Source organism: Suillus fuscotomentosus, assembly GCF_016647785.1.
Source record: "Suillus fuscotomentosus strain FC203 chromosome Unknown F5891scaffold_29, whole genome shotgun sequence".
Classification (NCBI taxonomy): Eukaryota; Fungi; Basidiomycota; class Agaricomycetes; order Boletales; family Suillaceae; genus Suillus; species Suillus fuscotomentosus.
In genome coordinates this window covers 1-57125 of record NW_024539541.1, presented here as the reverse complement: position 1 = coordinate 57125, position 57125 = coordinate 1, and the positions used below count along the sequence as shown (strand labels likewise).

The following is a 57125-nucleotide window of genomic DNA, read 5'->3' as shown; positions in this document are numbered from 1 at the left end:
GTTGATGCATTTCCCCGCTGTAGAGACTCATGCCTCTCATGGCCTGATATGGCAGTTTTCACTAGGGAGTACATAGCATGAACTTGTAGTGTCACTCTGTGCACTACCCGCAGCTATCTCTATATGAGGCGCAGCTTTCCCGTGCAATGCGCGCCATGTGCACACACTTCCCACGCTTCATGATGTATATGCATGCGCGCTTTCCCACGCTTGATCGCCCTATAGCGCCAGCCATCCAGAAGCATCCATCCACTGTCCACCAAGCTCTCTAGTGCATGTGTTTCCATTTCCCTTATTTGCATATCATTCCACCTTACTTTTATCATGGACCCTTACTTATATATATCTTTACATACTAGACCTTACTTGGTAGCGCTTCGGCTCCGCATGACAGCGCTTAGGTACCATATTTAAGCGCCAGCAGTACATACCAACTCCTCACCTTACCACTTTTTCCACCTGACTTCACCTCTCACTTTACCTACTACTTACTACCTAGAAAGTCGCAGTAGAAATCTATTCCTTGACACTTTGCACTCTCATCTCTTGTCTTACATTATATCATCACTTAAGCTTAGTCTCTCATTTCTGCATACCTGCATGCACTTTCCCATGCTTCGCGCATCACGCGCACATGTTCCCGCGCCTTTGTGCCTTGCGCTGTAACACTCGGGCTGGCGCTGGACACATATCTGGTGATAATCATGTTTTATACTCCTCGACACACTTCCAACCTTCTGAAAGTTCCGCGCGTCTGTCCAAGTCGTCCGTCCGATTCCGAGGCCTTTCCTAGCTTTCCCAATCCTCCGTACCATGTCCTGTTCTAGTCCATTTGACTTCGCTGGTGCGTTTCTCATTATTGATTACCTGTTATTGATTATGTCTAGGGGCACATATGTAGAAAACACTTGCTAATACGTATAGATATGCTCCTCGTACGTTATTACACGTATATCTTCGTAGCAGTTTGCCTTGAGTCTTATTACATTTCGGATGTCTTATCTTGCTACAGTTTTTGCCTACATGGATTCTGGACTTTCATGTTGTAGGATATATTCTGGCTCGCTAGGTACTCGCAGGACACTTCACTTCCCTTGCTTCGAGTCATAGTTAGTAGTTGTCACTTCCGGGTTTTAGTACTTTGCAATCAATCTTTGTTCATTCGGAACGATTGTTTGGCGTCACTGCTGCCATTTTTCTATTAAAATCCTTAAGTCTTTCGACAGGCTTCTCTAGTTACACTACGCAAAGTCCTATACTTCGACAACCGCTGTAAGACTTTACCGGAAACCTTGCTGTTTCATCAGAAGCTCGCCAGAAGCTTCGCGCAACCTCAGACCTTCGTTTCTAGATGTCGGACCTATACCGGGCGCTTCGGACAATTCATCGGATACTTTGGACTGTTCTTCGGATCTCTGAATGTACCAGAGGTATACCTCTCTTCTCTCACCTTCGATCTTAACAAGATATCCCTTGCTTTTATATTGAGAGATAATTCTACAGGCAGTCCCTTGGGACGAACATCTCACTCGCACTTTGGAGTCTTAAGGTAAACACCCTTAGTATAAGCCCACTAGAAATCAACTCTTTACAGCGCGCACCTGCGCTTTCTCGCACTTCACTTTAGCGCACACTTCTAGATCCTTGCTGCACTCACTTCCCCTTTAGGGTCGAACACACTTGTCTTCTCAAGTATAGCAGACTAGGCAACGTGCGACCTTACAACATTTACAGATACAGTCAGAAGCCTTGTTCATGCCTCACAGTATTGTTGTTTCTACACCGCCCTCTACCAATGTATTTTTTTCACTTGCACTGCACTATACTGTCACCTATATCAATTGCATAGCTAGCATACTGTACATTACATGCAGGTGAATGGATATGTATTTGTTAAGGATGTTCCATATTGAGAGCACTAGAATCAGCGTGGAACTGGTCTATGAATGTGCATGTGTCTTCCCAACTGGAATGACATACAACTGACAGAGCACAACACAAAGCTGCTTGATGCTGAGCATATGCAATCTTGCCTTCTCTTTCTGCAAGACACTTGGACCAGCTCTGATTCGCACACTCATCCCAAGACATGGCTTGCCAATTAAAGAACTTCAAGATCCTCTGCATCTCCTCCTGCAACAACTCAACCTCCTCCTTCCACCGCATTGCATGCACCCTGGCTTTGCACCATTTGATTTTCATGTCTGGAAGATGTGTGAGATGGGGTGGGATAACAAATCCATAAGTTCACATACCTTCCATAGATTCGTCATTGCCCAACTCATCTCCATGTGCACCCCTCATATTCCAAATCCAAGACAGCTTGCACCTTCCCTCAGTCTGGCCCCACAGGAGATCTGACATTCCCTGGATATCTTCATGATTGAGTGGCCACAGGGAGGACTGCCAGCCTGTCTCCTTGACGAGGGGAGTGAGAATGACCAGCACCTTGCGCGCATCCTGATATTGGCTGAATGTCACCTTGATTCTTGTATTGATCCCTTTGAGTGTGTTATGTACTCTGGTGTTGGCATCTTGACCACGTAGGTTCCAGTCCTTGTACTTGAGGACAGCAGTTTGTGTGCAGAGATTAGAGTGCAGGGAATGGAGGGTATCATCAGCTTGTGCATATCTAAGTTTCCACTCAATGGTCTGAAATTTGAGGTTACAAGTAGTGGTTCCACCAACTTGAGAAGGAAGCAAAAGCTGGAAAGATTCAGGAGTGATGACACTGTTGGCCTTGTCCTGTCGTAGGGCTGCAAGCATTGGCATGTATAGTTCCTGGACTTTGACCCAAGCCTTGATCTGGCACTGAAGACTGTTACTGTGTTGAACAAGCCTACCTTCTTGAGTATCTGTGGCATGAATGCCTAGACCCACCTTGTCAGCTGTAAGATGTCGTCTGATGCATTTTATTAGTGAATACTCGTTCAGCTGAATATCAATCACTTACTGTTGTTCTTCAAATTCTAGGCCACTGCTAATCAGTGTGCTAGGTGAACAATCTTCATGCAGTGCATGGGAGCTACCAAGTTCTATTTCCAATGCCTTGTCTTTTGTGAGTTCGAGATGCACAGAAGCAAGGGTGATGTCTGCATGATGCTGACATCAGATATTATACACAAATAACTTGATGTACTCACTTTCTATGCTTTGTTCATATGGGTTTGGCTGGGAGGTATCACATTCCCATGCCTTGACCTCCTCTTTCCACCTGCTCAATGCTTCTGAGTATTCTTCTTTCAGCCTGTCATATCCCGTATTCCGGACCTACATCCAATAATATTCCCACGCCTCATCCGGACCTTCGGATGTCCTATCCATGTCTCCAGTACCCATCCGGATCCCTGCACCTCTGCACATCCACATCCGCATGTCCACATCCAGATCCCTTATCCTTCGCAGCTAGCCTGCATCATTTATCCTTGTCCCGTTGCCCTAATGCCACATTCTATATATCCACGCATCTCATCCGGACCATATCCGATCCGGTCCGATCCGATGTATAGATCTGTTTCCTATCCAATATACGATAAGCTTTGTAATTCATTTCCTGTGCATATAACATTAACACAGCCTATCCGGTATTCCTTGTTACCGTTACCTTGGTTATATCTATTACTGGTATGCTTACTGATCTGTTAACCTATGTTCATTTCCGACTCGTGTTTGTCAACCTCTGCATATGCTTCGTACATAGCCTTGGACTCTGCTTATTGATCCTTCCGTTATTTCTCTTAGTATATAAACTCGTGTATATGTCTTGTAGTACCTCAGTCTGAATATCATATTAGTCCTCGCACTAGTCTTCACTCTAAGTCCTCATATCAGTTCTAGTCTTCCAACTTAGTTGTTATCCATCTCAGGCCTAGGGAGTTTCTCCCTAGGCCGGAGCTCTGCTTATCTGATACTCCGCTCATCCGCTCATCCGATCCTCCGTAGTTTCCGGAAGTTCATCTGGATCTTTCCCGCGGTCCTCCGGACCTATTCTGCTTCGGACTTTGTCCTTGCAGCCTTTCCTCTGTTTACTTCTACTCAGGACAAGTCCCGAGTAGCCATTATACATATCCGTATCAGGACGAAACCTCATCGTAATTTCCGGAACTTTCCCACACTCATCCAGAAGTTACTTGCACCCGTCCGGAAAGTCCTTCCGAAGTTTCCCGCACCTTCGGATGTCCTTCGGACGTCTTCGGACTTTCCTCGGACACCAATCTGAAATTAAGGGCACATGCTTGGGTAAGGGGCGCAGCGCACGAGCTGAAGCCAAGCCCCTCAGAATCAGTCCTACCCTTTGTGCATGGTCTTAACACAGCCCTTCTTCAAGATCATCCAGAGCTGCTTCATGTTCTGATAGTTTGGGCAAGGCATCTTTCATCTTACGCAACATTGTGTGACCTGAACATGCATTAGTGATGCATCGGTACACAGCACCTCTTTCTGTAAAAATAACTTATGTAGACCAGCGATCTTCCTCCAGTTCCAATCCCCAAAAAAATCATCCAATGTGTCTTGTCTCACGCCTGGACCCATCTCTTTGGTGCTTGATGCCACAGGGTTGATATTTGCCCACCCTCACTCCGGAGCTTCTCCATCTGTTCGTCTGACCCTGGGTGCAAAATTGAACAAAAATCTAGTTTGGCATTGTTGAATGTGAGCAGGTAGATGGAATTTAGGGACAAAGAAGGTAATTTTCTTGGTGTCATGGTTCAGTCGCATGGAAGGGGGAAATGACATCATGTGATGCCATAGATTCTTATTCCATTAGCACACAATATCATATGAGACATTGAGAATATCAACAGTGGTATGCTGAAGAGTCAAAAAAATAGATAATCCATATTTATGTATCTAGATGTGGTGGAATATCAGTATTTACAGTTGTCTGAGTCTGACATATACCAAACTCACTTTTCTCCTTTCTGGAGGTCCCCAACTGCTGTCGGTAGCTTCATGTTGTGGTGAGCACAGTCAATGGTACCCAGCCCCGTAGCTGCCAGACCATGATGTAGCACTCAAGCTCGCACTAGGCTCGTATTCAGCCATTTCACACATCACATCAAATGTCCGTCACACGATATCCACTTCCCAATGCAACCTGACACATACCCACCACACCCGACACTTTGACTAGTGGACCTGACACATCAGCTGCATTGGACCCAAACAGGTGAGACTACTGTCAGACCTAGTCAGAGCTACTGTAGTACTCTTAGCCTAATATTGAACCTGCTGCCAAGGAACTCACAATGAGTATTCAAACAGACTCAGGAACAGGTGGCCTTGGACTTCAATACCAAGTCCCCTTTTCAATAGCTAAAGCCTAACTCACAAATGACTACTTTGGCCCAGTATAACACGCAGATGTCTGAGGTCAGTGATTCACTGTCAACACCTAAAGTCTCCCCACAAGACTATCCTAAGTCTTCAGTGGACAAAAGAGGCAACACCAAACTTCTGGGTAAGAATGAGACTGAAACTTTGATACTTGAGAGAAAGTTGATAGGAAGGAACAACAACACAATCAGACCGCTACAACAGAAACACTAACACTGTCATGTTCACAGAGACTGTTAGCAACACACAGAGATGGTAATCACAGAGATAGGATTTGTAAGCTTTCCCACAGGATAACCTTATGCAAATATATTTTTCATAGTCACCTGATATGTGTGAAAATCTTTCTGAGTCATCCTCATGGCTGACTAAGCAAAACTCATTGCAAAATTAAATGGACAAAAATATTCAGTCCGCTCACATATAATCTCATAAAATGAAAAAAGCGAAAAATATTCCCTTAGCCTCAGTCTGACTTCAGGTCACAGAAAAAAATGATTTCATAGGGCATAGGGCTCATAGGAGAGTATTAGTCATCCATGCACTGAACCAGTTTGGTGCAGGTCACCGCAGCGCCTCGTGTTTATTTACAAAACATCAGATCCGAAATTCTTTGGCTGCTACTTTTGCCTATAGGGTTCTGAATTTCTATGTACTTATATATATATCAGTTTCCACATAGCATATTCATCATCCAAGTAGTAGGGAGCCGTTTCCCAATGCTTTGTGGTCAAAACCCGATATCCTGTAGTTCTTAGTTGACATTGCAAATATTACTGCTCTTTTTATCCGAAACACCCGCTGTAGAAACAACAATACAATGAGGAACAAAAGAAGCTCCTGACTGTATCTGTAAAAGTTGTAAGGTCGCGCGCTGCCTAGTCTGCGTTACTTGAGAAGCAAGTGCGTTCGACCCTATAGGGGAAGTGAGTGCAGCAAGGATCTAGAAGTGTGCGCTTAAGCGAAGCGCGAGAAAGCGCAGGAGCGCGCAAGGTACAAAGGCGCGGGAACGCGCAAGGTACAAAGGCGTGGGAACGCGCGCGCGTATTAGCGCGAAGCGCGGGAAAGTGCGTGCGCATATGCGGAAATGAGAAACTAAGCTTAAGTAGTGATATAAAGCAAGATAAGAGATATAAGAGTGCAAAATGTAAAGGAATAGCTTTCTACTATATTCTGCTAAGTAGTAAGTGGGTAGTAACTAGTAAGTGAAAAGTAGGAAAAGTAGGTCCAGTGTAGTATGTACTGCTGGCGCTTATATAGCGCGCCTAAGCGCGCTCATGCGGAGCCGAAGCGCTACCGAGTAGGTATGTAAAAATATATATGAGTGAGAAACTATGATAAAAATAAAGGTGGAACTATGCTAATAAAGGAAATGGAAATATACATACTAGGGAGCTTGGTGGACAGTGGATGGATGCATCTGGATGGCTGGCGCTATAGGGCGCGCAAGCGTGGGAACGCGCGCGCGCGTATACATCGTGAAGCGTGGGAATGGTGCGCGCATGGCGCGCGTTGCGTGGGAAAGCTGCGCCTCATATAGAGATAGCTGCGGGTAGCGCACAGAGTAATGCTATGAGTTTGTGCTGTATACTCCTTGGTGAAAACTACCATATCACGCCATGAGAGGCATGATTCTCTACACCGCCGTTATCAATAATCTGCATACCGCTCGCTATACCCGATGTTTCCTTCCAAACCTGATGCAAACCCGCACCTGAAACCCACTAACCTGCAAAACCCAAAAACATTGGCTGACACTTTGGCATTAGACTAGTAATTATACCCATGGATTCTGTTTCTCGTGCTCAGACTTTTGACACTTTATTGATTGACTAACTATAGACTTATTCCAATAGCAAACCCCTCGGGTCAAACACACTTGTCTAGCAAGTATAGCAGACTAGGCTGTGCAAGACCACTACAACATTTTTATATTGCTGACACTTCATATAGTATCAAGCATTGTTGTATCTTTACAATGATTTGATTTGGTATCTGCCATGTTCACCGCATTGTGGCTTGAACAAGTAGACTTCTGTTTGATATGGTATCAGTATAGAAAATAACAACTACCAAAAAACTCACCTCCTGGCTAATATCAGAATTATCATTCAGGAAGGCCTTGTATGCACTTTCCTCAACGAAGTATCCCCAGCCATTACTAAGGCTAGGGTCCAAGCTATCTTTTGACACAACTTTACATTTCAGCTGGAAATTTGTGTCAATGGCCACAAATAGGCCATACAACCAGCGTTTAGTGAGGGGGGCCTCTCTCCAGTTGGATGGTAAGTTCTTCCCAGGCTGCAGGCAGGCTGGACATAGAACAGCATATGCACCCTTTGTTGGGATCGTGCGCTCTTCCAGATCGCTTGAGCATTTTGAGATGACGCCATTCATGTATCATCCTCATGAATGAGTCATATCGATCCTAAAGAGAAATAAGTCAATGTCTCACATGGTGCTGGAATAGGACCCACTTTGATAGGACTGATCCCTGTGTTATCAGACCTCCACATTAGTGCATAATAAAACTCATAGGCAGACACCTTCGACTCGAAGGACAAGAGGTGAAATTTTTCTAGAAGGCGAAATGTAGCAGCCATTTTAGGGTCTGCAGTAGTTGAAGGAAATAGTGACATGCTGAAGGAGTTGTTGTACATGGGTTGTTGCCAGAGTGCAGTCACAAAAATCCAATGCTACCTCATGGATGCCATGAGAATCTATAATGACAAAGTCATCATTGAATGCACGACAGGGATTGGGACATGTATGACCTATTTGCGTGACCAAGCTGGATCCGAAAAACTAAGGCTCTTCAGGCTTGCAGATTCAAAGTAATCACTGTTCCATTTCTGTAGTATGTCTAGTTAGTTCATATCCTGCATTATTGAGTAATTTAGCACCTACCTGTAACCAATGTAGTGGGTGATTCTTGTGCATCATCACTGTGCAAGAGGAACAACAGAGTTCAATCCCAAAACAGTCTTCACATCAATATTCTGGATGTGGATTACCACAACCAGAACAGGGCTCTGCCCTAAGGTCACCTCATCCTTCAAGTCATAACATCTCCTCAAGGAACAGGGCACAATCCTTGAGCCACATTAGCAATGGATGATTCTGAATAATGTTAGTAGCAACAAAAAGTGTGATTCTGTCTTATTGACTTACTCCCATAGCACTTCATCTACTTGGACATTCAACATCATCATTGGCGCCCCATGATAGATTGGGTGAATATTCATTAAATTCTACGTGCGCATTGAGTTCAGCACATGCAGGCAGATCAGGTCGCATGGTTGGTTGAGCATTTTTGGGAGGTTGAACATATCTACATGTATAGCTTATAGAGCCATCTCCATGGACTTGATACTGCATGTGTTGTTGTTGCTTGGGTCCTGAAGGCCTGGGATGTGAGTAAGAATTGAGGCTCAGCCTTTTCTGACACTTCTTAGCCCTTGATAGACTAGAGTCCATAATGAAGCAACTGATCAAACTTGAAATTCCTGAATCATACAGCATACAGTGAATCTTTAGTTGTACATATCTCAGCCTTCTGTTAAATTTCAAATAAACAAGCTCAAACAACCTTCAAACACACATAAGTCATTGTGCAGCTCTATCGTTGTTGTCATCAAGGTACTGTAGTATTGTGCTTGGTTGAAGTTCCTGTGTGAGTATTTATCTTCAATACTGTATGGCTGTATCTCACTCATTTGACTTCCCAACAATGGCTACCAACAATACCAGCTCATCCAATGATGACGCTCAAAGCAGCCTTGGTGTGTTTTTGCCTGTCACTGACTCAAATACTTTGGTAATCCATACATATTTCAGATGCTGTATTGCAAGTTGTGCAACTGCTGTCACATGATGATGCACAATCACTCGTTGAAGTGATCACTGACCAGATACAGGCCACTGCACTTCCTGCTGTGCGGCCAGCTCCTGCTCCCATCGTCCCAGGTCAACCTCAAGTTCAAGGTCATCTTTTTCTTTACTTTTTCATATTTCCTAACAATCAAATATCAGCTCAGTGCCTCCTGCAGTTAAGTTTCATTCCCTAACAGTCAAAGCTCCCATCATCTCAGGTCAACCTCAAGTTCAAGGTCATCTTTTTCTTTACTTTTTCATATTTCCTAACAATCAAATATCAGCTCAGTGCCTCCTGCAGTTAAGTTTCATTCCCTAACAGTCAAAGCTCCCATCATCTCAGGTCAACCTCAAGTTCAAGGTCATCTTTTTCCTTACTTTTTCATTCCCTAACACTCAAATATCAGCTCAGCATGCCCTGCAGTTCAGTTACAGGCCGCTGCACTTCCTGCTGTGCAGCCAGCTCCTGCTGCCATTGTCCCAGGTCAACCTCAAGTTCAAGGTCATTTTTTTTTTACTTTTGCATTCCCTAACGCTCAAATATCAGTTCAGCGCCTCCCACAGTCCAGATACAGGCCACTGCACTTTCTGCTGTTGTGTAGACTTATCCTACCCCGATGACGCGCTCTGGCTTCTACTGTTTTCCACATCTCCCACTGACTGAAGTCATCATTAATGGTAAAACAAGGGGACAGCAGCATTATTGTGGATTTATATTCAATGTTCCACGTGCTGCGGCCCTTGGTCCATTCTACCTCATTACCCACAGTCGCCAGGTAGGTGTCTTTGAGACATGGTGCGTATTTTCATTGGTTCCATGTTCTTACCCTGATTCTCTTGCAGGCAACACACATCCCCTTATGTACTTAGTGTTAGCTATTCCTCTTTCAGCCACTACAAGTCAAAGGATGATGGTTTATTTGCATGCTTGATGTGATAGACCTCGGAGAAGCACAGTGGCTTCCTTAAGTATGACCTTTGCTTGTACCTACTCTATGTATCATGTACCACCGGTTGCCCCTAATGAAAACCTTGCTGATAATCAAATATGACCATGGTGAACTCAGAAAGAAACTCAACCAGCGAGGAGCATGGAGGAAGCGCAGCATGATGATACTGATTGGTTGAAGTCGAGTCACCGCTAACTACTGGAAGTGATCCACTAATTAATGAGTAGTTCCAGAAGAGATTCTATACCTGTGAATCAGGGACTAGGATGTAGACCCAGGCCAGAGTACTAACACTGGTTGGCAGGAACTGAAGACAGCACACAGCAAAGACAAGTTCTGTACAATACAAGGGTCCTGAGGGCATGAATATCAGGCAATGCTCAAGTTTTATAATAATTTGATGTAAGTGACTGTTGATGACAGTGACTCGATGGTGCAGTATCAGGAAGCATCAATAGCATGATAGTGATTGTGTTCTGTAACATATCTGGTAATTGTACAGTGCAACATTGCCTGAAAGACTTTGCCAGGATAGATAGAGCTGAAGTTTGTGCTGGTAAGAACTTGCATGTGTTGCTGGATCATCAACATACTCATATAGTAAAGGTCATAACTCATGACTGGCAGTGGCATTCTCACATCGTCTTGCATCATCATGTAGAGTTGTTGAGCTGGAAGATAATTGAATGTGAAGTTTAAGACAGATATTCAGGACAGATAAAGCTGAAGCTTCAAGTTGCACTAGTAAGGACTTGCATGTGTTGCTAGTGATTCGGAAACTCATGAAATCGACTCAAAGGATGAATCATATATTGTACACGAAGATCGCTACATAGAGTTGTTGAGCTGGAAGATAATTGAATGCGAAGAGCTGTCACTTTGTTGTAGGGAGTTTTATAGGAGTTTTACAACATTTTACAACATACTGCTCTGCTACAGGGTATGAATGAGTGTTTCATCGAGCATAAATAGTGCAGTGTATTATGTAGACACTCACATTGTTGCTTGTGAATAGAAACTTCGAGGGAGAGTAGGTGTATTGAGAAAACAACCGTACTTGTGAAGACACATCTAACTTCAATTGAACATTGTACACTGGCAGGACTGCACCATGAGACCATCATGAACAGTTGTATTTATAAAACAAGCAGTACTACTAGTAAGCATCAGTGGGTGTATCAACATCATGCCAACTGGGTCTTGTCACCTGCATCTTTCAAGTTTCAAGCCTGACTTAGAAGTTCAATTGTGTTGCTATGAGTCCAACCTCTCTCCACAAAAGTTTTCAAGCTTGCAATTCATTCATTCTCACTAGTATCAAGGTATGCAAACTCTTGCATGTTTCACAGAACTAAATTATATGTTTTGGTGACAATCTTGCAGTCCACAACAGTGGAGTACAAAAATAGTACTATTTCACTTCTTTCTCAGACCTCAACTCATCAACATTTTAATACTTATTCATTTTAATGTTAGCATGCCAGTACCATATTTTTCAACCGAACAGCACCGCTGGTTGGATGACCAGGTGGTCAACTATGAACACTGCTACAAGATCAAAGATCTCATCATTTTCTGGACTGACATATTTGAGATCTTCTTCGTTTGTTGGTCAGAGCACGAGGTCTTATTCCCTAACATACCTAGGCCCACTCCCCAGTGTCTCACTGAAGAGCAGAAGCAAGCAGTCAATGATGCAGTAGTGATAAGGAAATATGTGGGTACCTCGCTAACCTTTGCACTGCACAAGCTGACCACTCAATCATCATAGTGCCTTCAGGCTTAGTTCCATTACAAAAGATCCCTGCATACCAGCGCTCTAACAGGATACATCCCATTCACGATTGTGTCCGTGCATGATCACACAGTGGTCTTGCAGGAGGAGTGTGCAGATTGGACAGATATTACAGCTGACGAGCTCGACATTGGCAATGCAGGAGGTAATAGTGGTAATGAGGCTGAGGCAGATGAGGAGTAGATAAATTTAGACACAAGCAATCAATTAATCAATCACTTAAAATTATCACTCACAAGACCGCCTCAGAGTAGTAGCTCTATTTACATCATTCAAGTTTAAATTTTAGCTATTGACGAAGTGCCTACCCTTTTGGATTACTCACTGTACCTGTTCAAGATTGTGAATCACAAAATATTGGGCCTGTGCATGAGATAGCAAATGCAACAATCTCGCATACATATAGTTTATACATGGCCACTGTGAGGGGATTTTCATTCTGCGGCCCTAGTGTGAAGTTTAAATTTTGCACTAACCTAATTAGACATATGACAGTGTATGACCATCTTGTTATTTTATTACACTTATGGAGACTAACACACCCAATAGATGCCTGCAACATGATGGACTATAAGGAACAGAGAGAATGGCTTCAAGAATACCTGCCCCAATATATGACTGAGCACCTGAAAGACAAGAATTACTCTCACTTTTGGCCTGTGCTGAATGCAGAATGGTTTAAGTGGTTATGTTTCCTGACATTCCCACTGATACTCTTTCAGCAGAGGAAAATATTGCAGTGGACAAAGCTAAAATCAAGTGCAAAGTGGTAAGCCCCTCTATATAACAGGTATATAGCAACTTCAGACTTGGTTTTGCTGGCATGCAAATGCATCCAAGAAAAATTGCAGCCCGAAGAAGGAATCAACAGTTTTCAATGACATGCTACAGCCAAAAAGACGTGCCAAGTCCAAGGCCGAGATATACTCTGATATCTACTATAACAAGCGCATCAAGCCATTGGTGAAGGCTGAGGAAGAGGTTGGGAATGTAAGTTCAGGTAGATGTGTTGCGCTGGGTTGCAAATTCTCCAAAGAGTTGCTAGAAGATGAGGATGAGGATGTCAAAGCTCAGGTCCACAAAATGTACGAGCAGCAGTGGAGAACTCACGAGAATGCTGCCAAAACAAATGTTTTAGATGATGATGAGGGTGACTGCATGCTTGATGCAGAGGCAATCACACAGTATGTGTTCAAGTTGATTCAATCAGAGATTTAACAGCTAATGTTCAACATGTAGGGGTATAGATGACTTATCAATTATCTGCCAGTGATTTGCACACCTCGTCAAGAAGAAGACAGGGTTTGTCATTGTAGAAACAACAATACTGAGAGGAACAAATGATGCTCCTGACTGTATCTAAAAAATGTTATAGGTCGTGTGTTGCCTAGCCTGCATTACTTGAGGAGACAAGTGCGTTCGACCCTAAAGGGGAAGCGAGTGCAGCGAAGATCTAGAGGTATGCACTGAAGCAAGGCACGAGAAAGCACGCAGGTGCGGGCAAGGCACGAAGGCGTGGGAATGCACGTGCGTATTGCGCGAAGCACGGGAAAGCGCGTGCGCATGTGCAGAAATGATAGAGAGACTAGACTTAAGTGATAATATGATGCAAGAGATGTCAGAGTGCGAGATGTAAAGGAATAGAGTTCTACTATGTTCTGCTAAGTAGTAAGTAAGTAGTAACAGGTAATTGGGAGGTAAAGTAAGTGGTAGGAAAAGTAAGTTGGAAAGTAAGTAGTACTATGTACTGCTGGCACTTATATAGCGCGCCTAAGCACTGTAATGCGGAGCCAAAGCACTACCGAGTAGGTATGTAAAGATATATATGAGTGAGAATCCATGATAAAAATAAAGACAGAACAATATGCAAATGAGAGAAATAGAAATATACACACTAGAGGGCTTGGTGGACAGTGGATGGGTGCTTCTGGATGGCTGGCGCTATAGGGCGCTCAAGCATGGGAACGCGCGCACGCGTATACATTGTGAAGTGCGGGAATGGTGCGCGTTGCGCGGGAAAGCTGCGCCTCATAGTGGAATACCTGCAGATAGCACACAGAGTGATGCTGCAAGTTTGTGCTATGTACTCCTAGTGTAAAGCGCCATATCACACCATGAGAGGCATGATTCTCTATATCGTGTCTGTCATATTTGCTGGCCCAGACCCAAGAAGTGACTAGGATATGACATCATTATTGTAAGTCACAAAATAGATACTATTTTAGGATTCATGCTGACTCACATATGAAAGGTGTCATCCCTCCGAAACTCTGCAAGGAAGGAACTTTGCACAGTTATACCAGATGGCAGAAATGGAGTTCCTAGAGGCTTTTCAGCATTATGCAGAACTGATATTCCATGAGTTTATTTTTTCAATCAGTTGCTGGTTGACTCACTTAGTTTGTGTTGTTCCAGCCTCTGATAAGCACAAGCCCGAGTTTGCTGTAGGGAATGACAATGGGGTGGTGTTGCAAACAGACTCTGATGATGGGGAGCACAGAGAGTGCGATGAGACATTTGAGATGGATAATGAAGAGGAACCCAAAGGGCATGATGAGACTGAAGAGGCAGAGCAGCAAGATGACTCTGAAGATGGGAGCGCTGGGATGATGGATGTTGGTGAGTAGATCGACCTTTACAGTGGCTCAAAAAAGTGTCCCAATGTTTATAGCTTTTCATGTAATTGCTATATCATGTGTCAAGACGTGGGAATATGACTAAACTACAGGGAAGTGTCAGAAAGGTCTGCGTCTCAGCTTCATTTCGGTTCCCTATACCGTGGGAAAATAATGACATTATGTGAAGATAGTGTCATTTTAATTTGATGACTCATTGGGACACTTTTTTGACTTTGAGTTTAACCAATGTAATCTCTATAATTCTAGTACTTTGTGTGACCTCCTTTTGCCTTAATCATGTCTGCCACTCTTCTAGACATATTCTCTATCAATTTTGGGTATTCCTCTTTGGTATTTTCATCATACTCTGCTGTAACACTGTCTCATAGTTGGAATAGCCCCTATGGTAGATCTTGATATGCTACAAGCAATTTCTTGAGTGATTCTCAGGGGTATTCAATAGGGTTGATATCTTGGGTCTATGCTGAACATGATAGAATAGTAATATCATGGTCTTCAAGCTATTGGTGGCTGTTTTAGAGGTATACTTAGGGCCATTGTCTTATGACAAAACAGTATCTTCTTCATTAACTCATAACTCCTGCATGCTTCTTAGCAGACACTCCTGTCAAATGAGTATTTACTACTCTGTATTCATCCTCCCCTTTGCTTCATAGAAGATTCCCACTCCATTTTATCTCATATAGTCCTATACCATCAAGTTTTCGTCTTGAAACTTAAGGTGTTTATTTAACTTTTCTTTATCTTAATGATTGTCCTATTTATTTTAATACAAATTCCTTGCCATATGATCTCATCCTATTGATTTTAACCTTATCTAACTAGATAAACCTCTTTCAGCTATTAGCAGTCCAATATTTGTACTTGAAAGTAGCATCTTGTCTTTTCTTTTTATAGGTTGGAGACAGAAGAATCTGTTTTTCTTGATTATAGCTTTAATATGGGCTGTCTTGAGAGTCTGTCTGACTATTTGAGTAGAGATAGTCATAGGAATGATGGAAATAATCAATTTAGTCGCTTTATTAACATCAGCAGCCTTTCCAATTAGAATATAGTGATTAAGAGATCTCGAGTCTTATAGAGCAACCTTCTAGATTGGCTATCAAATAACTTAAAGACCATAATATTACTATTCTATCATGTTCAGCATAGACCCAAGACATCAACCCTATTGAATACCCCTGAGAATCGCTCAAGAAATTACTTGTAGCATATCAAGATCTACCATAGGGGCTATTCCAATTATGAGACAATGTTACAGCAGAGTATGATGGAATCACCAAAGAGAAATACCCAAAATTGATAGAGAATATGTCTAGAAGAGTGGCAGAAGTGATTGGGGCAGAAGGAGGTCACACACAGTACTAGAATTATAGAGATTACATTAGTTAAACTCAAAGTCAAAAAAGTGTCCCAATGAGTCATCAAATTAAAATGACACTATCTTCACATAATGTCATTATTTTCCCACGGTATAGGGAGCCGAAATGAAGCTGAGAAGCAGACCTTTCTGACATCTTCCTATAGCTTAGTCATATTCCCATGTCTTGACACATGATATAGCAATTACATGAAAAGCTATAAACATTGGGACACTTTTTTGAGCCACTGTATATGTGGGGTCCATTAGCTGATGCATTCGTCTCATGCATCAGAAGGCTCCTTGCTGATAACATCACCTGATGCATCACTAGGTCATTCATCAGGCACGGGAGTAATTCATGCAACTAACCTGTCGGTAAGTGCCTGAACTTTATCTATTCTTGACTGTTCTATTATTGAATATGCTATATGTCACAGTCTAATAATACTAGTGTTCACATGTTGCTACTCGAGGGATCATTCCAGTCATCAGCATATCCTTTGCCATCACACATGGCTAATCACAATGGCTTCCTCGTCCCAACTGTCAATGCACATCTACCAGTCTACAGACCCTCTGTATCCAGCAATGTGGCTCCCAATTCTTTTATGCCAGTCTACGCCCCCAACATCTCCAGCAATTCAGTTCCCTAGTCTTTCAACTATGCGCTCCCCATGCCTACTGATGTGTTCATGCCAGTCTACTCACCCTCAATAATAACATCCAGCTTCTTGTTCAGTGAGACATTGCACAACATGAATTGGAACAATCCAATGTTCCACACATCTCCGAACACCACCAAGTGGCTACAAGAACAAATGTCCCCAGTTTCAGGCAGAATGTACCAGCTTCTTGCCTGAAGCCAGTGATGACTCACTTCCTGTACTGCCTCATCCCACTCAACCACTCTCAGTACTGCCTTATCCTACTACCGAGGGCACATCCGATAATTCTATCGCTCTTGCCACCAAGCCCAGTGTGGAACCTGTTGCTACAAAGTCAACTACCTGCAAGGCTGTCCTCAAGCCAAAGGCTGCCACCAAGCCCAAAGGCCATGTTAAGTCTATTGGTAATCGCACTGTCTCCCAGTCGTCTGGCAAACCTATGTCAGCTAAGTTGTATCCATCAGGTATCCCAGCTTCAGGCAGCGCCAGTTTGACGAGTGACTCTATGAAGACTGGGGGACATACATCCAAGCATGTCCCAATCAAATCCAGGCACAATGAGCTGGCAGATGCAATTGGAACTGATATTGGCTTGTCTGCAGAGGTGTAGTCTTCATTGAAATGACCTGCACAGAGCAAACCTGCTAGTGCAGGTGCTCCCAAGTATGTCACCCTACTCATCTCTGGGTTCTGCATAAGCTGACGGCATCACAGGAAAAAGCAGGCAAAGGCCTAGTCCTTGTGTGGCCAGATCGCCATATCCTCTCGCACCACAACTCACATAATGTTACTGCCATATAGTCTTAGTTGATAGTTGTCCTTACAATCTTGATAATATCTTGTACCATGGTTGTGACCTTAAATAACAACTTGTCTTTTGTCCTGTTCGTTGTAGTGCATTGCAAGTATACTTAGTAAAATTTTAGGCAGTACATGATGCATCACTGAATGGGTGCTACAGACTTCGTAAAATTAAGAAGTATGGTCAGATGTTGTGATGCATCATTGGGTCCATGCATGATGCTACATACTTAGTGGGTGTTCCTGTACATGTAGGACTTCAACAATAGATACGGGTATAGTACTACAGCATCATATTACTAGTACTACTAAGAAGTTTGACAACAAATATAGGCCGGTAGAACAACCACACACATGAGAGAATGGGTTTTGCTGTGTGTTTGCACTGAGGCTGCGTATTAAGAGGAATGCAGGTAGATATTGGTATGTGGGAGGCCAGCACTGGTTGCTATAAGTGGACAGGGATGGCGCATCAAAGAAGGTATGCGCATGCAAAGAGGATGGCACAGGCAACAGTGAAACAATGCATCATGGTGCATCATATTAGTGTGTGGGAGGCAGGATGCCGCATCAAAGAAGGTGCACGCATGCAAAGGGGACGGCACAGGCAATGGCAGGAGGAAGGAAACAATGCATCATGGTGCATCATATTAGTGTGCGGGAGGCCAAGCACTGGTTACTATAAATGGACAGTGACGCCGCATCAAAGAAGGTACACACGTGCAAAGGGGACAGCAAAGGCAGCAGCAGGAGGAAGGAAACAATGCACTGGCATCTTGGTGCATCACAATTCTAAAGGGCTGACAGTGATGATGCATTATGTATAACCTATTAATATATATTGCATCATGATGCAATGTATTTGCCTGCTTGTAGACTGTAGCATTATTGCATCACTTGAATCCACCACATCAGCATCTTCAGCAGCTACAGGGATATGCAGCCATGTCATTGGAGTAGCTACTCAATGTGTAAACTAGTATTTCAATGTTTTTTTCGTGCTTACCAATGAAAATTTTGGGTTCGGTTCGAGTTCGGACCGGAAAAAAACCGAACCGGACCACAGAGAACGGTTCACAGTACAATTGTGCAATTTTTTTTACCATTAATACTAATTAAGGCGCGAATACGGGGCGAAGAGCGAAAGGGCGAAAAAGCCAATCTTGAAACGTCCTCCTTGGGAGCCGAGGCCAGGTACCTACCCTATACCCAGCACCTTATACTGCTCCAAAGGTCAACCTTTATTAAATAATTATTCATTTGGGTGCGTGCAGCAAAACACCCGTCGAATTAGACCCGCCATCAGGCCCAGCTGTCGCGTCTAATTAGCCTGGTTACGTGGGAGCCACAGATGTGATAAAGGCTTGCCAAGTCAACAAACCACCTATTGCATCCCACCTTCTCCTCCGGCCTTGATGCAACCCAGGCGGCTTCATGAATGACAACGCGGGGCGGTTCTTCGTCATCGTCATCATCACTCTCAGACGCATACTCGTATGATTCACAGTCGCTGTGATGTACCGCAGCGTTTTGCATGTGCTGACATAAAAGGAGCGTGAGTTGGGTGAAAAATGGCAACAAGCGCTCCCCGCACCTGATCCAGTCCAGTAAAAGTATAGAATAGTCTGTCGCAATCCTCGCAGAAGGGGTGGTCAACTCTGTCGCGACAGTGGGCAAACAATGCCTGAGTGGAACGAAATGAACGATCGCATTGATCACACTGTATCATGATAGTGGAAGTCAAGACGAAGGTCGCCACAAGGTTGTCGAAGTATTCATTCGAATTTCCAAGTATGAACTTAACGTGACCATGAGGCTGCAACGTTGTTGCCAAGAAGCTTGAAAGGGGCACGAATGTTTGCCAATTGTTTAAGGCGGCCCTGACTCTGTGACAAGCATTACTATACGAATCCTTGTGCCAGATATGTATGTCCCTAAGTTATCATGATGATTCTGTTGTCGTGAAACATCTGACAATGGGACACGCGCATCAAGCAAGGTCGTGACATGCTAGACAAAATTTGGCTCGGCAGCCTCAGCTAGCCAGTCATCTAGTTGCTACTGGCTTGCAAGCGGCCGGGCCCGTATGGAATAGAGTCACCTGCGCAGGTATAATCATGGTAAGAAAATGAGTAAGAAGGCGAGAAACAATAGTCGAGTAGGAGACCTGTGACCATTAGCATTCAAGAACAATGTTTACCTGAAACACTGGCAGCAGAGTTCAATGACTACAAACCAAACTTGTAAGTGGTCGCCGGGAAGACGAGAAGAAGGAAATTTGTTCTGGTTTGGAGTTGTGGCTGTGTTTTCAAGCTCAAGGCTACTGCGTGTTTCGCAGCTCAAGTCACGGTCTAGCCTCGTTCATTTCTGTAATTCTTTGCCCTTGTCCATCATCTAGTCTGCCCATCATGTCCACAGGTCTCGGTTCAGAAATCGTGTCTGTCATTAACAAACTGCAAGACGTATTCTCCGCCGTCGGTACCTCAGCATCCCAAATAGACCTACCACAGATTTGCGTGCTTGGAAGTCAAAGTAGTGGTAAGAGTAGTGTGCTTGAGGTTCGTACAGCGACATTCGATGTGTATGAAGTGCACTCCTTACACTAATGCATTAGAACATCGTTGGAAGAGATTTTCTTCCTCGTGGTACTGGTATCGTGACACGGCGACCACTAGTCCTTCAACTCATTAATCGTCCCGCAACTGCGCCTCAAGCGAATGGGACACCAAATCGTAGGCCTCCTTCCTTGGCTCTATTTACCTAGCTGACTTGTGTTACAGCACAACTAAATGGCAGTGATAAGCAGGCGAACGAATCGGAGTGGGGTGAATTCTTGCACCTTCCTGGCGAAAAGTTCTATGACTTTAACAAAATTCGTGCCGAAATCGTTCGAGATACAGAAGCTAAGACTGGTCGCAATGCAGGCATCTCACCACAACCCATCAACCTACGCATATTCTCTCCCAACGTCCTTACTCTTACTCTCGTCGACTTGCCCGGTCTAACCAAAGTCCCTGTCGGGGACCAACCGAAAGACATTGAAAAGCAAATCAAGGACATGCTGGTCAAGTATATCTCGCGGCCAGCATGTATCGTCTTGGCTGTCACCGCTGCCAATACAGACTTGGCGAACTCCGATGGTTTGAAGCTAGCTCGGGAGGTTGACCCAGAAGGAACGAGAACGATCGGTGTTTTGACCAAGGTCGACCTTATGTAGGTCCATGCTTTTACAGCGGTGTATTTTTTGAAACTAACGCGCCAAAAGGGACCAAGGAACGGACGTTGTGGACATCCTTGCAGGGCGCGTCATTCCGTTACGTTTGGGATACGTGCCAGTGGTAAACCGAGGGCAACGCGACATCGACACATCCAAGACAATTGGCGCTGCATTAGACGCGGAGCGCAGCTTCTTTGAGTTGCACCCTTCATATAAAGGGAAAGCCCAGTATTGCGGGACTCCTTTCCTTGCCCGTAAGCTCAACATGGTGTGTGCCTCAATTGCTCTCCACCCACTGCAGATTTATCACTAACATCTTCCTCCCATCTTAGATTCTCATGCAACACATCCGTGCCACTTTGCCCGACATCAAAGCCCGTATAAGCCAGCAGCTTCAGAAATATAGTGCCGAGCTGGCAACTCTGGGCGGTCCCTTGGGTGATGCATCCTCCGGCAACATAGTCCTTTCGGTCATTACGGAGTTCACAAATGAATTCCGAACGGTCATCGACGGTAACACCAACGACCTCTCACTGAATGAATTAAGTGGTGGTGCACGAATCAGCTTCGTCTTCCACGAGTTGTTCAATACTGGTGTGAAGAGTATCGACCCCTTTGATCAGGTCAAAGATGGGGATATCCGAACTATCTTGTACAATTCTTCGGTGGGTTTGTTACCCGCGTAACCGAAAACTGTTAAACTAAAACTTTTCCACAATGCAGGGTCAAACACCATCACTCTTTGTTGGCACGCAAGCCTTTGAAATCATTGTCAAGCAACAGATCAAACGACTGGAAGAGCCGAGTGTTAAATGCTGTCAGCTTGTATATGACGAACTTATTCGCATTCTCGGACAACTGCTACAGAAAATCGTACGTATTCATGCGACTGACGAACGTAATAAAGCGTTAACAGCACCATACAGCAAGCCTTCAGACGTTTCCCTGCGCTCCGGGAGCGCTTCAACTCCGTTGTAATCAATTTTTTCAAGACTGCGATGAATCCCACTACGAAGCTTGTAACCGACATGGTTTCGTGCGTCCATAACGGCAGATTTCATCTTTTTTCTACATTCTTATGCACTTGGTGACTAGGATGCAAGCATGTTATGTCAACACGACTCACCCCGACTTCCTTAACGGACACAGGGCAAGTACATAATATGACTTTGATGATCTTTCATGAGCTCATGCATCCTCCACAGGCTATGTCAATAGTGCAAGATAGACTGAACGCCAACAAGCCTCCGACACCAGTTCCAGACGCCAAGTCAGGAAAGCTTCCCCCGGGTCAAATCAACAATAACCGTGACTTGGATGTTGATATCAAGAAGGAGGAGCCGAGTTTCTTTGGCTCATTCTTCTCGTCTGCCAAGAAGGGGCAACCTAAAAAGGCTGGCCCCATCATGGAGGCGGTACGTCTTTCTCATATACCTGAATATATCGCATCTCAATTTCGCATTTCTTAGCCTCCAGCAGTGATTAGACCCCTGTCCGCTCTCAGCGAGAGGGAAACAATGGAGACTGAAGTTATCAGTGTGTCCCCTTTACGCGTTTCTTCCGTCGCACAATTAATTTGACCTCCCTATTCAGAGCTACTGATCCATTCATATTTCAACATTGTCAAACGCGAAATGATCGACATGGTTCCAAAGGCTATCGTGCTAACGCTTGTCAATCACTCGAAAGAGAACTTGCAACGCGAGCTTCTCCAAGAGTTGTATAAACCTGAAGTGCTCGATGACTTGATGAAGGAGAGTGACTTCGTCGTCAATCGCCGGAAAGAGGTTGTTAGTATGGTTACGGCATTGAACAAGGCTGAAGAGTACGTGGAATCTTCTTACATCAGACTTGATACTGTACTGATCAATTGCCATGTAGGATCGTTGCTGGTGTTTAGACACGTGAAATATGGAGGTTTCTTGCAGGTTCTTTGCATGACCTCAGCTGTGCTTATGGACTGACTACTACTATTATGTAATACCCTCTACACGATATGTTCTACCAGGTGTTAGACTTTATACTTCCTATTGTCACAGTTTTTGGCATCTATTGCCAGTGAGCACCAGTTGAACGTTATGTAAAAGTGATGGGTTTAGCGCGCTTGTCCTGCTGATCCTCCCTGGAGTTGTTCGATACGACGATCTTTCCAAAACTAACAGTCTGATCTACTTTCGATGGAATAAGCTACGAGGTACAAACGTTAGAAGCTTCCGTCCTCCATTACACTTCCGGGGATCTTCGTCTCATCTACCAGATTTATAATATGCTGTGCTTCAGCACTTCAGCCGAGGTTGAGTCGGAACATGTCATTCAGCCTGCAAATGATTTCTAAGCGAGGCCTCAGCACCAGGTTGATGAACATACACGTAGAATGATTCGCCCTCCTTTGCCAGCACAAATACCTGGGAGAATTGCAACTCTTGGTCTCCGTCCACCTACATCGTCTTCAGTGGCCAGATCACGCGATTGATCAACAAAAAGACGAACCCTTAGTAGCCCTGTCACGCTAATCAAGAGAGTACTCATGTCGAGGGATGACGGCTGTGCGTCAAATGTGCTGATCTTGTGGGCAACCTTTTCAAAAGGCAGTTCCTGAACCATACGAAAAAAACAGTGAGCGATATGTGTTACAATACAATCAGACTTACGTTCAGATGCTGTACGATGTTAGCTCCACCCTGGAACTGTTTGCCCTCCCATGTCAACATGGAGTGCGGCCGCTAGAAGTTGTTAAAAAGTGTTTGAATACCAAAAAGTTGCAAATACACGAAGTGCTTACATACAAAGGAGCCAGGTTCAGCCGGCCTAGTGCAAATTGTGAGTAGTAGAACTCGGTAAAATTCTTTGCTATAGCAGTAATATCCATGGTGTTCGAGAGCTAGGACACAAACGATTGCAGAGATGGTGGTAGTAGGGCAAAGTAAGCAACTTGCCAAGTATAAGTTGCAATCGATAACCCAAATTGGGTTATCAACGTTTCGGCTACAACACTCACGAGATGACGGCTGTTTTCCAGGCTGCGCTTCCGCCAAGCAGTCCGCCAATGACAGAAATATCTCGTCCCACCATGCGCAGGAAGAGCTCGGCGCAGAACTTGTTGTCGTCGTTTAAGACCACGAACGGCGCTGGCAACGCAGCAACGGTGGGCAGCATATCATCGGCTACCAGCGTCGCTTATACAGTTTCAACACCGACTGCGATTTCTACATCCGGCAGGGAATGGGATGGCCAGTCTGTTCACTCTGACACGCTTTCATCTAGTGCTACATTGGTTGGCACCGGCACACCGGTCATCGCGCAGGGAACCTCTGTCGAATATCTTCGAGATTTGGTGCAGAAACGGATTATCACGTTAACTTACATGCGAAATGTTCATGAAGGGTGTGTTCGGTCTGCCCTTGTATTTCTTCCTAGAGCTCATGGATACCCACAGGAGAAGTCATTGGTTCCATACAATCATGATGTCCAGGACTGAACTCGATAAAGCATTCAATAACTTAGTTATGCGCAAACGGTGCGGCGAGCCCCGGGATCCATTACTTATAGCGACTTTGCTGAGGTATCATCAAACAGGACATATCGATTTGCTATCCTTGCAATGTCGCTCTCAAATTTGTTAGATATACCTCAAGTTCAAGACTTTCTTCGCGGGCTAATGAATACCATGAACGAATATGACCAGGCAAGGGAGGAGCCCGACCGTCAGCCAAAAATCGTAAGCTTTTATCTGATAACGATGGGTCGTTCGCCACTTACTGTGGGTCCAGCGGTTGTTCCGGTCCAAAGTAGCGAAACGGCAAGCCGGTGGCGGTTTCGCTGAATATACAGTACCATATGCGGACGGATCGGAAACATCATACCTTGTTTCACCTCATATAGTGCGTTCCCTACGGGTTTGATAGTGTTTCGATCATGAGCTGAAACGTTCACAGCCATTTCCTTTAGACTATCACCAGACCCTTCTCTCCCTCCTGGATGTCATTTCGGAAGTATACAATAAAATATCGCGAATACTGGGCCCCTCACCATTTCCAAACTCTGGGCAACACATGATGGGACCTCTCGGGCTTCTCGCACCACATCCTGGTGTTTCGTATCTATTCTCTGGCGCCGACTCCAATGTGAAACAAATGGATGACGGTGACTCTAGTCTGTGGGGTATTGCAAACGTACACGGTGGTTACGGTGGTGCCCTTGGAAGCCCACCGCCTAGCTGGACGCCTGGGATGGGAGATATGCTCCTAAAAGTGGACACGAAATTCAAGGTAATAAATTCAGGATGACATGGAAATACGGATGTTGAACAAAAACACCACAGAAAATCACGTCAGCATTATTGAAGGAGTTAGACGAAGTCGCTCGAAACGGAATCAAGGATGAGTTAACGTCTCTTGACCCACTCCTTCGGAATGTTGCTTCACCCGACGATGGAAAAGAGATGTACGATTTTGAAGGCATTTTCTGACTCACTGGAATCATTCGCGGATTTAAATTGTACTTCTATATACCCACCCAACTTGCATGTAGAATAGTGTATCAGACATTCGTATTTCGTAGTTATTGTCGGTGCAGTAAGTACGTGACGTCAAAACGCGAAAAGTCACACAGGTCACATGTGGGATTACGCGACCGCAACGCGCTTGTAGTTGCCAAAACCTTTTTGCCTCTTTCTCTTTGGAACATTTGGACGAGTTCTTTAAATTTTAGCATCCTTCTATTCTTGAGATATTTTTCCTGCGACAAAGTTCAAACTCTCTCGTCCAACCGATCTTCATGCTCACGAATAACGTTCAAGCTCTCCTTTCCACAAATATCCCGGATCCGAGCGATTTCCCTATGACAGACTTACGACAACTGGATGCGAGTCTGCGATGCACAATTTGCGGCGAATTGTACGATGCACCCATAACGCTTGCCTGTGGGCACTGCTTCTGCTCACTTGTGGGTGTTTTACCCCTTTCTCATATACTGTCATCTGAGTGTTACTGGTAGTGTATTCGAGAACACATTGCCAAAGAATCGGAGTGCCCAAGCTGCAGGAAGTCGACGAGTGAAGGACAATTTAGGACAAATCCAGTTCTTGAGGCAGCAGTGAGTGCATGGAAAACTGCACGGTGAGTGCCACATCCTCCCTTGCGCAGACGCAGTTTGAACAAGTACAGATCAACTATCCTTAGGCTCTCTCGTGAAGAACAAGACCGCACCAGAAAGAGGCAAGCAGAGCGAACACCTCGTCGGTCCCAAACCCCGTTGATCAACGGTAAGAAGCGCAAGCGAAGTGCCAGTTCAGTGTCTTCCGATTCGGATGTCGTCATGGTTCCGGGTCCTTCTAATTCAAGCCAGTTTCCCTCATCCCCGGTGCCAAGTAAGTCCAAGCGTTCGAGAAGGCAAGACATGGAGCCTTCATCGGATCCCCAAGAGGAAGAGATGGTGCAAGGTTTGGGCACCCTATTATATTATGGCACAGCAATGCTTAATTCGTACACAGGGGGTCAGATGATAAACTGTCCTATCTGCAACGTGTCTATTGTCATGGGGGATATCAATACTCATTTAGACTCGGGATGCCAGAAAAAATCATTTAATACATCCGGTGCTGCGATATCAGGCGCCAAAGATGAATGGACAAAGTTATTTTTGAAAAAGGGAAAGAACAGGGACAACGGGTAAGCGTCAGTGTATTTCTGATCATAACGAACTGACAGGAACGTGGAGGCAGGATTGATGCGAACAGTGCAACGGAGCGCATACCTAAGGCCTCGTACGATCTATTGAAGGACAAACAAGTCAAAGATTTGTTGCACGCTCATAGTTTACCCATCCTCGGTGACAGGAAAACGTGGGTTGCTCGACATCAGCGGTATGTTACTTCTCGGCTCCAAATTAATTCCGCAGTTCTCAACGGATCCTAGCTGGGTCATGATTTTCAATGCCAATTTGGATAAGTCCGTATCTAACAGGAAGAACACGAAAGAATTACGCATCGAATTAAAGAATTGGGAAGATAGCAGAAAGCGAAGACATCTTGTGGATAATACGACAACTCACGTAGTAGGTCTTCCGTTCTTTCCATTGCTGAGAATGCTTATCGCAAGTCGTAGTTGAATAATCAAGGAGAGTTTGTACGGCTAATTGCCGAAGCGCGGAATAGCAAGGCTAGAAAAGAATCTAGTCCGACAGGCATGTGGCAACATTCTCAAGATGGTGACGTAGTCGCAGATTCTGAAGAAGAGGATCAACCACTTTCGTAAGCCAATTATCCCTATCTACTACAGATATGTATTGTACGTTGTATTCTGTCATGCTGTTCGGCAGCGAGAGCATGATGTGAAGACACCCTTGCGTTCCCGCCGGCTAGTCCAGAAGCTGTGTGGGTCGATTTCCTTTTTTTTGACCCCTCGGATTTGAGTACACAACCTAGCCCCGTTCAAGTGGTTCACTCAGTTTCGTGGGTGGTGTGTGTAGTCCAAAACAAGGTCCCTCCGTGGACCACCCTCATGGAGCACTTTCCCAACACGTGTCTAAAGTTTCTCGTTTGTGTTGTTGCAGAGCCCCGCTAAGCGCCAGTGCCACAGTAGCCTTTGTCCCAGTGGCGATTGGTCCACAGTACTTCACAATGTAAGTGCTTTGTCTAACAGTGAGATTAGTCTGAGTGGCAAAGTACTGTATATAAACCTGATGGACCCGTACGGTACTACAATACTATTCGGAACATGAGCAAGTTGACCCCACAGCTGTCGGTAAGCGATTTCACATCAGGTAGGAAATCTGGAACTAACGGAATATTATACAGCTTCTTAGTAATTTAAGCGCTCTGTCGGCATCAACCACAAGAGAGGTAAGTTAGAATGACATGCCAGGTGTCGCAATTGCATGACCTGACTTGTGATTCAGGAAGAGAACACTGCGTTTGTCACCGAGCAGTTTCTCCCCCGCAAGCAAGACGCCGTGTTTGGTGATCCATTTGTGTTCCAAACGTCAGCAACCAATCAACATATCCGGGCGAGGCTGATCTTGCTCTCACCATTCCCATCTGATACTGCTCCGTTGGCCAAATCGGTAGCATATCTTTCTAGTCGTTTTGGATCCATCAAGGCCGAAGTTGTAAGTGCCTCCCACCAGGTGGTCACTTGTGTGACCGACCAATGATGAAACGAGTGTATTTAGTAATTTTGGCTTCTTTAGTTTCGTACACATGGCGCGGAGAACCACTTTTTTCGCCTCCATATCTTCGCATGCTCAGCCGGTGTGAAAATCACATTACCCCCCACTTTCCGGGGCATTGTCTCTATCAACGACTACGAGGGCCTACGTCGTCGGAGGCAGATTCGTTGTGGTCGTGCCTTCAACGAGCGAATGCGCCGGGGATTTATCAGGCTTGGCTCCTGTGCGCTTGAAAATGATGATGAAATTTTCATTCATGCCGAGGGAAAGATCGAGTTAATGGTGAGAACGGAGTGTGATGTCAATGATAGGGTTTGGACTCGGATGGATCGTGGCATGCGAAAGATTTTGGAACGGCGGGTGGGCTCTGGACTGAGCTTTGGGCGCTGCAGGTAGATGTCGAAGATGCTATTGGTAGTACTTGCACTAGCGAATGTTTAGCGCTGTGTCCGATATGCCCAACATGAAACATCATGGTAGATCTAGCGAGTGATGGGCCACGTGTTCCCGAAGGGCGAGGCACGCGGACTACATTGTCGAACCGAAGTAGGCAGAATTATTCTCGCCTTCGGGTGGCCAAGCTAAGAATCAAGATTTCAAGCGCGCTTTTTGTTTACGAATACAACACTACCCAAATAAGGCATAAGGGAAACGATTCCTGGGTTCACGACTCCGTCTCGGTGACGTATAGGTGACCGCCTTCCCAAACCCTTAAATATGCAGAGCCTTGGGACACTTTCCCCAACTACTTCGTATCCTTGTCCCCCCCTTGCATTTGGTTTTTTCGTTCCTTACTGATCTAGTTCGCGCGTCATGTCAATTTATTCGAATTGTTCAATGGGATCCGACTCGGAGGTCAGTCTCATCCCTCTAAATAGTGTGAAATCGAGCTGAGGTCTGCCTTAGAGTTCATTATCACTCGAAAAGACTCGTTTATTGGTACATCACAATTCCCGCTTGATTCACGTGCAAGTAGCTGATTTATTACACAGAGGGTACAGCCATCTGGCACCCACAAGATTCACTACAACGCTCTAAGCGACTATGATTTTATGCTCAAGACATCAAAGCCCATCGATATCTCTCTGGCGCTACCACACTATCGTGCGCGTAATCAGCCAGTAGATCATCGTTTGGCCATGTTTATCAGTACCGAGACGTCACCGATCAAGCTCAAAGTTGTAAGTGTCACCTCTTCGCTTGCTGCATCATGTCTCAACATCTTATCACAATCACAGTGCCGTGCCATACCTCGTTGCAAGTTTTTCCTTGATATCCGAACCACCGCTTCCAACGTGACCGTTTGGTTGCCCTCGGATTTTCGAGGTCACATTCGTTGCTCGGGCACGCCATCTTTCTCAGCTGGTTTTGTCAACCGCATGATTGCAAATGTCCGCGTGAATGAAGCAATGTCAATGGATGACAATTGGGATTGTGACGAAGTATGGGTCGATACCTGCGGCCTGGTGACGTTCAGGATGTGGGATGTTCACACAAACGCTCCAGAAAGCCAGCCCAAAGAAACGTTGAAACGCATTTTTTGTTCGACTTCTAAGAAATTACCGGAGAGGAATTTTAATTGGGATTTTCTTCTTGAGGATTGAGAGTTGGGTTGTGTTGATTATTTCGTCGCTCTTTTCGCTTTCTGACTTCATTCGAACCCTACACACTTCTTACACGCTGACTGTTAATGGATTGGTCTTTAGGTTACCACTCTTTTATATCCCCAATGTAGCATGCTTCCATTCACTCAGGACAAATGTAGCCAAAATTTTATACCTTACTGCAAATACCACTGTATCCATATGATCCTCTCTTCGCACTGACAGACCGTTAGTACGCATACAACATTATAATCAATTCAATTTTTGATGTATAAAGTATTTGGGTATCATAATCATACCGAGATGGCTTGGGAAAGGCAACTATCCATAATGGTTTGCCGCCGGTACTAGAAGACGTTCTGGTGGCGGTAAGATAATCACATGGCCTTACGCACAATAACATTGATGCGGCACTTGCCTTGTACTAGTTTTGATCAAAATTAGCCACCCCGTTGAACGTAGTCGAATGTACTTTTGTAGACGCATGGAGTACATGGCTGTGACTAAGGACGATGCTCAGCCCATCAATCCACATGTTGTCCTTTCAAGGAAAGGCTGATCCAGCGCGTTACGTGTTCGCTTGCGAAGGCATATCAGCCTGAAGGCAGCCTGCCACTGGCTGAAATTTGAAGCGTTAATGTGACTCATGAGAATGCTCGGCTACCTCTGTTGATCATGTCCGTGTCGAAGTCGAGTTGTCGGAACCCCCTGGCGGCGCTCTCGGGATTCTTGTGATCAAATATATCTGGACGGCAGGAGTCCTCGAGCATTACCTAATTCTGCTCGCCATCACTCGTTGCAGTGACGGAGATTCTGGTGGGAAGATGTTTGGTGGCCTGGCCAAGGCTTTCGACAGTTTATGCCTGCTCAGACAAAGGCGTCCTGTGACGGGATGAACTCGGTCAGGTTAACCCTGACCGACCTACATCGTAAAGGGTTTCCCGGGTATGTTTTTTTTCGCAAGGCACATTACATCTCTGGAGAAACGTCCTCGCCGTGCAGCAACCCGTGGTTGTCGCTTTGGCCGTGCGAAGGTTGACCCGCAAAGACGGATCCAGTTCGGCGTCGGCGTGGCATAACTCTCTACGCCATAAACTTGAATGTGGGTAAGTCGCATCATGAGCAAGCCAATCATCGTCCTGTACGGGTCTTGTCAGTGGCAGATAAATTTATGGCTGACTGCGATTCGGACCTGGTACTGATTCTTTTGCACCGCTCTTGCTCTAGCGTGTTGAATTTACGCGAAGACAGCGGTGAATAACATCTCTCCCTTTCGTTAGCGTGGTTGTTTCATGCGGGTCCATTTTGGGGGCTGTTTGTCCAGTCCGCAGCATGGCACCATTGCCAATTCTTATCGGCATCACTTCGGATCCGCAGGCAGGTGACAACTACAGCTGGCCATGTCGGTCTCCAAAAGCTCTCCGTGTCTTTCGTGGTGCGCAATCTAGTTGTCGTCGTGGGTATTTGTTGCGATAAATTTGTGACGGACCACGAGATAACATGAGCGGTGATGATTATCAGACCGTCTGTCGACAAAAAGCTTTGTGATATTCGACCCCTATTTCTGAACATGATGAGAGAGCCCAAAGGAAACCTGATGGGGAAAGTGCGATGTGGGTTAGTCATGGTGAATCGCGATTAGTCTCATACAGGAATATAATGTACTGACACGATCACAAATCACTTACAAGGAGCAAGAGAATTGATATTCTGAGAATAATTGCACTGAAGTAGAACAAAGGCGCTACAATCCTGTAAGATAAGGCTATGGATACATCTTGTCATGTCATCACTCGAGGGAATTCATACTTGCTACAGGCTGTTAGGTCCTCCAACAGGCTCTAGACACTTTTCTAGTGTCTCCAATAGGGCAGCGTTCTCCAAAGCAGCGGCAACACGCTCCTTATCATTCAACTGTTTATTAACTAAGGCATGTTGTCAAAAGGGTATAGAAGGGACAAAAGATCGGCTGCTGACCTGCAAGTTCACTCTGATGTGATCCTGGTTTCACTCGAATATCCACTTTGAAACGCTGAGGCAAGCTTCGCATCAGTCGCACACGGATGGACAGCCCTGAGCAATTGGTTAAGATATATTCTTAAAACGTTGTAAAAGCACCCACCAATCAACGTCGACATCCCACAGTGAGGTACGGTGGGAGTAAATTCGACCATGATGTGATTGTCGCCGATTTTGATCTGCTCTGCAGATACTACCCTGAGTTCTTCAAGGGAATTAGGATGCTCAGGATCTGCAATAAAGCGGATCAAGTCTGTAACAATGTGTGTGATTTGAATGAGTTTAGGAGTTAAGAAGGCTTGAAACCCACCAAATATCTCATCCTCGTCAATAGGCTCCACTTCGGACTCGCTGCTGAGCTCGGGCTGGTACTGTTCGTCAATCCATAGTGACTGCCCTGCCTCGAACTTCGATTTTCTGGCAGAGCGTTTGGAAGCATAGACAGTTGGATTGGCGTTGAAGATTTCTCCGTTCATGGTAAGATGATTTATGAAGGATCTTGATATCCCAGCATTCATTCACATTGTCACGTGTCGTCGTGACGAAGTGTGACGCGCCCAGAACGCGCCAATACTAATTCCCTTTGCCTTTACCCTTTAAACACTTGCTCTCTTCCGTTGTCTCTCCAATCTGGCTTTCTTACTGAGATATGCCACCTAAAGCAAGTCTTGTTCACTCTCAAACTTATTCGTCCTTGACACAGCCAAATATCAGCGAAAACGTGCGGATGCGGACACTCAAGGGGCTCCTGCAACTCGTTCAACGCGAAGTTCGACGCGGACCGGTAGGCTCCCATAATCCTAATGACTTCAGTCCGACGAATTGAAATCCAATGTGGAGGTAAAGACGCCACGACAAGCATAGCCAGTGCTGGAGCTTCGTGCGTGCTGTCCTCCCACTACGTTTCGTCCCGATGATAATAAAGGCTATGAGCAGTGTTGGAAAAGGCATCTATGCGGATGATGTAGATGTGCGCCAGTTTGCCCGGGCACTCCTTTACCACTCACTCTTCTGCAGGTGGCTTCACCTCAAAAGAAAACAAGAAACACTGGAACGAAAGCATCATCAAGAGCAACAAAATCAACTATCAAAGGTTGCGCAAATACGACGATTGCGTGAGTCTTCCGGCCCTTGCATGCTGTAGTGAACTCATAGAAGGCCTCCTTACGCCCAAATTGTTCGCCACTTTCACGAAAGAAGTAATGATGATGTAAGCCTATAACAGACATCCTTTTCCCAACTTTATATAACGCCATTCCATCACTTGCAGAAACTCACCTCGATTAGGTGTCCATTGAACGAGTAAGTCTGCCTTTAGTTACACTTCAATCTTCACGGCCACGACGGATCAATCGTATCTCACGACTCAACCTTCACGTCGTTCACGACATTCCTTCATGCGCCTGTCGTCTTTGTTGTGCTGTGTCTCTAACACGCCCGCTCGCAGCGACGAAGTAGATGAGACAAACAAGGTGGCGGTACGTGCAACTGGTAACCATTGTTTATACTCTGCACGCCTCTGACGTCATTGTTGCTTCTCTATTTTCTCAGCCCAAGGAATCTCAAGAAGTCCCCACCGAACCGTACACCCCTCAGCGGGCGCAAGTTCTGTTTAACTCATTTGCCGATGAAGACGATAGCGATGTGATTGGACCAGGGGGACTGGAAAAATTATGTACGGAGGCTGACATACCGCTTGATGGTGCACAGCCCCTTATCCTTGCGTGGCAGCTAAAGGGTAGCGAAATGGCCAAGTTCACGAGGGTAGAATGGTCGCATGGAATGGGCTTACTTGAGTGAGTTGTCTTTATCGTTTATTTGTGCTTTGCAATTTCATAAATGAGTCCGCCAGAATCTCCTCATTACCAGTTCTAGCTCAAGCCTTGCGAGAGCTTGAAGACCTTCTTATTCGTGATAAGGAGGCGCTTACTCGCTCGGCTTCTGCCTCCAGTCAAGCGAAGAAGCGTGGCGGTGCGAGCACAAAAGAGCCCTACAACCGAACTCGTTACAGAGAGTATGCTTCTGACCGCAAGGCTGCTTTCGCAGATCTCTATCAGTTTTGCTTCACACTTGCGAAGCCACCGTGAGTTCTTAGCTATCTCCGAAAGGCAATCCTTTCGATAATCCATATTAGACAAGCACGAAACATCGACTTAGAGGTCAGGAGCCTTACGTCCGCGGCGAAGCATGTATCTTATCATTACAAATATAGACAGCTATGGCGCTGTGGTCAGTACTCCTTGCTCCACGATATCCAATAGTCAACGATCTGATCACCTTCTTGCCTGTACGTCGCCATCACCCCTGCCTTGGATGTCGCTAATCTTGATATGCAGGTGAAAGGCACATATAAAGGTGCAAACAAGGACATTTGGAATATGGTCAGTCCTTTCATCGCCAGGCATATGACGTACTCATACAAGATAGGTCCACGAGTTCTGCCGCGTTGTGGACCCTTCCTTGTCTAATTACGAGGCTGATGGGGTACGTTACATCAGATTCATACTACGTCGCAACCATGCGTATACTAAATCCCGTAGGCTTGGCCATCATTACTCGATGACTTCGTTGCATGGATGAAGAGCAAAACAGATGATGGCGCGGAGGCTGTTCCGGCTAAGGAGAAATAATGGTAATTGCTGTCATACATTATCGATTGTATGATGTCTACTCGATTGTTGGTACGATTGTCAACTGCGAACATCATTTAGTCATTCGTGACAGTAGTCAATACGTCTTTTGCATTTGTTGAGTCCTGCCAGTCCTCAATACGTCTTTGGACCCGTACCTTCTGTCCCGACTTCTCATGTTTACCTCGCATCTCTGCTATTTCTTTCTCAGCTGCTGCAATGCGGCGGAATGACGCGGCTAGTGCTTGCACTGATACGCGGGGTGCATCTCTCACGTCAGTAGCGAGGTGAAGCCTGTTCTGACTCCGAAGGTCTGCTTCAGCACGCTTCCGACGGAGATCAAAGCGCGAGGGGAGCTTTCCTGTGCGATGTGATGTTGACGGGGGAAGAACAGCAGCCGGTTGGTTGATGATATCAGGAAGAGGAGGCAAGCCCAGTGACGTTCGCACGTCTTTCCAGCGTCCCTGGATCAAGGTATGAGGACTGCGCGTATGAGGGTGTTGATCCCGAAGAGTTGCTTTCGAGAATAGCTGGCGTGCCAGCACAGCAGCGAACAGGATAACAATGATGATGATAGCAAGCCGAGAGAGTTGCTTTTGGCGTTGTGTGCTGTGGCCAGCCATGGTGTCAGTCGGCGAGTTGCCAATAAGCTGAATCGGCGATTAATTACCTCGACACGATAACTTCGAGATGCATGGTCAGCCGCACAATACCAATATCATATTCTAGACGTGCCATCTGGGCGCGTTCGATGCACGTGACAGATATCACTCTGACCCCTTTTTTCCGTGCAAGTCAAATGCTCATCGTGTATTCAGTACGACCAGTCAAACTACCGCATACTTTCCTGCTAGCCTACTCAGTAGTCAACTTCCACGGGCTTCACAGCTTGCATTTTCTCCATCGCCTCTCGGAACTCGGTCTCCGCGAATATGGCAGCTTCCTTGGCTACTTGCAGCTTCTTCTCCAATTCGTCCACTGTCATCGGCCTCATCTTGCCACTTTGCTCTATCATACCAATATTGTCGAAGCGGCGGAGGGTGTTGCCAACCCGAGGCATGAATATGTGACGATCCCAGCCACTGTCATTGAATGCAAGGACGGCACGTACCGCAGCTGTGTTGATGTCACGATGAAGTTCCTCGAGCTTGGACAGCTGCACTTCCATCCAGCGGGCTCGACGCTCAAGGGCGAGGGTCAATGCGGCAACTTCGTCTTCTTTGCCAGCTGCATCATCGCCGCCGTCATCTAAGAAATCATCACCCTTGAGCATGTCACGAAGCACGCCATCGAATGAAGAGCTGTCGTCCCACGTCGTCCGAGGAAGCAGGCGCAGGAGGTCGGAGATGGTCTGTGTCAGTGTCTCCAACAGTTGTTGGAATGAAGACACAGCATTATCGATGGAACCCGAAGGCATGTTGGTAGCAAATGATCCTCCGCCTACAGAAAGGGCAGACAATGCGTGCACTAAAGGACCATATTCAAGAGGCATCTTGGCAGCGGGATTGATCTTTGCTATGTCAAAGAAGGGATGGTTGGGAAGATCCATGCTCGGATTCCTCACGTCAATGTCGTCGAGCAAATCAGCAAGTGAGGCAGGTTCCACAGGAGAGGACGTGTCCACAGACTGCGCCCTCGAGTTGTTCGAGCTAGAGACGACTGTATTCGTGGTCTTGGAAGGTGGAAAATTCGCAGACTCTGAAACCGAAATCGATGGTGCAGCCGACGCATTTCCAAGAGCAATCTCATCCTCCTTCGTGATCTTGATTGGACGAGCGATGGGTTTGTTCTTCTTCGGCATCTTGGACAGTATGGGTGCTTGTTCCACGGGTTCAGATGCCTTAGATGGAGCGGGGGATTGCTTGGCAGTCGGAGTAGCAGGCACCTGGCCAGAAGAGCCTGCAGACTTCGTGGCTTTAATCGCTAATGCAGACTTGGCGGCTTTTTGAGCCTTGACCTGGGCTGCCCTTGCTTTTTCAGCTTGAGTCTTCTCAGCCAGGGCTTGCCTCTCCTTCTCTTTTATGAGAGCTCTCTCCGTCTCTTCCTCAGCCGCTTTCTCTTGTGCCTGCCTCTCCTTTTCCACCCTCTCTACTTCCGCCCTCTCCCGTACTAACTTCTCTCGCTCTTCTTTCTCCTTCGCCAGCTTCTCCTTCTCCACAGCCTTCTCTTGTGCAATCCGGGCTTTCTCAGTGGCCTTTGCAGCTGCTTTCTCCTGGGCTGCCTTCTGGCGCTCGAGCGCACGCTCCGCCGCTGCCGCCTTTTTTGCCGCCTTGCGCTCTGCTTTGGCCTGTTCCTTACTACCTTCGGCGGGAGATGATGTCTCGGCAGGCTGTGCATCAGGCGTAGGAAGTACATCGGCGTTCAGGGCGGGAAAATCAGCAGACGACAGTATCGGGACTGGCGAAGGTGAGGACGAAACTGAAGGAGTGACTAAAAGCGAAGTTGGCGAACGAACAGATGGTTGAAAGAAAAAGAGGAGGGAAACAACCGTTAGTCAGCATGCATCTAACCAAGGCTAAAACCATCGGGGAGGGGAAAAGGAGGGGACAGAAGGGGAGAATCGAAATAATGTTGGCCGAATGCGAAGGTCCCGGAGGCTCTCATGGCCTGTGGTAGAATTTGCGCACTGCAAGCACGGCTCTCGGTACTCTGACCTGGGACTCCCTCCCCTGAACAAAAGAAAGGGACTCACTATTTGGGTATGCTAGGCCCGGCGGGGGGCCTTGTGTGGCTGTAGTAGCTGATGCTGTGGTCGCAATTACTGGTGTACCAGCATACGACAGACTTGCGGAGGATAATACGGGCGAAGCGAAACGTGCTGACATGATTGCGGGGTCACTGAAAGGCGCAAACTGGTACTGAGGTTGATCTGAAACTGAAAACAAAAATGCAAAAAAAAACATAGACAGCATTGTCATACAAGAATCATACACGTGAACGACAATGAATCAAATTGAAGAGCAAAGTGAAGTGAAATGAAGAAAGACAAAATCGTCAATGCGCAGTCTAGCGGCTTACACAAACAGAAGTCTCCTACCAGCTGTAGCGTTATGCATTTGCATCGAGCCGGCACGCTCCCTGCTCGACTGGATCAGCTCACGGAGCTGGGCTTCACTCACGCTCACACTCGTGTCGAATGGCTGAAAGCGTGTCAGTTGTGTCTGTGGCTGCGCGTGCTGCTGCGGAGGCGACTGCACTATCTGCGCTTGCTGCACAAGCGGAGAACTGGTGGCATATCCTGCGTACTCTCCATGTCCTCCATGACTCCGATGCGACGATGTCATGGACAGGAGTTTCCGAAGCCGTGAAAAACGAGTGATGGCTATCACTCGCACTCAATGGCGATGCCACGTGAACGGGCGAGCTCGCAGCTGTTGAGCCTTGCCTCCCCCGTGCGAATCCAAATCTTGAAACTTTCCGTTCTTCATCGGGGTACGACGGCGAACTGCGCGCACCACCACTAGTCGAGGATCCTTCTGTTTCTCCGAAGGGATTAAATGGCCCAAGATAGCTCTCACGCATCGTGAGGGGGTCATAAATGGAGCGGGCGGGGTTATGAGGGTACATGGTTGGCACTTGATGCGTGTGAGAGTGTGCTTGTGGCTTGAGCGCAGGGAATGCGTCCATAAAGCTACCAGCGAAAGGTACGCGAGCCTCCGCTTCAAGCGCATTTAATACTGCCTCTCCTTCCGCATTTACATTTACATCTGCAAGCTTTGGGTCCAGATTGAAATTGAACCCACCCTCGCTCCCCGAGAGCATACGCAGCGTGCGATCAAAATCGGGAAAGACGCTTACTTGTGTGCTCGAAAGCACCGCCTCGCGACGCGCTTTGACGTCATCAAGTAGCGCTTGTGCAGCGGTGGACATTTGATAGCTTCCTGCAGACATTTGTAGTGCTTGAAGACCTGACGCAGGAACAGACTCCGCCTTAGCTGTACGAGTCGGAGGCGGGAGACCAGGTGGGGCATCTGGTAAACCTGGCGGCAGAGAAATAGGTACAGCCGGTATACTGTTCACACTCTCCGTGGAGCGTGGGCGCGGCGGACTTTGTGGTACATCCTGACTACCGGAGCCTACATCATCCGAGTCGACTGCCATTGACGGTGAGGGCGAAGTCGGCGGAAGCGGTGCTGGTTCTTTGGCCCGGAGAGTCTTGACCTCAGGTGGTGTCGGGGGACGCGGGGAGACAGCGGGCGTCGGGGGCCGAGACGAAGACGCGACGGAGGGTGTTTTCGTACTCCCTCCACCGCCTGAACCAACCTTGCGATCATGCTGTGGGCGTGGTGTACGCGCCTGCCGCTGACCACCACGCCGGGGACGCTGAGCAACTGTTGCAGTGGGCATCGTGCTGCTGGGCGTCGGAGTGGCAGGTTTAGCCCATGCTGCAGTGCGCGGGAGGCCTGAAAGAGGTAATGCGTAAGTAAGACAGGAATAGTTGCATGATCACGACATACCATCCCCAGTTTTGGTCCCCCTGCTTTCTGTGTCCTTGATAGTATGCTTCCTGGAAATGGGTAAGACATCATAAAAACGTTTTGAGAATCCACACGTACAGCGTTGTCAGATCCTCCTTCGTAAAACAGTCTTTCTCATCTCCCCATTCATGCAGATTCATACAGGTGTGATCAGTACATGATACGCCACGGAGGAACGCCATGCAGTACTTGGTCGTCCCATAGCTGGCACGCATGACCTCTCGGCCTCCTCCTGGGCTTGGGGCACCGTCAACGGTTGAGATGCAACGTGCGGCATCCTCGCGCCGATGATACGTAATGTAGAGTCCTACAATAGGCGCACCACCCCCTGATGATGTACGCTTGACAAGTAGAATCTTGGAGATTTTGCCATATTGCCCAAAATAGTCATTCGAGCGAAGGGTGGGGATGAGCTACGTCGAAGAAGAGGATTATTGGATGAGCCAAGAATTGATTAGACAAAAGTGTAACATACCTCCTCCTTTGCAAATCGAGGACCAATACCGACGACATATACAACGTTGCGCTGTACGACGCGGACATTGGCGAGATGGCGCCTACCGAGGGCGTCAAGTTCTTTGCGCTCGCGTTCACGTTGCTTCTTCTGCTGGGTCAGGCGTTTATGGCTATAACACGCCAGGAAGGCCTATATTGAATTTGTGAAGTAAATTGCGAGGGCGGGACGCACTCTTCTTTCGCAATAGGTTTGAACTGAACAGTTTCGTCGGTGTACTCACGGCGACAAGCAGGACAGCGGCCGTTGAGATTCTGCTTGATATGATGCCAACAGAATCTACAAATCTACATGCGGCTGAGAACATTTACCTAATAATTGATGAACGAGAGAATGTACCTGGTACCCGCAGACGCACGGCTTAAAATTAAGGTCTGAAATATCCATCTCTTCAAGACAAAGCGGACAATCTGCATCATCCTGGGATCGGTGGATGAATAACGTTTTATGTGATCATTAACAAAAAAAAGTAGACTTACGGCGTCATCGTCACTCCAATACGCGTCCTGCACACCGGCGAGGACATGGGACTTGGACTGGTGGGCGGAGAAGCCAGCGTGAACGACGGGGGCGGGAAGAGACGGGTGATGGTGCAACCTGGTTGTAGACATCTTGAATATGTGCAATTTAACGTGCTCGTTGTGTTAGACGACGACGAAGGTGATGACAAAGGGTTGAAATGGATGAATGAGTTGCGTTTGGGGCGTTGAGCAAACGCGACCATTACAATGAGGCTGCAGACTTTTCCCACGCTCCATCTATTGTTAGTTGTTTGTGTTGTGGCGTCCCGAAGAGGAACCAAACTAGGTGGCAGAGACTGACGCCACTGACGCATCTACCGGTGCGATTCAGCCTCGAGCACACGATGACTTGACATTGGTATTCGCATAGCGTGTTCCTCTTCCTATATCCAATTTATGATAGGTATTATCGCGGCTCCAACTTTTGTTTCTTCAACCATCTAACAAGTGCTCATTTCGTCATATCCAGGCTTTCATATATGACCATGTTTCTTACTTCCAGAGGGCGAATACATCAATGTGTGTGTGCTCATAAAGCCTCATGCAGGTCGCTCAGGTTGTTTAGCGCATCTGGTCAAATGTGGAAAATTGTATTGGCCTATCAACACTGAGCGCTGAACCTGCTGATTCACCATTCTGCCACGCATACTGACACCATACAAACAAATTGCGAAGAGAAGATTATATTATGCTTGCACGTCTATGCCCATGCGAGGAGTACTTGGTTTTCAATCAATCTGTTTTCACTGCTTATGGGTGATCCAATCTAACAGGATCTAACCTCCGCATTGCCCTCCAAGGGTTCGATTTGCCTGCTTAAAACACTATTTGAATTGGGCAAGGCAGCTCTCGGACAGGTCGGACCCTTCTACTTCTGTTGGATTTTCTTGATCATGGTGAGTCTACGCTCAGACACCACAGGGCCCATCAACAGTTCGAAACTCGACAACTACGTCGATTATCTCGGCATTCAGGAGTTTTAATACAAACGTCATCGTCTATGCCTCTGGTCGTATGCGATTTCGTGTGGTTTCATATCGAAACTCACGTCTAGGTTTGTATATTGATTAGTCTGCTGCAGACCTGCGCACTTCCAGTGAATTTGCTGGAGGTACGATATGCATGGAAGAAATGATCAAAGAGACAATTGGATCAGTGAAGAACATGGCCGATCGCAACCAAACCGTGGGTATATTTACACAGTATCATTCCGAATTTGAAATAGGCTTGTTTCATCAAGGTTGTCGAGAGAGAGACAAGATATTTACCGTGATACTACCTTTAACGCCCAAGCAATTTGCTCCACGGTTGCCGATTCATACATCGGAAGGGTTGCAAATGTGATATACATGCATTCAACAAGCGTCAGGTTGTTTCTTCAATCACCGGTGGTCGGCGTTGAAAGCTACGATTGGCAAGACAGTCCAATTTTCGCGATTGGAAATGGACACAACTACTGACTCGTCTCGCATCTGTTGATTGTAGACACTCGAGTTGAGGTGCATTCCCTGTTTATATTTCGAAGTGGTAATGGACGGATGACTCTTGGCGATGGATGGGACTGACATATTCCAGGGCTCCTGAGTCGTCGAAAATACAAAAATTCTGTCTGTGAGCTGGTTGATCATAGCCAAACGGACAAGGTACTAATCCCCAGTTTTCTCCAGCTGAGAGCTGGAATCTCAGCCGCTGGACACGATGCCTACACAACAACAACGCCATGGAGTGAAAGCAAGGCAGGCCTCCTGCCAGCACCCGGTACTTAGAAGTCCAGGAGTTGTCATCATATCATTTTTAACAATGACAATGACATCCTTAGGGATGCTGCAGACTGTCGCCGTGGAAGAATGGGAGAAATACTGTGACGTTGGGTGCCATTGATCAACTAGCTGTAAATCCCTAGTTATGAGGAGAGTTCAGGCCTAGGGGTGGTGACCCTCCCTTATGCCAGCTCATTTAGTCGCAGCCTAAGATGGTTTAGTAAGCAAAAGCTTAATAACTTAACGCGTTAACGCGACGCGCGTCTTAGACACGCGTTATTTTCGACAACCTCGCGGATTCCGGAAGCAAATTTACGAGGTCAAAAGTAATTCGGACAAGTTCGCTTCAAGGGCTTTTTTTGTGCGGATATATATCGAAACTGAAGAACAAACAGTTGTGTTATATGCTTGCTAGACTTCAAGTTCATTGTTTTATTCGACCGACTCGAATGAATAACTTGAAAGTACAAAGGACGCACTTGCCCCGACACGTGTCAATGACCGCCATCAAAGCTCGCATTCAGCCTTCACCAATACCTGTTCTTAATAGCGTACCTATCTCAAGCCACAGCACAAGTCCAGAATCTATAGTCATGACTACAGACAAAAAGCACTTCACTTCGAAGCGGTTTGTAGATGCACCCATCTCACAGCTATCCAAGGCTGGAATCAGACATGAGTACGTCCCATAGTCTTCGATCCCCCACATGCTGACGTCGCATAGGTTTCTTACAGATGTACAAGGTCAGTCTCATGCACACTGTATAATGCAGCTGAGTTGATGCAGTAGCATATGCCAGATGCCACACTTGAAGTGGGTGGCATCGATAATCGGTCTACTAAGCTGATGGTTGTACACTGTAGGATGCTTTGTCGGGCATCGATCTCCTCGTGCAGGCCAAAACTGGAACTGGTGTGTAGTATGATTAGATTGTTCACTCCCAGACTGTTGAACCCTACGCATAGGTAAAACTACAGCGTTTCTTCTCCCTGCCATAGAGCGGCTTGCCTCCTCCAGATCAGCTTCCTCCGACGTGGGCAAGATTCTTGTTATAGCGCCTACACGGGAGCTGGTGCTTCAAATCGAGGAAGAGGCAATGTCCCTTCTTGCACACCACCCATACGGTGTGCAGTCTGTTATCGGAGGTACAAAGTGGGCATTCTTTTCCATTCTTTGCCGCATATCATGATATATATTAACACTTGCAGCATGAACACAGAAAAAACTCGTCTTAACTCTCCCACCGCTCGCGCCGACATCCTAATTGCCACTCCCGGTCGGCTCCTCGACCATCTGACTTCGGGGCTAGCCCTCCGCCCAACTGTGCTCATTCTGGACGAGGCAGATAGGCTACTCGATCAAGGATTTCGCAAGGATCTAGAACGCATTCTGGGACTCTTGCCTGATAGACGGGGAACAAGGCGACAATGTATGCTATTTTCTGCGACTTTTGACAATGCGATCAAGAAGGTGGGTGGGTTTTTTGTGTAAGAATAACAGGCACTGATCGTTTTGGGGAGTAGATTGCAAAGATTTACCTAGATCCCAATTATAAATTCATATCTACGCTCCACGCGGACGAGATCAACACACACGAACATGGTGTGTGCATCTTTTCCATAATCTATCAATGAAATAACAAAGTGACACATCTGTAACATAGTTCCCCAGAGTTACCTCATAACGCCCCTCGAAGATATCCTTCCGACACTTGTTTCCCTCCTCAAGCAGGCGGGTCCGCAAGCAAAAGCAATGTTGTTTTGTACGACGGCACGTGGAACGGCCGTTGTCGCGAGTGTCTTGCAACAAGTGTCTGCTGGGCCACAATCTATGCTTCCCCCAATCTACCAGATCCAAAGCCGTATGTCACAGGCCGCGCGTACACGCGCCGCACAGGAGTTCCGCGATGCCCCAGAGGGTGCAATTTTGGTTACCAGTGATGTGACTGCAAGAGGGATGGATTTTCCGAGGTGGGTCTCCTATCAAATCTCAAAGTATCCTCAGTCCCTTCGTTGGCCAAACAATCATGCTGTTGTCTGATCATTTTTCGTTGTTCTGTTTTATTTCATATCTTGCCCTGCAGTCTACTTTCTCTTCATCGCAAGGTGTGCTGACATTATCCTACAGCGTAACACACATCATCCAGCTTTCCCTCCCTAGCTCGCCCGCACAATACATTCACCGCCTCGGCCGAACCGCGCGCGCAGGGGCTGCTGGTGAAGGCATATTAATCCTCATGCCGGATGAACAGTTCTTTTTACGGCTGCCAGAGATCGCCTCGCTTCCGTTAAAGCCCTACACACAGCTTGAACATACCGGTAATTTGAAGTTTAAGTTGGATGACCGCTCCATCGGTCAAGCATATTCCGCTTGGCTTGGGTTCTACAAGTCCTGGCTAAAGCAGCTGCGATGGTCACCTACGGAGTTAGTGGAACAGGGCGCGGTATGGGCGCGGTGCTTAGGGTGGCCGAGTGTGACGGAAGTCGGCAGTGGACCTGGTATTCCTAGTGGTGCTCCAGCGCAAAGAGGCGCAAGGGGTGGAAATGCAGTGGCAACATGGATCCCGCCACCTATCGCGAAGCGCACGGTAGGAATGATGGGTCTGCGTGGAACGCCGGGGCTGAATGTGGTAGATCGCCTGGACGACGCGGGCGATGGCCCAGCTCGGAATGCGGGAGGAGGGAGACGTGGAGGGGGAAGTGGACGCGGACGCGGGAAGCTTCCAAACGCAGAAAAACCGCACACAGAAGGAGCGAGCGATAATACGACTGCGCGCACACAAAGGATCAGAAGGGGCAAGGCGAAGGCGGGACAATGAACTTACCCAATGGTTTATATCTCTTGGGAAGAAGTTGGTAATTAGAGTTGTTGGAGTCTGACATCGTGCCTATACCTCAATGCATCGTTAATCGATTGTCTGAATTCAAACTGCGGTGCTGAACGACTCAAATATATGTCGCAGTACTGGCCTCCTTGAGCGAACGAATGAATGAATTTTAATCTAACCATTCACGCTCACATAAGCTCAATTCCACTAATAGGTCACGTGCCATGTAGCCAGGCGCGTATGTCGCGTCTTACAGTAACTCTTACTCGATGCTCTCAATTCGTCCTATGGCTTCAGTGTCACGAAAGCGCGTTGCGGCTAGTTTGGTGAACTCCAGCTCTACAAAAAGGCGGAAGATCCAGGCTGAAAGGTACACCATTTTGCAAGTACTTCAGATAAAGTATAGTTAACTTCAAGTGTTTGTAGTTCAACGGTCACTGTCGCAACAGTCGTAGAAGTATCATGTCAGGGCAGTGCACCTGACATAAAGACTGTTATAGAGAACTTGGAACATGAGACTATGGGAAGTTCTTGGAGGACTGTGTTAGACAAAGAATTCATGAAGCCGTATTTCCAGAAGGTGTGTCTTTACTCATCCCCTCTGGTAATATCTCCTCTGAGTACTCCATTCGCTTCAGCTCAAAGAATTTATTATTGCGGAGCATCTTACGCACACCGTATACCCAAAGCGTAAGAGACTTATCTCGTTTGTGGATACGACGTTACAAAACTCTATATAGTGAACGATGTCTACTCTTGGTCACGATTGACCCCACTTGACTCTGTGAAAGCTGTTATATTAGGCCAGGTGCGCGTTGCGTAATTTTATACGCGTTCCATCACTTACCATGGCACTCGACAAGGATCCATATCATAATGTTGGACAAGCACACGGTATGTATATTTAGTTCACTAAGGATATATCTAATACAATGGTTTAGGGCTCTCTTTTTCCGTTCTCCCTCCAACTAAGCTCCCTGGCTCCCTGAGGAATATTTATAAGCAACTTTCGAGCGACATCCCTACTTTCAAAGTCCCCGTGTCTGGGTTTGTCGTAGCACTAGCTCCAAGCTTGCAAATCACTTACTCTTTACACAGGGATCTGACGCCTATGGCAAAGGCTGGAGTTCTCTGGTTGAACACCTGCTTGACTGTACGGGCGCATAATGCCAACTCGCATTCAAAAAAAGGCTGGGAGACCTTCACCGATGCTGTTATCCGAGCCGTCCTCGACCGACCGGATGGAAGAGGGGTTGTCTTCTTTGCCTGGGGTTTGCCTGCCCAAAAACTATACGACAGACTTGGGATTGACGAGGTGCGTGCCAGCCATTTACTATTTTGTTTGGGGGAAGCTGACTCAAGGCCGAGAAGAAAAAACATCTGGTGTTAAGGTACACTTTGACTTCCTTCATTGATCGACACATTGAAATTATGTCTCAGATCTCCACATCCTTCTCCTCTTTCAGCTCATCGGGGCTTCCTTGGAAACGCTCACTTCAAGAAAGCCAATGAATGGCTACGGAAGACACACGGAGAAGAGATTGATTGGGCAGCTCTCAATTCTGTTCCACCTTCGGATGCAGTTCGCCACATCTCAACGACATGAATGGTAAGGAATGCAAATGCAATTGCTACACAAAACAGAATCGTTGCTTAGATTACATTCATGTAACAGATCCTCCTCATCGATGCCTCTGGTTGTTCCAAATCTGACTTTGCCCACCGATTCCAAACTGTCCCATATCAGGAGGGGCAAAGAATGCTGGATTGGATATGGGAAAGTTCACAGCATTGAACGGCGATTGCGCAAAATTCTGATTTATCATGGGGAACTGTGCTATAGACGAGGCCGGTGTAGCAGGAACGGGCGAGCGTGTTGTGTTCGGTCGTACGCCTGGCTGGGGTGGGGGTTTCCAGTTCTGACGTGGCCAATCAGTATTGTGCGGAAAAGAAAAGAATAGTAGCAAACACTTACATATTGCTTCCCTTCACGATACAGCTCGTCCAGCTTTTCGTCAAAGACGCCACGCTCTTCAAAATCATGATAAGCTTTGTACAACCTAAGCGCACTTCGAGCGTCCTCGATCGAATCGTGCGTGTCAGTTTGAATGTGTTCATGGAGGACGAACCAGGACAGGAAACGCAGTGATAGTCGTCGCTGGCGGTTATGCAGAAAGTACAAGTCAACTGTGTCTATGACTTGCTCTGGGGGTACGAATATATCTGATCATGACGACGGTTAGTAAGTGGTCCTCGCTCAAATGCTGGAACATACTGATTATGCGGAAATCTTTCGAGAGTCCATGCCCAATGAATATACATCCCCGGTCGACAAGCACCCTGAGCTTTTTGTACACAAGTTTTAAAGGTGTCAATGTGTACCGCGACAAATGCGGATCAAGGTCACCAACTGTCACAATGTCAGCCATGAAAAAGAATACTGGATTACACTTACATTTGATACCAGAAAACTCAGTCAGATAATCGACAATGACCTCGCTCGTATGGATATGGTCGTCGATGAACGGGACACCTTCTTTCGGACCATCTCCCCTAAGGACGGACACGCGAGCAAGACTGAGCCGTGCAGGGCGGATGACACGGTTGGTACCATCCGAACGGTACTCTGTTTCTTCCTGGCACGCGAAGATACATAAAGACAGCCCAACGGAAATTGTGCGCAAAGCATACCTGCTGCATGGAGACAAACTCAGCATCAATTGCGACAAGTGTTCCGGGTTTAGGGAGTTCTTCAAAGCGGAGACACTCGTGCTGGATGATATTCTCGTCGCGATTCCTATGCGCTAAAGATGAAAAGAGTGAAGCTGTCACGAAATGAATGTGACTAACACAGAGATAGAGGTATCTAGGCTCAATATCGACGGGTCCAATTGGTCTGGAAGGCCGCTGTAGTCGAGCCGTTCTCGGACATCGACACGCTCAAAATATAAGATAGCCGGGACCTGCTTCATCTTGAGTTTATTGGTGCACGGAGGAGACATCATAATTGACCTTCCACGTGCTTGGAAAACTCAACGCTTCTTCTTCTGATATGTTACGCACAACGAAATCGTTGAAAAGAAACCAGGCACTCTTGAGATTCGGGCGGCCCTCCGCTTCAGGAACTGTGTCGTTGTCAGTGGGTATTACGTTAGTAACAACTATAATCAAAAGGCCCACCCTTAACAATCGCAACGAGATGCGAGTGTCTTTCTTTTGTCATAATTTGCACTACCATGGCCTATATACCAAAAATAAGCGCAACAGTGACAAGTAGAAACTTTAACTCACTCTCAGTTCATACACAACCCCCGTTGCCTCATCCACTCCATCAACCTCGCCTCTCACCTCCACTGATGGGCTCAAAAATCTCGACTGCCTGTTGTCTAACCATAGCTTCATATTATCTTCGTTGTAGACACTTGCATTGACCGCAAGTATAGGCGGAAGCTCCGATGAAGGTATTGAGCGTCGGGAACTGAAAGCGCCAAATTGCTTGCACGTCTGACATGTTGCCTTATATGTCATCTGGCGAATCAGGGAAGCGCGGAGGATACTAGCGAAGTCTGTTGCAGGAGGGGGATCTGAAGGTGTGAGCTGATTACCTCCGTCAGGATCACAAGCTAGTATGCATATGAAGTGTCCTCACTCTGCGCGGGTAAACCATATCGACAACATGGGTCATGTTCTCTTTCTCCCTCACAGCCTTGCAGCTCATACATGTGATGACGTTCTTTGCGTCTATACCGAGGAGCTGTGTAATAGGCGCAGCTGCAGGTGAATGGGTGTCCTCCTGGAATGGCTGGTGTATGAGGCATGGATTGTGTGGGAAGGAGTTCCCTTCAAGCGACAGATGGTCAACGAGGAAACGATGGAATGACTGAATCATATGGGCATAGTCGACTTCAGTGGGCTCGCGCCCGTAATCGATCAACTCGATCTGGTTTTGACTTTGAGCTAGCACACCAACGGTCTTGCAGAAGTTCCCTCCTTGGCAGTTTGTGCCGCCCGCATCCTCGAGCATCCGTGCCACAAAACCGAGCTCGCACAGTAGACAGTGTTCTCTTGGACAATTGGTTGTGATATGTGACTTAGCGAGGCGCCGTATCGGAAGCGTGTAGTGCATGACCTGGAGCATTGAATTCGTGTAGGAATTGAGGATATGTGTCTCAAGACCACTGTACGGTGTTTTATTGTAAAAGCTGCAAAAATATTAATGAGAGCTGTCAGAAGTGAAGATAGAGGGCGCGCGCACCCAAAATCGAAATCCTCCACCCCAAACTTCGAGTATTCTATTTCTACCTTTCGATAGATTCTGGGTACCTCCTCGACGCTGTCGTCGATGCTTAGTGCTTCCAGCTCGAGCTATGTCCTGTCAATTAAGCATAATAAAATAATGATCACACTCACATCATCTCTTTTGCCCTTTCCACTTCTGAACCGCCCTTGATCTTTGGCAGTAGTCACAGGCACACGGTTCCTCCGCCCACGGAGCTCCTTCGGAAGAGCCGCGTATGCAATATTTTCGTTCATCTTCATAGTACTTAAGACCTGCGGCGGGATTTTAGGCGGAGGTGGACTCAAGATTCCAGAACGCGGAAGGAATTGTGGTGTCCAAGAGGAAAGCAGCAGAGTGTTGTAGTGTGGCATGCCAATAGAGTTGAGGGGTCTTTGGTATATTGAAGTCAGTAAGGGGTATGAATGACGAAAGATAACTCACATAGAATCTGTCCAGTTGATATCAGGGGGTGCTTCGGGAGCATCTGCCCATTCGATGGGTTGGCCTTCGAAACCATTGAAAAGTGGCTCTGCGTCCTCTGCGATGGCTGTCATGAGGTGAATGGCACCGAGCGCGTCGCCAAAAGCGAGGAACGAGCCGTTGGACGACACAGCTGTTGAGCTGATGTAGGATGTGGTCTCGAGCTGCAATACATGAGCGATTAAGTTTTGGGAGTATTACTAACATACCTGATAAAACCCGGAGACATTACTATAATCAGATACGTCGACAACGTTCACCAGACCCTGCGCAGAGGTAACTACGAGGCTAGAAGAATGTTTAGGTAGGATGTCAATGAAGGCAGGACCGTCTTGGAATGGTACGGGAGGGAGAGGGCGCATCGTACGCAGGTCATATACTTTCACCAGGGGATCAGGAAAATCGTGACCGCGTCTGCAACGCATCAGTGGTATTTACATACACAGATCAGACGGTGCTAACCTTATACTCCACCCGATTGTGTAGAAATAGTTTCCACTCGTCTGGAGGTCTTGTACACCACTACTATGTGCTAGCACTGAGTGCTCTCCGTTCTCGCGCAGAAGCGCAGTGCGAGGGTCATATGCACGGACGTGCCCATCCGTGAGCGCTGCAAGGAGCGTGGAATGTGAGAACTGGAGGTGTGTCGCGACGGATGAGGAGGTAGCAACACGGATGGGGTTGCCTGTCATTGCATTCAAGAGGACAAGCTCAGGTGTAGTTGTTGACGCTGCAAGGACATTGGAAGTATACGTATTGTTCGAGAACGCTGTAAGAGTAGAGGTTGATCTGCAGCTTTCATGAAAGGATACACGGCGTAGTATTGGAAAATCACGTACCGAAAGAACCACTTGTTCATCCCACCTTTGGCCCACGAGCCGATGCCTTCACCTGCAGCACCAAGTGCCCTAACATAGTTGTCTCCTGCCACAATCTGCTTGACCGGAAGAGCACCGCCAACGGGGAAAGACACGGCACGGAGGCCCTGCATCGTGTGCAGCGCAACGACCGTGCCTACACTGGTCCCGGACCAGAGCGTGTCAGAGACGGGGTCAAAGCTAAGGGCAGTGACTGGCTGGGCATAGTCGTGTAGCGTCGCAATCGGGTCTATCATGTGGTACGATGTCGACATAGTGCTGTAGTCGTGTACAAAATTGATGTGGTCGCTGTTTAGATCGACGAGCTCGCGGTACATCAGGAAATCGGGGAGATGATGTTTTTCCTAGATTTATTTGGCAAGATCAGAGCAAAAATCCACCGGATTATATGCAAAAACAGAACTAGACAAAGCGATACATAAGCATAAGCACATTGCGGGATATTATATGACAACCACAATTGTGAGGAGAATACATCATGTCTTGCAATGATGATCCTTGATAGGCAGAGAGCTACAAATGCTTATCACAATGACAGAAAATGAATAAAGTTTTGCAATGCATAACAATCATGATTACAGCATTACAATTTTGCTATTGGATTGCGAGCCTACCATACAAGTTGCTTACATTGTCGCGCTATTATAATTGTGTCCAAACGTACCCAACCATTGACAAGGTATTATAATAAGTGGGATCTTGTTGTTTCGTCCAACTCCTCAAGTAAATAGAAGCGGTTAGAGGAGGAAAAATAAATCTTATCGATGAGACATCTAAATTACGCCTACATTCAGAGGAAAGGAATGTGTGTATGTATATCAATCAATAACGTAGTAACATCAACTTATTTGGAGGCTGTCCGGGTTGAGGTGGAGGAACAGGCTTGAACTCTGCAGGCCCCCGGGGTGACAGGGACTCGAAGTTTCTATATATGATCAGGTGATTAGGAAGCGCAGGGATCGAGATGATTCCTGACTAACCGGAAAGCATCAATTGCAGAAGTTCGTAAACGACGCGTTTCCTCTCTTCATCGTAGCGGACTTCAGTGTAGCCCTGAAATGGTGATCCTATCATTACGATTAGCGGGTTGTAGTGGTAGCCACGCACCGATAATGGAAAGTCCTTTCGGAGGGGATGACCCTCGAAGCCTGAACAAAAATATCGCCGCAAGCAAGGTTGGATAAAGCTGTAGATTATCATGCCCAGGACTACGATCCATACGAGCATGAAGAAGATACCGGAGTAATCGAGGTCTGAGTACGCAGGGAATAAGTAAGTGTTGATAGACGAGCGTGCTCAAGACTTACTGTTGAACCATGGTCGGGTGTAGAAGCGGGACCAGCTTGAGTCAGAGTCGGCGCGAAGGGCATCGGGGAGTTGAACGAGGTTGTATTCGAGGGAACAGGATCCTGTGTGATTGTTATGAGGCTTCGTATTTCGAGTACTCGATGGTGGATCAAAATCAGACCTTTCATAACGTATGGATCGCCAGGGCCATTCCATCCCTCACAAGAGACCTCGACTCGACCGAAACGTAAAGAGGACGGCAGGTCCGCCTCACACTGCAAATATTATTGGATGACAAAGCCCAGCCCGCTCATTGCTGACCAGCGTCTCCCGCCTGCCCGCCTGTTCGCCGCTGCCTGCCAGTATGCAGCCGTTCTTAGAATACTGCATTTATGTTCCGCCCCAAGTCTACCTTATGACAATGCCATGCCCGCTACCCATCTCTCTTATCTGTTGGATGCCCTTGGAGTGAGGTTAACAGGTTGCTGATATCCGGGTCAGGTGGCATCATGGCTATAGTGGTGGCTGACAGAGATCGCGTCGGTGTGGTAATAACGGTAGGCTTGCTGAGATCGCATCAGTGTCGCTGACGGCGGGTGGTAGACCTACTCTCCTTTAAAAACACAGCGAAGAAATAACCGTCATCCTCATTCTTTCCCAACGGTACTTCATTGAACAACCCGCAAGCGACCTTCATGAAATGAGCGAAAACGGGAATCGACATGTTGCGAACCCATGCGGTCTTTATGAAATGATTTGCAGACCTAAAATAATGGTGTATGGCGACTTGGACAAGATATCTGGATACATATGCGCCACTACTGATTAAGATCTAGACAAAGGGAGCGCATATAATCAGTTAGGCTCCATGAAGCGCTGAGACGCAGCGAGAGAAATAAGTGACAAACGTCGATGACTTTGTCGGACATGATCTTCCCTCGTCCTAAAGCCCAAAACATAGCATCCATGCGGCCATAACGGTTGAGAAAGTAGTGGGCTCGAACGTAGGGGTCTTGGGACACATTGTGAAAGTGTTTGGAAGTGAGCGTTAAAGCGGTCGGGTCGTCGAGCTCGTAGAAGATCAATTCGATGACTTCATCTACGCAAATCTCAGGTTATGAGTGAGAAAAAGAATGATCAGAAAACATACCACACAGGCGTTGCATGGCGTGTGGTAGAAGGGTTCTTGACTGCGGTAGGCAGAAGCTTGAACTGCTCAGAAAGAGCACTAGTCGCAAGTTGACTCCGTCCAAGGAACCTGACGACGAGGATTAGGGACTTGACGGGGTTGGCGTTTACGATGATGTGGTTGGTGTCAAGAGGTGTGCAGCCGGAGAACGCACTTCATCGGACTTCTAAATTCAACCACCACTGCATCTTGAAAGTCAAAAAACCTTGGCCAAAGCGATCACAATGTTCCACAAAATATCGTATCATGAAGTTTAAGCTGTTCAGAGTGAAAAGATGCGTGAAATGGCAACGTTCTACACCGTTACAGGCGCTACATTGTGCTAAGTGGCTGTAATCACGTGGTATGTCAGGCGCATGATGTTGAAACTCCGATTGAAACAAACAGATGCCCCAGACCCCAGAGTCCGCCGCAGATTTTGGCCCCAGTGTCCATTTCCTGGATGTCCTCACTGATGTTGATATATGTATAGCACTCGACTCCGTTCTCTTGTATCTGTAGCATTCGTCTCCGTTAATATGTTCTCACGTCTCAGTCTCATCTGAATCTGTACGATACTTATGTCTTTTCGCGACTCGTCTCGGTTGATCTGTACGATACTTGTGGCTGTAAATCCAATCGATTCGCATGAAGTACGGCTCGAAAAAGCGACTGTAGGGCTCTGCCGTGCGCGTTATCACAGAGCGTAACTGTGCGAAACTTCGGAGTGTTTCTCCCAAAAAAAGCAAGAACTAGTACATACAGTGTACTCACGCCGCCGCACAAACTTCAATTGAACTATACCGAAGTCCAACTGATTATCGGATCTATACTACATCGAGTCCATGGAGCAAAATAATCAATTCAATAACGCTCAAGCACAAGGTGACCAATTCAGTACTCAAGCAGTGAGTAGAATAGTGATGATATTTTGCGCTTGATCTAAAACTTTACCTACTAGAACCTCCCTGACTTGGATCATGCAGTCATACCGGGGCCATTGATTGTCACCCAGTCGGCAATTGTATGTGGTCATTAAAAATCGTATGCTAACGGTGAAGGACTCACGAACATGATGCAGTCGATTTGGAGGACCGCCACACAAGCAGCTCAATCCGGTATGAGCCAAAACCGCCAGCAGGCACAGATCCACACAACAGAGGAAGAAAGGTGTTGGTTGATTTTGATGGCGTTGCGAAGAGAACAAGAGCTGGATGAGACGACTAGATGGCTGCGTGACGCCTGGCGGGAATTGGATGAAATTAGAAGCCTGTTGGGGATCGCAAGAAATCAGTAACGAGACTCGGTACGAAGTGTAGGCGATAAACGAAATGTTCGGATGCTTGCGTTGTTGACAGTGATAGAACCTACGCGAAACATACTCAGATGATTCAAGGAGCGATCTGTAAACAGAACAGAACGAAGAGTCGGACAGCGCACCAGAGACCATCAACATCCAGCCAACTTCGACGATGCCGTTGTTCTAACGCATCTCCAAATACCAATAGTGTCGGCAACATTTCTAATAACAACGCCAACACCACTGCGAACGCCAACTCGAACTCTAGATGGTGCAAGGAGCGATCTGTAAACAAAACAGAACGAAGAGTCGGACAGCGCACCAGAGACCATCAACATCCAGCCAACTTCGGCGATGCTGTTGTTCTAACACATGTCCAAATACCAATAGTGTCGGCAACATTTCTAATAACAACGCCAACACCACTGCGAACGCCAAATCGAACTCTAGATGGTGCTGGATCAGCAAGTTCGTCCGCTTGATGTGTCTCCTTGAGAATCGAGGTGGTTACCTTGAGCATTTGGAGTCGACGAATGCAACGAATGGTGCTGCCTGAGCGCAAGCTTCCATGCTAGATTGAACTGGTGCAGGGTGCGGTCAGTCGTAACACACGTGCTACATCTACCTGGCTTACTGATCTTGTACGCCTGAATTAAATCACTGTTCATAGACAAATGAGTAAGTATTAGCAACAATCGGATCGACCCATACCTGATCGCCTGTTAGGCCGTGGACGCTTGGACGTGCTAACAATCCTCGCACGCCATGGAGTTATGGCGTAAACGTGCGAAGGCTGCTGAAGCATCAATGTTGGGACGCCATTGCATGCGAGGTATAATCGCAGCTGCAGTCTCGACAATGTCTGGGTTTGTTGATGTCTCTAGAATCCAGCGAATACGTCAGACTTGGGAGTGAATCTGATTGTCTGGACCAGTCAAGGCACTGGCTTCGAAATTTGAATTGAACGAACGACTCACCCTTATCGATTCCCATGCCAAAAGCAATGGTAGCACAAACTATACCATTATCTGATTCCATAAATTGCTGTTGGACACGTGCACGCTCATCGCCATTCAATCCGGCATGATAGTACACCATTGGTTTCATTCCATGAGGGCGAAGATGGCCGGCAACCTCTTCCGTATGTTTCTGCAGGGTCACATATATGATTGCAGGTCCGGTTCGAGATTTCGAGAAGGGAATAAGAGTATCGAGTTTTTGATCTAGAGTATTTGCGACTTGAACTTGCAAAGCCAGACTAGCATTCAAAACTTTTATTAGTGGGGATAATGGGAACGCGAGAGCACTTACTTTGACCGGTACACTGGGGTGCGAAACACACCTTTCTGAGTATCAATGAAGAATGATTGACAGATGTCTTCTGCCACATTTGGAGTAGCGGTTGCCGTCAAGCAGAGGACACGTTCTACATCCATTTCCTCTGCAAAATGCACAATCTACAGGTCCATGAGTGCAAACCAGAACAGGCGCACGGCATGCTTACTTTTAAATACTCGGGCCGAAAGCTTGCACCCCACTACAACCCGCTCATGAATGACAATCTCGTGCAAATTATAACATACCAGACACACCTGCGAGATACAATGCGACTCGTCAATAGCTAGCAGTGAGATTTTGACACGACTCATCATCGTAATGAATCCTTCATTATTCAGCCTAGAAAAGTATTGTCAGAGTGATGCATGAGTCGTACATAAATGCGAACCTTCCAGGAGCCACATAAAGCAGTTTTAGACGCCGTGAGACAACCCCTTGTTTGACCCAGGCTGCCCGTTCTGCGCCCAACGTGCTGTCCAGGTTTGCAGCTTTCACCCCACGATCGACCAGAGCATCGACCTGATCCTTCATCAAAGCAATGAGAGGAGATATCACCACAGTCAGTCCCTGTAATAATGTCAGTGATGTCACACTCAGGAAATGTAACTACGTTACTGGGTCTGCAGGTGGAAATATTCTATTCCGTCTAGCTTCATTTGCCTCTCTATGCCGCGCTCTTCAAGAGCCTCTCCTTCTCGAGATACCTTGTACGAGTTAAGCCACTGTTTACCCAAGACAGCTCCAAACGCGGCCAAGACGCTGAATGTGAGGCTAGCATAGGAAAGTGATTGGATCCAGACAGTCGAGGAGGGAAATACTGTAGACGACGAAAGAGTGTTGATATCAGGTACGGAATTCGGGCCATTAATAGTTAGCTGGATTAGATACAGGAGGAGGGCATTGGTAGTGTCTCCTGGATTAGGCTGCATTCCGATGATGTTGACGGCTGAGAACAGACCAGCCTAATACTCCTGTAAGACTAGCACCGAGAGACGTAGAAAGAAACGTACAAAGGTCAGAATAATGCCCATATCGTCATTGGCCCGCTCGAGGAAGTCGTCGTCGTACTCAGTCGAAACTTTCTTGTATGTTGCCCAAAACTTTGAATCGTCATCTTTTCCGCGTTCTTCCGCGATATTCGATCCTTTAAGGACCTCGAGAATGTGCCCCAGCGGATCTGACCTGTGACAAAATATAGTCAGACGTCAAGTGTACGGTGCTGGTGAGTAATATTCACATATTCTTAGCAGGGCTTCCTTCGATGGACACCGCAGGATTCTTGTTCGCATTATCCAAATTGATTGGCCATTGTCCAGGGGCTGCTCCAGGGTGTTTGACCTTGAAAACAATATAGTTAGACGTCGTGTTTGCTGTGCTGGTTGGTTATTATCTACATATTCTTAGCCGGGCCTCCACGTTCCTCGTTCGCATTATTGGGAAGCAATCGTTGCATAACCTTCCCTGATATTCCCATTTGACGCACGAGTGGCCAAGCGGGGTGCTTGTGTGTGCAAGGGTTTCATGTCGGGCACCGACTTCTTCATACGTAGAGAGCTTGCAATCTGCGATTGTGAGGAAGTCGCAGAGAGATATGCAGATGGGGCACGCGACAGGATCACAGCCTGAGCCCGTTGAGTCTGATGATTCAATAGTCAGGAACTGACTAAAGCCTTGGTATGTAGGGAAGTACTCACCCTGTTAGGATCGATGTGAGTTACGACGGCGTACCTTTCATCGCCTTCTCCAACCGAAGTGATACACACCCAACTCCTGGGCAATCAGGTGAACGACCCTTCTCTGCTTGGGTGAAAGTGTCCTCGAAAACGCGAGTTCATCCCTCATTCTGTCGCCCTTGAAAAGTAATATGCGAGAATAAATTTCTAGAGTAGAAGGATTGTTTAGATCCAGTTCATTAGGGGACGAAGACTTCTCTGATGGATTTGGTGTCGCGGGGCAATTGGAGGGGATGTGGCGGGGTTAAATGGCTGAGAGATTGGAAGATGAGGTATGGGCGGAGGTGAGTACTGTTGTCGTTGATAGGCACCAGAAGAGAAGGATCGCTGCGGGGTGAAAGTGAGGGACGGGACCAAAATCATCATATGCTTGTTGAACTGCCTGTTGTTGCTCCTTTTCGAGTTGCATGGAACACATTCGCCTAATAGCCCTTTCTCTTTCAATACGCTCTTTTTCTCCGGCTTGAAGAACTTTCTTGTACTCAACACGAAGCTTACGGC

The 57125-nt window shown here is 46.7% G+C and overlaps 21 protein-coding genes across 21 annotated transcripts; 11 read left to right on the top strand and 10 right to left on the bottom strand.

The window, feature by feature from the left end:
- Positions 1-1893: 1893 nt before the first annotated feature.
- Positions 1894-3339, bottom strand: F5891DRAFT_1189006 (uncharacterized protein; the record flags this gene model as incomplete). Its single annotated transcript, XM_041367083.1, has 6 exons — positions 1894-1935; positions 1981-2204; positions 2256-2902; positions 2954-3092; positions 3144-3214; positions 3275-3339. 6 exons carry the CDS (start codon positions 3337-3339, stop codon positions 1894-1896), a joined length of 1188 nt encoding a protein of 395 aa, XP_041225497.1.
- A 4146-nt stretch (positions 3340-7485) lies between these two features.
- Positions 7486-7662, bottom strand: F5891DRAFT_928036 (uncharacterized protein; the record flags this gene model as incomplete). Its single annotated transcript, XM_041373906.1, has 1 exon — positions 7486-7662. A coding segment is annotated over one exon (177 nt), but the record flags the coding sequence as incomplete, so codon positions are not given.
- A 3975-nt stretch (positions 7663-11637) lies between these two features.
- Positions 11638-12138, top strand: F5891DRAFT_1189005 (uncharacterized protein; the record flags this gene model as incomplete). Its single annotated transcript, XM_041367082.1, has 2 exons — positions 11638-11877; positions 11947-12138. 2 exons carry the CDS (start codon positions 11638-11640, stop codon positions 12136-12138), a joined length of 432 nt encoding a protein of 143 aa, XP_041225495.1.
- Positions 12139-12515: 377 nt separating this feature from the next.
- Positions 12516-13228, top strand: F5891DRAFT_980558 (uncharacterized protein; the record flags this gene model as incomplete). Its single annotated transcript, XM_041377015.1, has 4 exons — positions 12516-12724; positions 12807-12945; positions 12994-13139; positions 13195-13228. The coding sequence occupies 4 exons, from the start codon at positions 12516-12518 to the stop codon at positions 13226-13228; spliced, it is 528 nt and encodes a 175-aa protein (XP_041225494.1).
- A 5380-nt stretch (positions 13229-18608) lies between these two features.
- On the bottom strand, positions 18609-19366 carry F5891DRAFT_333762 (uncharacterized protein). Its single transcript, XM_041371381.1, has 3 exons — positions 19018-19366; positions 18792-18962; positions 18609-18735 (listed from the first exon to the last, which is right to left on the bottom strand). The coding sequence occupies exons 1-3, from the start codon at positions 19150-19152 to the stop codon at positions 18676-18678; spliced, it is 366 nt and encodes a 121-aa protein (XP_041225493.1). The 5' UTR covers positions 19153-19366; the 3' UTR covers positions 18609-18675.
- Positions 19367-19831: 465 nt separating this feature from the next.
- F5891DRAFT_1128684 (Dynamin central region-domain-containing protein) lies at positions 19832-22540 on the top strand (the record flags this gene model as incomplete). The annotated part of the gene is made up of 12 exons (XM_041364303.1): positions 19832-19981; positions 20038-20155; positions 20204-20636; positions 20689-20908; positions 20973-21305; positions 21364-21513; positions 21567-21676; positions 21736-21790; positions 21846-22055; positions 22110-22202; positions 22236-22465; positions 22522-22540. The coding sequence occupies 12 exons, from the start codon at positions 19832-19834 to the stop codon at positions 22538-22540; spliced, it is 2121 nt and encodes a 706-aa protein (XP_041225492.1).
- Positions 22541-22835: 295 nt separating this feature from the next.
- Positions 22836-23554, bottom strand: F5891DRAFT_333649 (nuclear transport factor 2). Its single transcript, XM_041371379.1, has 5 exons — positions 23423-23554; positions 23292-23363; positions 23131-23235; positions 23008-23078; positions 22836-22958 (listed from the first exon to the last, which is right to left on the bottom strand). Exons 1-5 carry the CDS (start codon positions 23507-23509, stop codon positions 22925-22927), a joined length of 369 nt encoding a protein of 122 aa, XP_041225491.1. The 5' UTR covers positions 23510-23554; the 3' UTR covers positions 22836-22924.
- F5891DRAFT_333659 (uncharacterized protein) lies at positions 23444-25266 on the top strand. The gene is made up of 6 exons (XM_041371380.1): positions 23444-24024; positions 24077-24157; positions 24217-24358; positions 24411-24521; positions 24576-24908; positions 24962-25266. The coding sequence occupies exons 1-6, from the start codon at positions 23642-23644 to the stop codon at positions 25106-25108; spliced, it is 1197 nt and encodes a 398-aa protein (XP_041225490.1). The 5' UTR covers positions 23444-23641; the 3' UTR covers positions 25109-25266.
- Positions 25267-25416: 150 nt separating this feature from the next.
- F5891DRAFT_952859 (uncharacterized protein) lies at positions 25417-26894 on the top strand (the record flags this gene model as incomplete). The annotated part of the gene is made up of 6 exons (XM_041375136.1): positions 25417-25584; positions 25636-25757; positions 25821-26236; positions 26359-26503; positions 26556-26694; positions 26745-26894. The coding sequence occupies 6 exons, from the start codon at positions 25417-25419 to the stop codon at positions 26892-26894; spliced, it is 1140 nt and encodes a 379-aa protein (XP_041225489.1).
- Positions 26895-27104: 210 nt separating this feature from the next.
- On the top strand, positions 27105-28246 carry F5891DRAFT_333801 (uncharacterized protein). The gene is made up of 5 exons (XM_041371382.1): positions 27105-27261; positions 27305-27383; positions 27437-27481; positions 27538-27747; positions 27829-28246. The coding sequence occupies exons 2-5, from the start codon at positions 27357-27359 to the stop codon at positions 28201-28203; spliced, it is 657 nt and encodes a 218-aa protein (XP_041225488.1). The 5' UTR covers positions 27105-27261; positions 27305-27356; the 3' UTR covers positions 28204-28246.
- A 245-nt stretch (positions 28247-28491) lies between these two features.
- F5891DRAFT_333623 (uncharacterized protein) lies at positions 28492-29526 on the top strand. Its single transcript, XM_041371378.1, has 3 exons — positions 28492-28662; positions 28800-28988; positions 29046-29526. The coding sequence occupies exons 1-3, from the start codon at positions 28621-28623 to the stop codon at positions 29409-29411; spliced, it is 597 nt and encodes a 198-aa protein (XP_041225487.1). The 5' UTR covers positions 28492-28620; the 3' UTR covers positions 29412-29526.
- A 1697-nt stretch (positions 29527-31223) lies between these two features.
- F5891DRAFT_1189000 (FAM96B protein) lies at positions 31224-31906 on the bottom strand (the record flags this gene model as incomplete). The annotated part of the gene is made up of 3 exons (XM_041367081.1): positions 31224-31336; positions 31389-31484; positions 31534-31906. 3 exons carry the CDS (start codon positions 31904-31906, stop codon positions 31224-31226), a joined length of 582 nt encoding a protein of 193 aa, XP_041225486.1.
- Positions 31907-32734: 828 nt separating this feature from the next.
- F5891DRAFT_333520 (uncharacterized protein) lies at positions 32735-33413 on the top strand. The gene is made up of 2 exons (XM_041371376.1): positions 32735-32908; positions 32982-33413. The coding sequence occupies exons 1-2, from the start codon at positions 32828-32830 to the stop codon at positions 33228-33230; spliced, it is 330 nt and encodes a 109-aa protein (XP_041225485.1). The 5' UTR covers positions 32735-32827; the 3' UTR covers positions 33231-33413.
- On the top strand, positions 33281-34060 carry F5891DRAFT_953023 (DUF298-domain-containing protein; the record flags this gene model as incomplete). The annotated part of the gene is made up of 6 exons (XM_041375153.1): positions 33281-33513; positions 33565-33589; positions 33643-33717; positions 33767-33811; positions 33858-33914; positions 33971-34060. Coding segments are annotated over 6 exons (525 nt in total), but the record flags the coding sequence as incomplete, so codon positions are not given.
- On the bottom strand, positions 33798-34836 carry F5891DRAFT_333569 (uncharacterized protein). The gene is made up of 2 exons (XM_041371377.1): positions 34731-34836; positions 33798-34669 (listed from the first exon to the last, which is right to left on the bottom strand). The coding sequence occupies exons 1-2, from the start codon at positions 34796-34798 to the stop codon at positions 34138-34140; spliced, it is 600 nt and encodes a 199-aa protein (XP_041225483.1). The 5' UTR covers positions 34799-34836; the 3' UTR covers positions 33798-34137.
- Positions 34837-34840: 4 nt separating this feature from the next.
- Positions 34841-39771, bottom strand: F5891DRAFT_1035161 (uncharacterized protein). Its single transcript, XM_041361796.1, has 10 exons — positions 39532-39771; positions 39392-39472; positions 39227-39339; positions 39014-39164; positions 38617-38951; positions 38518-38567; positions 37349-38463; positions 37098-37305; positions 36753-36935; positions 34841-36490 (listed from the first exon to the last, which is right to left on the bottom strand). The coding sequence occupies exons 1-10, from the start codon at positions 39661-39663 to the stop codon at positions 34920-34922; spliced, it is 3939 nt and encodes a 1312-aa protein (XP_041225482.1). The 5' UTR covers positions 39664-39771; the 3' UTR covers positions 34841-34919.
- A 2059-nt stretch (positions 39772-41830) lies between these two features.
- On the top strand, positions 41831-44152 carry F5891DRAFT_1188996 (P-loop containing nucleoside triphosphate hydrolase protein; the record flags this gene model as incomplete). Its single annotated transcript, XM_041367080.1, has 9 exons — positions 41831-42012; positions 42058-42077; positions 42134-42147; positions 42198-42246; positions 42300-42486; positions 42543-42804; positions 42858-42936; positions 42998-43304; positions 43462-44152. 9 exons carry the CDS (start codon positions 41831-41833, stop codon positions 44150-44152), a joined length of 1791 nt encoding a protein of 596 aa, XP_041225481.1.
- A 529-nt stretch (positions 44153-44681) lies between these two features.
- Positions 44682-45767, top strand: F5891DRAFT_952818 (uracil-DNA glycosylase; the record flags this gene model as incomplete). The annotated part of the gene is made up of 8 exons (XM_041375134.1): positions 44682-44741; positions 44800-44851; positions 44902-44969; positions 45025-45055; positions 45103-45208; positions 45260-45476; positions 45533-45552; positions 45602-45767. 8 exons carry the CDS (start codon positions 44682-44684, stop codon positions 45765-45767), a joined length of 720 nt encoding a protein of 239 aa, XP_041225480.1.
- Positions 45748-50148, bottom strand: F5891DRAFT_1035129 (PAB-dependent poly-A-specific ribonuclease subunit PAN2). Its single transcript, XM_041361795.1, has 16 exons — positions 49760-50148; positions 49383-49709; positions 49130-49334; positions 48882-49084; positions 48572-48830; positions 48417-48526; positions 47811-48363; positions 47453-47758; positions 47342-47402; positions 47174-47286; positions 47012-47124; positions 46853-46958; positions 46617-46797; positions 46437-46571; positions 46137-46384; positions 45748-46080 (listed from the first exon to the last, which is right to left on the bottom strand). The coding sequence occupies exons 1-16, from the start codon at positions 50113-50115 to the stop codon at positions 45844-45846; spliced, it is 3513 nt and encodes a 1170-aa protein (XP_041225479.1). The 5' UTR covers positions 50116-50148; the 3' UTR covers positions 45748-45843.
- Positions 50149-55278: 5130 nt separating this feature from the next.
- On the bottom strand, positions 55279-55464 carry F5891DRAFT_932439 (uncharacterized protein; the record flags this gene model as incomplete). Its single annotated transcript, XM_041373985.1, has 1 exon — positions 55279-55464. A coding segment is annotated over one exon (186 nt), but the record flags the coding sequence as incomplete, so codon positions are not given.
- Positions 55465-55502: 38 nt separating this feature from the next.
- F5891DRAFT_952914 (uncharacterized protein) lies at positions 55503-56009 on the bottom strand (the record flags this gene model as incomplete). Its single annotated transcript, XM_041375140.1, has 2 exons — positions 55503-55853; positions 55902-56009. Coding segments are annotated over 2 exons (459 nt in total), but the record flags the coding sequence as incomplete, so codon positions are not given.
- Between the last annotated feature and the right edge of the window lie 1116 nt (positions 56010-57125).

What these genes read in the sequence shown, in the direction of transcription:
- F5891DRAFT_333649 (XM_041371379.1), bottom strand. Translation starts at nt 23,509, where the DNA reads ATGGATATTACTGCTATAGCAAAGAATTTTACCGAGTTCTACTACTCA. An exon ending in ACATCGTACAGCATCTGAAC is followed by an intron (nt 23,236 to 23,291) that starts GTAAGTCTGATT and finishes CGTATGGTTCAG; the next exon opens with GAACTGCCTTTTGAAAAGGT. An exon ending in GAGGGCGAATCATTCTACGT is followed by an intron (nt 22,959 to 23,007) that starts GTATGTTCATCA and finishes AATCATTTGCAG; the next exon opens with GCTGAATGACATGTTCCGAC.
- F5891DRAFT_333569 (XM_041371377.1), bottom strand. Translation starts at nt 34,798, where the DNA reads ATGGCACGTCTAGAATATGATATTGGTATTGTGCGGCTGACCATGCAT. An exon ending in CTCGAAGTTATCGTGTCGAG is followed by an intron (nt 34,670 to 34,730) that starts GTAATTAATCGC and finishes GGCTGGCCACAG; the next exon opens with CACACAACGCCAAAAGCAAC.
- F5891DRAFT_333520 (XM_041371376.1), top strand. Translation starts at nt 32,828, where the DNA reads ATGCGCCTGTCGTCTTTGTTGTGCTGTGTCTCTAACACGCCCGCTCGC. An exon ending in ATGAGACAAACAAGGTGGCG is followed by an intron (nt 32,909 to 32,981) that starts GTACGTGCAACT and finishes CTATTTTCTCAG; the next exon opens with CCCAAGGAATCTCAAGAAGT.
- F5891DRAFT_333623 (XM_041371378.1), top strand. Translation starts at nt 28,621, where the DNA reads ATGTCAATTTATTCGAATTGTTCAATGGGATCCGACTCGGAG. An exon ending in CAATGGGATCCGACTCGGAG is followed by an intron (nt 28,663 to 28,799) that starts GTCAGTCTCATC and finishes TTTATTACACAG; the next exon opens with AGGGTACAGCCATCTGGCAC. An exon ending in CACCGATCAAGCTCAAAGTT is followed by an intron (nt 28,989 to 29,045) that starts GTAAGTGTCACC and finishes TCACAATCACAG; the next exon opens with TGCCGTGCCATACCTCGTTG.
- F5891DRAFT_333762 (XM_041371381.1), bottom strand. Translation starts at nt 19,152, where the DNA reads ATGATACAGTGTGATCAATGCGATCGTTCATTTCGTTCCACTCAGGCA. An exon ending in CTTTTACTGGACTGGATCAG is followed by an intron (nt 18,963 to 19,017) that starts GTGCGGGGAGCG and finishes CTTTTATGTCAG; the next exon opens with CACATGCAAAACGCTGCGGT. An exon ending in ATAGGTGGTTTGTTGACTTG is followed by an intron (nt 18,736 to 18,791) that starts GCAAGCCTTTAT and finishes TAGACGCGACAG; the next exon opens with CTGGGCCTGATGGCGGGTCT.
- F5891DRAFT_333801 (XM_041371382.1), top strand. Translation starts at nt 27,357, where the DNA reads ATGAGCAAGTTGACCCCACAGCTGTCG. An exon ending in AGTTGACCCCACAGCTGTCG is followed by an intron (nt 27,384 to 27,436) that starts GTAAGCGATTTC and finishes AATATTATACAG; the next exon opens with CTTCTTAGTAATTTAAGCGC. An exon ending in GATCCATCAAGGCCGAAGTT is followed by an intron (nt 27,748 to 27,828) that starts GTAAGTGCCTCC and finishes TGGCTTCTTTAG; the next exon opens with TTTCGTACACATGGCGCGGA.
- F5891DRAFT_1035161 (XM_041361796.1), bottom strand. Translation starts at nt 39,663, where the DNA reads ATGTCTACAACCAGGTTGCACCATCACCCGTCTCTTCCCGCCCCCGTC. An exon ending in GGGGACCAAAACTGGGGATG is followed by an intron (nt 38,464 to 38,517) that starts GTATGTCGTGAT and finishes TACCTCTTTCAG; the next exon opens with GCCTCCCGCGCACTGCAGCA. An exon ending in AATGCATAACGCTACAGCTG is followed by an intron (nt 36,936 to 37,097) that starts GTAGGAGACTTC and finishes TTTTGTTTTCAG; the next exon opens with TTTCAGATCAACCTCAGTAC.
- F5891DRAFT_1035129 (XM_041361795.1), bottom strand. Translation starts at nt 50,115, where the DNA reads ATGTACCGCGAGCTCGTCGATCTAAACAGCGACCACATCAATTTTGTA. An exon ending in ACAATCGGGTGGAGTATAAG is followed by an intron (nt 49,335 to 49,382) that starts GTTAGCACCGTC and finishes GATGCGTTGCAG; the next exon opens with ACGCGGTCACGATTTTCCTG. An exon ending in ATCAACTGGACAGATTCTAT is followed by an intron (nt 48,831 to 48,881) that starts GTGAGTTATCTT and finishes AATATACCAAAG; the next exon opens with ACCCCTCAACTCTATTGGCA.
- F5891DRAFT_333659 (XM_041371380.1), top strand. Translation starts at nt 23,642, where the DNA reads ATGACGGCTGTTTTCCAGGCTGCGCTTCCGCCAAGCAGTCCGCCAATG. An exon ending in CCGACCGTCAGCCAAAAATC is followed by an intron (nt 24,359 to 24,410) that starts GTAAGCTTTTAT and finishes CTGTGGGTCCAG; the next exon opens with CGGTTGTTCCGGTCCAAAGT. An exon ending in AAGTGGACACGAAATTCAAG is followed by an intron (nt 24,909 to 24,961) that starts GTAATAAATTCA and finishes AAAACACCACAG; the next exon opens with AAAATCACGTCAGCATTATT.